Source organism: Lolium perenne, chromosome 6 (genome assembly GCF_019359855.2).
Source record: "Lolium perenne isolate Kyuss_39 chromosome 6, Kyuss_2.0, whole genome shotgun sequence".
Classification (NCBI taxonomy): Eukaryota; Viridiplantae; Streptophyta; class Magnoliopsida; order Poales; family Poaceae; genus Lolium; species Lolium perenne.
The window spans coordinates 1,237,696-1,309,784 of NC_067249.2; the positions used below are offsets into that span (position 1 = coordinate 1,237,696).

General features: G+C 44.2%; 2 protein-coding genes across 4 annotated transcripts; both read left to right on the forward strand.

Moving 5' to 3' along the window:
- Positions 1–40,039: 40,039 nt before the first annotated feature.
- Positions 40,040–44,527, forward strand: LOC127309057 (uncharacterized). 2 transcript variants are annotated; one of them, XM_051340040.2, is made up of 4 exons: positions 40,040–41,060; positions 41,152–42,558; positions 42,676–42,790; positions 43,969–44,527. In XM_051340040.2, the coding sequence occupies exons 1-4, from the start codon at positions 40,329–40,331 to the stop codon at positions 44,187–44,189; spliced, it is 2,475 nt and encodes an 824-aa protein (XP_051196000.1). In that variant the 5' UTR covers positions 40,040–40,328; the 3' UTR covers positions 44,190–44,527. The 2 variants fall into 2 exon arrangements, with proteins under 2 accessions (XP_051196000.1, XP_051196001.1); XM_051340041.2 differs by having other exon boundaries at positions 41,167–42,558.
- A 312-nt stretch (positions 44,528–44,839) lies between these two features.
- On the forward strand, positions 44,840–46,779 carry LOC127309058 (ferredoxin-thioredoxin reductase catalytic chain, chloroplastic). Of its 2 annotated transcripts, XM_051340043.2 has the most exons (7): positions 44,840–45,061; positions 45,157–45,272; positions 45,554–45,603; positions 45,691–45,762; positions 46,314–46,374; positions 46,488–46,544; positions 46,579–46,779. In XM_051340043.2, exons 1-6 carry the CDS (start codon positions 44,968–44,970, stop codon positions 46,530–46,532), a joined length of 438 nt encoding a protein of 145 aa, XP_051196003.1. In that variant the 5' UTR covers positions 44,840–44,967; the 3' UTR covers positions 46,533–46,544; positions 46,579–46,779. The 2 variants fall into 2 exon arrangements, with proteins under 2 accessions (XP_051196003.1, XP_051196002.1); XM_051340042.2 differs by having other exon boundaries at positions 44,841–45,061; positions 46,488–46,779.
- The last annotated feature ends 25,310 nt before the right edge of the window (positions 46,780–72,089 follow it).

Here is a 72,089-nt window from a genome sequence, read left to right on the forward strand (position 1 = left end):
GCGTTAGCTGATAAATGCGACAAGGATTTTCATCGACTGTCAGAAACTTTCGGGATGCAAGCAGAATATATGGCGTCAAGGCTCACAACTGATTATGATGTGTTGCCAGATGTAGGAAGACCCCTCAGGGAGCCAACCTTTAATACCACGAAAGACTCCAAGGAGGTGCAGATTCACCCGACAGACCCAAAGAAAACGACGTCCATTGCAACAAACATGGACCTCGCATAGGAAAGTGCGCTCGTCGAGTTCCTCCGTGAGCACTGGAAAATCTTCGCATGGTGTCCAGCTGACATGCCAGGAGTACCCAGGGAACTTGCCGAGCACCACCTAAATTTGGATCCAATAGCGAGACCAATTAAACAACCTTTGCGGCGTTTTTCGGAACCAAACCATAAAGCTATGCTGTCAGAAATTAATCGACTCAGAGAAGCTAGTTTTATCAAAGAACTACATACAGAGGCCACGTGGGTAGCTAACCCAGTGCTGGTCCCGAAGAAAAACACGAAAGTCCTTCGCATGTGTGTCGACTTTACGTGTCTCAATAAACATTGTCCAAAGGATCACTTTCCCCTCCCAAGGATCGATCAAATCATCGACTCCACGGCAGGATGCGAACGTCTTTCCTTCCTGGACGCATATTCTGGTTATAACCAGATTAGATTAAAAGAAGAAGATGAGGTCAAGACAGCGTTCATTACACCTTATGGCGTGTTTTGCTACAAAACAATGCCTTTTGGTCTGAAAAACGCGGGAGCAACATATCAGCGGATGATGCAAAAGTGCTTGGCAACACAGATTGGAAAAAACATACAAGTATACATTGACGATGTCATTATAACATCAAAAAACGGGTCAACATTGATCGAGGATTTAAAAGAAACCTTCGACAATCTCGACAAGTTTTGCCTCAAGCTAAACCCGACGAAGTGTTCTTTCGGCGTCCCTGCGGGAGAACTCCTCGGGTTCCTAGTATCAGCAAGAGGGATTGAAGCCAATCCAGAGAAAATTCAAGCTATCGTAACAATGAGGATGCCAACAAAGTTAAAAGAAGTACAACGGTGGATCAAGTAGTCGCAGCTTTAAGCAGATTCGTCGCCAGACTAGGAGAAAAGGCGTTACCGTTCTATGCTCTAATCAAGCAAGGAGAGAAATTCCAGTGGAACGAAGAGGCCGACAGAGCTTTCGAGGATCTCAAACGCACAATTTCGACACCACCAATCTTGGTGGCGCCTAAGGAGAAGGAACCCCTCTTGTTATACATTGCAGCCACGCCTCAGGTGGTCATCACAGTACTTGTTGTTGAAAGAGAGGAAGAAGGAAAACTCCATGGAGTACAGAGGCCAGTATACTTCATCAGTGAAGTTTTATCTCCCTCAAAACAGCGGTATCCGCAGTACCAAAAGCTAGCATATGGAGTGTTTACAACCGCAAGAAAATTGCGCCACTATTTTTCGGCACACCCGATAATAGTGGTCAATGAGACGCCTTTATCCAATATACTAAACAATCCAGAAGCTACGGGTCGTGTCTCCCTTTGGGGAATAGGGCTTTCCCCTCGGGACATCACGTACGAAAAAAAAGCAATAAAGTCGCAAATTCTACCAGACTTCATCGCAGAGTGGATGGAGTTACAAAATACGGGACCCCCGGATTTATCGAGAACCTAGACTATGAATTTCGACTGGTCCAAGAGATTAGAGGGAGCTGGAGCAGGCGTGATACTAATATCACCTGAAGGCGACAAACTAAAGTATGTCTTACGAATGACGTTTCTAAATGCATCTAATAATGAGGCAGAATACGAAGCCCTCATACATGGGATGAAGATGGCGAAGGCTTGTGGTGCAACTCGATTAAAAATCTTTGGCGACTCACAGTTGGTGGCTCAGCAAGTCATGAATCAATGTGATGCAGTCAACGATAGCATGATAGCATACAAAGAAGTTTACAATGAGCTGGAGAAGCTATTTGATGGGTGCGAGGTAAATCACATCAGCAGGCTAAGAAATGATGAAGCCGACGTTCTTGCAAATATTGGGTCGCAGTGTCTCGCGATTCCACCAGACGTATTCTGGGAAGAGATAGCCGAGAGATCTACAAAGTCAAAGAAGCCAAAGAAGAAGGAGAAGGATGAGAAACCCTCGGGGGCTATAAAAGCGGCACTGGAAGAAGAGGAGGAACAGGACCTAGTAATGATGGTACAAATTCCATGGATGCAAGCATACATATCATACATCCTAAGGAAACAAATACCCGACGATCCAGTTGAAGCAAGGCGAGTTATTAGGCGTTCTAAAGCCTTTACTGTGGTCAAAGGGGAGTTATACAAGCGAAGTATTTCGGGAGTGTTACAAAGGTGCGTCACACCCGAAGAAGGAAGGATAATTTTGAAGGATGTACACGAAGGAATATGCGGTCATCATGCAAGCAGTCGAGCTATAGCAGCCAAGGTTTTCAGAGCAGGATTTTATTGGTTGACAGCAATAGAGGACGTGAAAGAAATAGTTCATACTTGCGACGCGTGTCAGAGATTTGCCGCAAAACCTCATTCTCCGGCAGCAGAGTTGATGCCAATACCGCTGTCTTGGCCCTTTGCTCAGTGGGGTCTCGATATGGTGGGAAAATTACACAAGGCTTCGCCAGGAGGATACGAGTATATGCTCGTCGCTGTCGACAAATTCACTAAGTGGATAGAAGCAAAGCCGATAAATTCACCAGACGGAGCGTCGGCAATCAAGTTCGTGAAAAATATCGTTTTTCGGTTTGGAGTACCTCATAGCATCGTCACAGACAATGGTAGTAACTTCACATCAAAGGAATTCAAGGCATATTGTGCAGAGGTAGGTATCAAACTACACTTTGCATCAGTTACGCACCCGCAAACCAATGGTCAAGTCGAAAAAGCCAATGGAATTATTTGCAATGGTATCAAGAAGCGTTTACTAGCACCATTGGAAAAAGCTCGACATACCTGGCCTCAAGAGTTGCCCAGTGTGTTATGGAGTATTTGAACAACACCAAATACGGCGACACAGGAAACCCCATTTTTTCTGGTCCATGGGGCTGAAGCAGTATTGCCGATAGAAATAGAGCATGATTCTCCAAGAGTTACAGAGTACGACGAAGAGGCCTCAAGAAAAGCATTGGAGGATGATGTCGATGCACTAGATGAAGCTCGAGACGAAGTGTTATCACGAGTCACTAAGTACCAGCAAGACCTGAAAAACTACCACAGTCGACGTTTGCGCCCGAGATCCTTTCAGGTCGGTGACTTAGTCCTTTGGCTCACTCAAAAAAGTCATGAAAAACTCGAGTCGCCATGGCTTGGCCCTTACATCATCACAGAAGTAATCGAAGGAGGAGCATACAGGATAAAGGACAAGAAGACAGGGGTTGCAGAGCCAAATCCCTGGAACGTGGCGCAACTCAGGCGGTTCTACGCTTAGAGTCGAAATATAGTCCTCTTTTGTAAAAATACAATGTACTGAAACGCCCGCGAGCTTTCGGACACACTCTTTTCCTTTTCAGGGCACCGAGTGGGGCTGGAAAGGTTTTTAATGAGGCGGGCTCGCGGTGCTGCAATATAGAAAAGATATTGGTGATATACATCTTCTTTATCGACGCGCTCGGGGGCTTGCACCCAGCAACTACTACATATGAACTGCCGATAAAATAGAACTTGCAAAACAATAAATTTCGCTTTGGTGCAACACACCTCGCAAAACAATATAGAGACACAGGAAGAACCAATAAATAGCTCGGGGGCTTGTTGAAACAAAAATAGTTCGAGATATTTGACAACATATGTTATTTACAATATACAGGCGTTCTTCGACAGAGAAAAAACAACAAAGAAATTCTTCAATCAGCATTTAGTATAGCGTCTATATTGATTCCCTCGTTATTTGCAGCATCAGTTCTATGTTCAGCATACCTACCCTTCACAAAGAATTCTGCATCCATCCGAAGCAGTTCGTCCATCATCTTTTCTGCTACAGGGCGCACAATGTCGTCGATTTTGTCAACGTTCCTCTTCCGCTTCGCCTGCTTGGCCAGACACTTGGTGACAATTTGAGTCAGATCTAACTTCGGGTAGCAGATCTGTATCATAATCATGGCGAATCTTGCCCCAGCTGCTAGCTGAGCCCGCACAAATTGATGAATACGAGGAGCATCTCGAAATTTCTCCATTAAAGCAGGAAGGGTGTCTGGGATTTGTTGCGAGGAAACATGGTACTATAGACTAAAGACAAAGTTTTCGTGCAGAAGTCGAGAAAGTCGCGGACCTGACTCGCGTGATCTTGAAATCTGACTATTTGGCGAGTACGCTCAGGAGTGACCTAGAAATTGGAACCATGCTGACGAGCAAGCCTGACAAGCACATTGGTTCGGGTTTCAACACGCTGATCTTCGGCAGCAGTATCCAAAAAAGAACCTGTTTCACCAAAAAACATCAGCAAGGAATAAAAGATAGTAAGGTTACACTAACATATGATCAAATTTTGCGGAGCATACCCGTCATATCCAAGCTAGCGTCATTCATCAGTTCAAGCATATGATTCTCTCGGCGCGTAGCTTCGGCCCTCGGCAAGCTGCCTCCTTCAACGCTATGGCTTCTTGAGCTTGTTGAACAGCCCGTTTTTCATTCTCAGATGATCTTCGAGACTGTTCCATGATCACGAGAATTTGTTTTTTCTTCGACTGCAGTTGTTGACGGAGTTCGTTCAAGTCCTCATTTTGTGCAGCACTCAAAAAAACTCCAATATACTCGACAGCGGAGGACCTTTTAGAGCAAGACGCAGCAGGCAAGGCAGCCGAGGAATGAGGCCCAGTGGTATAGTTGTCAAAAATCAACTGGAGAGAAAATAATTCGATATCAATACCTCGGCAACATAGCTTTTTCATTAATAAGGTCAGATATTTACATGGCTATTACAAAAAGTTCCTATTGATCTACTGGGGTAGTTTTCGCCAAAGTTACTTTAGCGACAGCATCAAAAGAGAAGCAAAACAAAAGAGAGACAAGGTGGTCTACTTGACCTCCGGCTTCGATGAACTAGGAGCTGGAGTTGGCTTGAATCCAAGGAAAGCAAGGATTTTCTTCGAGTTTGGCTTGGCAGCCTTAATCAAAGACTGTCATTTCTTCGTCTCCATATCCTTTACATCGCCAACTTTGGCCCAGTCGACATCCTGTTGGCTGTTAGCAACCAAAGCTATGGTGCCTTCAACACCAATCTTTAGGCCTTCTTGTCGAAGACTGGGTCCAAGATCTTCTTTGGATTTGAAGCACTGGGTGAGAGCAGTAAAAGTCTCGGGTTCTTCTTTCTTCACGAAGTAGAAGGGAAAAAGCCGAGACAGAACTATTCTAGCATCAGTAAGACCTTGGCGTGCTTCATCTCCATGAATCTCAAGAAGGGAGAGCGCGTCGAGGAGGCGATCACCTTCAGGATTCTCTAGATCATAATCTTGCTGCGTTCTCCCTAATAAGGCAAAAATATAGCTCGTCAGAAAACAAGCAAAGGAATCATATGGTTACCCGAGGAAATCATATTGATCCAAGTACTTACTGACAAAACGTCGACTCTGCGACTCCAAGCGAGTGACGATTTCCTCTTCACGAGCAGATTGTTGAGTAATGTGTTCGCTTAAGGAATTTTCCGCGTCATGAAGTCTTTTTCGAAGATCTTTGACAGCGGCAGCATCTGATTCAGCTTTCTCGCGAGCTTTTTCGCTTTGCTCCAATTTAAGAGCAAGAGCATCAGCACGTTTGTTAGCTTCCGCAAGATTGGCTGGCAAAACAATTGACAATAAACAAGTGTCATGGCAAAAAATGAAGGAGAGTTTATTTAGCAGGAGAAGCAGTAAAAAAAGTACCTTCAAGCTCTTTAGCATGGTCACGATGCCCGACGAATTGGGTACCGAGACGAATAAACTCCTTCATCAAAGGCTGCAAAAGAAAAGTAGAGAAAGAAAAATCAATATAGGAATTGAAAAGTTCGACAGTAACAAGCAAAAGAGAAGCAAAAATAGAGGGGAGTCAACAGTATTGAAATGTTCGGAACACAGAAAAAAAAAGACCGTGAAGAACTTACATCATCCATCGAAGGAGTTGTGGAACTACCAATTGGCAAGGTAGGCTCCTTGGCCGGTTCGACCCTAGCCCTCTTGGGTGAAGAGGCACGGGGGCTTGCAATTGGAGTTGGATGCTCAATGTCCTGCTGAGGAGGCGAAGTTTCATCTCCATCAGGCTGAGCTTCGGAGACAACTAAAGTATGCGACGTACTCGTTCGAGCAGTCACGTCAATAGGTGGATTTTCATCCTCGTCACCACTACAATAAAAAGGCGACAAAGTAAGAAACAACATAGACAAAATATCGAAAGCAAGCAACAAAGGGCAGCAAGAACTTACGAGCTGACAAGGGCATCCTCGTAAGGATTGAAAGTTGTCCTTCCCTCAGTAGGAACAACTTCTTCGGCAGGAGGTGCGCCGGCTTTGGAGGTGCCAGAATCGGCAACTTCGTCCCTTTTTCTCTTGTTCCTTGGAGAAACAGCGGAAGGGAGGGAGTGTGTCGATGCGGTAGCCTCAGAATCGACTTCTTTTTTAGAGGAACCCGCGGATCTTTGAGAACCCCCGACTTCACTCTCAGGGCGAGAAGTACCCTGGTTGTCGTCAGTGACAACAGCCTGTTCTTTGACTTCTCCATCTTCAGGAAGAGGAGGAAGAGAAGCTAGAACTGGATGATTCTACAAATACAAGGAATATCGACAAGAAGTTACGCAGGGGATGTCATCAAAATAGTAGTCGACACATAATAAAACATTCGAGAAGACAAAATACTAGAAGAAAATACCTTGGGAAGAGGGTTGGTGCTACTATATGGCTCCACGCGGCAAGAAGATGGAATAGGATCTTTCTTGCTGAGCGACGAAATTCTTCGGATAAGCTTCTCCAAGTCCTTTACAGAAAGGTCCGTGTAGAGCCTGTCGGCATCCTTTTCGCCAGCATACATCCAAAGGGGATTTTTGCGAGCCTGCAGAGGCTGCACCCTAATTCTAAGGAAATAAGCCGTGATTTGGATACCCGACAGTTCCTTGCCGCGGGTATTCTGAAGCTCGTGGATACGAGACATCAACGCCTCTGTCGCCGTTTTTTCCTCTTCAGTGGCTTCCGCGTCCCAGGATCGGCGGCGAAGAATCTTGGCGCTTCCATCGAAAGGAGCTATGTTATACTCCACCGAGTTGGAGCTTTCTTCGTGCACATAGAGCCATCTTTTGCGCCACCCTTGGATGGAGTCGGGGAATTTGACGTCAAAGTACTCGACGTCAGGGCGAACGCAAATAACAACACCGCCTATGTTGTAGGCGATATTGTGGGAGCCATTGCGGCGGAGGTAGAAGATGCGCTTCCACAGAGCCCAGTTTGGCTGGACTCCGAGGAAGCATTCACAGAGGGTAATGAAAATTGCGACGTGGAGGATGGAGTTGGGGGTCAGCTGATGCAGCTGCACCCCATAAACAAAAAGAAGACCGCGGAGGAAATCGTGAATGGGGGTAGAGAGGCCGCGAATAAGGTGGTCAACGAAACTGACCCGATACTCGATAGGAGGCGATGGATAGCTTTCCTCGCTAGGGAAGCGCAGTGCGTTCTTCTTCTTCATAAGCCCGAGTTTCTTCATCAAGTTCAGGTCTTGGTTGGAGATCTTGGATCTCTCCCATTCCAGATCTTCCGCCGCCATCTTCGATTCAGGAGTGCTGTGGCGAAAGAGCCGTGCGCGTGGTGGCATTAACAGTGGCGAAAGCGCGAAGTGCGAGTGTGGCTGAGCTCAGGAAGTGTTGGGCGCAATGGGGATTTTTTGCAGAAGAGAGCAGAGGTGTGGCGCAGGCGAAAGTATGAACGGAGGAAGAAGAAGACTTTATATAGAAAATCAGGCGAAGCGACGCACCGTTGGATGGAGTAATTTTGCGGTGGATGCTGTACCCTTGGCTAAGGGGTAAAAAAGTATTTTGACTATGAGAGAACGTAACAGGCGCTACAGTAATTGCGCCAGGAAAAGCGGAGGACGTGTGTCCCCCACTTGCATGACGTGTTAAATTGATGAGGGTTCTGGGCCCACAAGACAGAGAGAGAGCAGTACTCGCGTCTTCCCGATACAGTGGTCGTGGCTATCGTCAGCAGTGATGTCACCTTGACTAAAGGGAAAATTTCGGCTGTGAAGACTAAAAGAAATTGGCGGCAGGGAAAAATTAGCAATTATTTCGAGAGCATTTGATCAAATACAAGTTTTTGCCCAAATCCTCGGGGGCTACTTTAGAAAAAAGAAAAAGTTCAAGTATGACAAAATAGAAATGACGAGAGCCTATGATCAAACGCAAGCATTTGTTCATAGCCTCGGGGGCTACTCCCATCGGGAGCGCTGGTCGCGCACCCGATAGACATAAAAAGTTCGAGAGAGATTGACAATATAGCGGCATAAGATGTTGAGCCTACAACCAAGCACTAGTCCTTGGCTGTAGCCTCGGGGGCTACTCCCATCGGGAACGTTGTTCGCGTGCCCGATGAAATTATAAAAAATATAGAGAGAAAGAAGAAGTGAGCATATTTCGAGTTATACAAATAACTCGAAACATACTCCCATCTGGAGGACAATATAAGTCATCCGTTGACTCAATAAAATGTGCTATTCCAACAGCCGAAAAAGTACTCGACAATATATTCTCAGAGCGCCAAAGTTGCGAATAATCTCTGAATGCCGCAAAACTCTGCGAAGGTAAGACCCCAAATCCGTTCTGAGCGGCGTGGCACCGTCTCTGACGTCGGTTTGCTAATTTTTTCCGTATCAACAGATACGAAGAAAAATCCTAACGGACGCGTTAGGTACCCGATAAAACATGACTGGGACTCGACAGAATGGTAAGACCTTAAGCGGCACCTGTCGAAGTTTACACCAGTATCCCGAGATCATGTCCAGGGACGTGATCTTGAAGTAGGTTTTTGCGGATTGCCACTAGAGCAGTTAACTAGTACCTAATCCGTCAGATGAACTAGCCCCAACCACCATTATCCCTGTACAATATATAATTGCGTATCCAAAGATATGTGATAAATTTGACAGTTATTGAACGGCTATAAAGTTGGAGATTTTCCCTGATTCTTCGATTCAAGCAAAATCTCGGGGGCTACTGACATAGGCATCCCCAATGGGCCTGCCGAAGATGGTACCCGGGGTTTACTGAAGGCCCACGACTCGATGAATATGAAGATTCGGAAGCCCAAGTTAGTATTAAGGAAAGCTAGAGTTGTATTACGAAAAACATACTTGTAATCTTACGGGATGAGTTAGAAACCTTTCCCGGACTCTGTAACCTGTATATTGTGAATCCCTCGACTCTACCTCCTATATAAGGGGGGAGTCGAGGGACAAAGAAAGGATCGATTCATTGTCTCACGCAACCCTAGTTTTTACATCGTCGAGCACTTTTCGGCTGAAACCTTCGAGATCTACTTGGACTCTACTTCCGCTAAAACCCTAGTCTACAATCCATAGGCATTGATAAGTTAATCCCTTGTCACCGACGTTCTGGCAAATATCGGGTCACAGTGCTTACCAATACCACCTGGTGTGTTTTGGGAAGAGATAAGCGAGAGATCAACTAAGGCCAAGAAAACACCGAAGCAGGCGAAGAAAAAAGAGAAGTCTGAGAACGACTCGGGGGCTCTAGAAACAAACGCATCGGAAGATGAGGAGGAACCGCAAGAAGTTATGATGATACAAGTTCCTTGGATGCAGGTTTATGTGGCATATATAATGAGGAAAGAGATACCCGAAGATCCGGTGGAGGCAAGACGAGTCATCCGACGATCTAAAGCCTTTACCGTGGTCAAAGGAGAGCTGTACAAGCGAAGTATATCGGGAGTCTTGCAAAGGTGCGTTACACCCGAGGAAGGAAGAGTCATACTGAAGGATGTACACGAGGGAATATGCGGCCACCACGCAAGCAGTCGAGCGATAGCAGCGAAAGTCTTCAGGGCAGGTTTCTATTGGTTAACAGCGGTAGAGGACGCAAAAAATATAGTGCGCACTGATGACCCACAAGTATAGGGGATCGCAACAGTCTTCGAGGGAAGTAAAACCCAATTTATTGATTCGACACAAGGGGAGACAAAGAACACTTGGAAGCCTTAACAGCGGAGTTATCAATTCAGCTGCACCTGGAAACAGACTTGCTCGCAAGGGTTTATCAGTGGTAACAGTTTTATAGCAGTAGCAGTAGTGAAATAACAGCAGCAGAGTAACAAAGACAGCAGTAGTGATTTTAGTAAATAGCAGGATTAAAATACTGTAGGCACGGGGACGGATGAACGGGCGTTGCATGGATGAGAGAAACTCATGTAACAATCATAGCAGGGCATTTGCAGATAATAATAAAACGGTGTCCAAGTACAAAGCAATCAATAGGCATGTGTTCCATATATAGTCGTGCGTGCTCGCAATGAGAAACTTGCACAACATCTTTTGTCCTACCAGCCGGTGGCAGCCGGGCCTCAAGGGAAACTACTGGATATTAAGGTACTCCTTTTAATAGAGTACCGGAGCAAAGCATTAACACTCCGTGAACACATGTGATCCTCACATCACTACCATTCCCTCCGGTTGTCCCGATTTCTGTCACTTCGGGGCCATTGGTTCCGGACAGCGACATGTGTATACAACTTATAGGTAAGACCATAAACAATGAATATCATGATGAAACAATAACATGTTCAGATCTGAGATCATGGCACTCGGGCCCTAGTGACAAGCATTAAGCATAACAAGTTGCAACAATATCATCAAAGTACCAATTACGGACACTAGGCACTATGCCCTAACAATCTTATGCTATTACATGACCAATCTCATCCAATCCCTACCATCCCCTTCGGCCTACAGCGGGGGAATTACTCACACATGGATGGGGGAAACATGGCTGGTCGATGTAGAGGCGTTGGCGGTGATGGCGGCGATGATCTCCTCCAATTCCCCGTCCCGGCGGAGTGCCAGAACGGAGACTTCTGGCTCCCGCGACGGAGTTTCGCGATGTGGCGGCGTTCGGGAGGGTTTCTGGCGACTTCGACTTCTCTCCGTGCGTTTTTAGGTCGAGGCCGATAAATAGTCCGAAGGAGGGCGTCGGAGGCCGGCCGAGGGGGCCACACCACAGGGCCGCGCGGGCCCCCCCTGGGCCGCGCCGCCCTATGGTGTGGGGCCCTCGGGCCTCCACCTCAATTGTCCTTCTGGCTCCGTCATTATTCTGGGAAAATAGGGCCTTCTGCATAAATTCCGAGGATTTTCCCGAAAGTTGGATTTCTGCACAAAAACGAGACACCAGAGCAGTTCTGCTGAAAACAGCGTTAGTCCGTGTTAGTTGCATCCAAAATACACAAATTAGAGGCAAAACAATAGCAAAAGTGTTCGGGAAAGTAGATACGTTTTGGACGTATCAACTCCCCCCAAGCTTAGCTTATTGCTTGTCCTCAAGCAATTCAGTTAACAACTGAGCGATAAAAGAACTTTCACGAACACATTTGCTCATATGATGTATATATTCTCATGCTATGACTAATACTTAAGCAGTTCATAATGAGATACATGCAAATAAGATCATCTAACAGCTATGTCAATCATGGAGAGGTACCAACAATTAATAATAAGCATCATGAATCATGTATATAAGCAGGATTGCAATGTTCATAAGAGAGTATGATAAAGTGGTATCTCGCTTGCCTGTATTTGATTGGCAAAACATAAATGCCCGGGCACCTCTGGAGTTCGTAGAAAGACTAGAAGTAGTAATTGTCAAAAGATAAATGCATCAAAGTTATACCACAATCAATCATATTTTGAGACAAGCATATTATACTAAGAATGACAGTTGTGCTCTCAAGATAGTGCTCAAAGAAATAATGGAGACACAACATAAAAGTAAAAGATTGACCCTTCGCAGAGGGAATCAGGGATTAACATGCGCTAGAGCTTTTCATCTATTATATTATTAAAACAACAAACAACCAACGGTGTGGATTAGCTAGACATAATTTTTACAACATAATAATGGCCAAGATTAATTTCCAATCGTCCGGCCTTCCCGTGCGCCTATACACTGTCCTTTCCTCGCACGTGTACAATAACAAATACTCCACGACCCCCTATATCTCAACAACTCTATCTCTTGCCCTCACATAAGCCGTGATTCGTTGAATTAAATCTTGGCAGCCGGTACCAGCCAACACGATCGTAGGTTTTGTAAAAGCAAGGGGTCCTAGATCTCAGAGTCTCTACGTTTGATTGATTCATGCGGCTTTACAGCAATGGCGGACGCACGCATGGGAGGCTACATCGGACTCGAAACTATCTTTTGGATGTGAAATAGTGCTCTATGAAGATCCTCCATGAAATCTACAATGAGCCTCAGCCTACGATGGTTGTCGATCTAGCGCCGCCGAAGTGCCGAAGAAGATAAGGCTCCTGGGTGCAAGGTCTACAATTTTTTTTTGATAGCAATCAGAGGTGTCGGCAGATAAGAGTCATTATTATCATCCACATGATATACTAGATGGCCTGCTCCTTGATCTCTTGGAGTTCCGAAATCGAGTATACATGCTGGATTCTATGGTCAAAATATCTCAGTTATTGTATAATGAGATTCATTAGCATACTAGATCTAGATGGCCTGATGAATCGCTTAGCAATTCATAAATGAGACGCTTACAAGCTGGAAATTATTCTTTGTGTGGTCGATTAATGAAAACTCCGCCTGGATGATGCGCACATACAACCGGAGGGACACACCGATACGAATCCATTGTCTGTTCGATATGCACCGGCAGCAGCCAAGCAGGTTAGCAGTTCAACACGTACAAGCAGGTTAGCACCGTCTCCATGAATGCGGAGCGACACGGCACACCAGCGATACAGTATGAGCCAAACAAACCCCACGCTCCAGATCAATGCAGCTAATGTGCTCCGACGATGTCGACATACAGAACGGATCGAGAGAGAGAGGTAATATCAGCACCGGCTCCATGAATGTTTAGATTTCGTTAAAGCTGGATCAATTTCTAGACAAGTTACACACTCATATTTAAACTCATATTTCAGAGATACGGAAACAAAAAAAATCTGGGGTTGAATTACTTCGATTGGAAATTGTAGATCAACTGCATAGCCACATGGGTAGTTCTAGGTGGAGGAAGTTGCAGTGGCATGCTATGTCGCGCGTGAGGCAAGGGGCCGGCAAGAAATTAACGATATGGCAAGGAGCGCCATTGAACCTCTTCTTTCACAAGGATTAATTGGAGCAAGCTATGTCGGGTTTAGAAGTCCGTCGTCGTACGGCTCCTACTGATTGCAGAAGGCCCTCAATTCATTTACAAGCGCCCTGGCGAGATCTTACCAGCTCATCATGCAAATGCTTCCATAGTCAAATCTCAATTCCCAATACGATATGGAGCAAAACTAGATGCTGAAACCATAGGCCAGTATGTATTCTCTCTTACGTTCAAAAAATGTATGTATTCTCTTTTTCTTGGGCACTATTTTCCATATACTGGATCATCATCATGGAGTAAGAAACTTTGATGTATACATGTATGTTAACATATTTAATTTGTTACACGTTTCTCATATTAATTTCTTTTATAGAATATGTTGCTAATTTTATTTATTGTTGGATCATCTCAATCGATATTCAGTGCTTCGTGGTGAAGCATACTGATATAAAAAAGCTATGTAAATCTCAGAGAGGTAAAATATTGTGTATGCTAATTCTACATTATTGCGACTCTCTATCACTACACATAATCTGAACTACAACTCAACTACAATTATATTGAGCAATGTAAGATTTATTCTGAGTCTAGCGGGAAGAGATGATATTATAGATGACATATTAATTTACTAGGAAAGTATATGTTAGTTGTGAATGTAAAATTGTGGTGGTAGAAGAAATATGTGTACGGATGGTAGTGGTAGAAGAATATATATTTTAAAAATATTTTAAACAAAATATGGTACCCATTTACTACGCTATCTTATAGATAAAAAAAGGTGCAAGAATACGGGAAGTTTAAGAGTTGCACAATTTTTTTATTCTACCAATTGGATCTTCATCATTTGAGGTAAGTTATTTATGCACTTACAATAATTCTATATTTAATACTCGCACAACATGTCCATGGTAGCGTTGCCCGTTGAAATACAAGAAAATTATATAGGATTCACAATCGCATCTGGAATAGTGATATTTATAATATATATTAATTCAAAATATGATGACACCGAAGTAGTCTTATGCCAACTCGATCTGAAATCATTAAGGTCAAATTGTGTCGCGTGCCATACTTTGTCTCATATCGGAGTAAGCTATTGACACATACGATTGTCACTCTCAAATGAATTATATTTTCTACTCCATGAAACTAACACCAAAATGTTAGTAAAGAATGTAGAAGATTGAGTATATACATACGCATATATATTACCTTGGATTTTAGTTACTATGAGTATTAACATTTTTTTAAACAACATTGATGTTCATATTTTATAATAGAAAATTATGCATTCAGTGAGGACAAACATATTGAAAATGACTTCTATCACGGAAAAGTGAAATAATTCTAGCCGTGCAGTATGCACGGGCCACCCTGCTAGTTTTTATAAAGACAGGAGTAAAATTATTTTGAGAGGTGTTTGTTGTTGTCAACGAATGGTAATGGGTACACCAACTACCTCGCCAACCGGACTTTCAAGAGCGGCTCCCATGAATTATTGCATATTTATTTGGCACTCCTTCCAACATTTCTTTCACAAACCATGGCTAACCGAATCCTCGGGTGCCTGCCAACAATCTCATACCATGAAGGAGTGCCTTTTTATTTTATTTTCATTATGATGATGACACTCCCCCCAACCTTTGCTTACACAAGCCATGGCTAACCGAATCCTTCGGGTGCCGTCCAACAATCACAAACCATGGAGGAGTGTCTATTTAAGTTAATTAATTCGGGACTGGGAATCCCATTGCCAGCTCTTTTTGCAAAATTATTGGATAAGCGGATGTGCCACTAGTCCATATGAGAGTCCGTCAAAAGTAAATGACAAGGTTGAAAGCTAAACACCACATACTTCCTCATGAGCTATGAAACATAAACACAAATTGAGAAGCATTTTGAAGGTTTTAAAGGTAGCGCATGAGAATTTACTTGGAATGGTTTGAAATGCCATGCATAGGTATTTATGGTGGACACTCTGGAATAACTTGGTTTTCATGTGGTTGGAAGCACGAGCAGCGTTCCCGCTCAGTACAAGTGGAGGCTAGCAAAAGACTAGGGAGCGACAAATCAAGAGAGCAGTAACTGTCATAATCATGCTTGCGGCAAAATAAATTAACGGAGGCATAAAAATGATACAAGAACTCTGAAGCAATATAGATCATCGAGGCTTAATTGACTTTTTGTTCAGTCATATGCATGCGTGAGCATGTGCCAAGTCGATATAAATGAATTATTCAGAGGAGGATACCACAATGCCATACTTACTTATGAATAAAACAATGCAAGCAAACATCCATGACATGCTACTCATATTAATAGATTGGAGCTAAACATGAGAGATCATGAACTACTAGACTTTCTCAAATAACATATACCTCACATGAACCAACTAAGCATGCTCACATGGATGAGTATATGTACAAAAATGAAAACAAATAGAGTTCATACCAGCCTCTCACCACAATCAGATTGTCGTAGATCGTCATTATTGCCTTTTCACTTGTGTAGCTTGGATAATATGAAATGAAAACCACGCTCCAGCCACCGAAGACCATTGAATTCATAAAGAACTTTACAAACCAAAGAAGAACAGCAAATATTTTCGGTGTTTTCGAATTAGAGAACAAGAACAAGAGGAAACAAACAAACAAAGCAAAATCTTTTTGGGTTTTCTTATAGCAAACTGGCAATAGCAAATAAAGCGAAACAAATGCAAGAAACCAAAGCAAACAAATGGTGAAGAGAAATAACAGGAATATTTTTGGTCTTTTTGTGTTTTGGGAAAGAAACAAAACAAAAACAAGAAATAGCAAACTAAAAGAAACACAGAAAAGCCAAATAGCAGAAATCTGCCAAAACCTGACAGCAGTACAGAAATCGATTTTTACAAAAATCTTACGTTGCTCAGATCGAAAAGTGTTCAACTAATGAAAGTTAGATAACAACCTGGGGAACCTGCACAAAAATTGGCAGCTCACAATAACGCTCTGGCTGTGCGCACGAATTTTTCTAGTAACAGCCCAGAATCTGTTTTCAGGCAACACTTCCCCAAATATCATCTTCCTCTCATTAGAAAACCACTCAAACGAACAAAACAAGTATGTACAAGTATCCAGCAATCATAATATGCAAAGAATGAGTGATGCCGGTATACCTCCCCCCAAGCTTAGGCTTTTGGCCTAAGATTGAGTTCAATCCCATCGATCCCATGAGGTAGTATCTCCGTAGTATGACGAAGATGTATCGTATTCCGGGTATGTGCTAGAAGAAGCACCGGGATATGTGACGGTGTAATCATAGGAGGGCTCGACGTCCTCGGAGTCATGCTGCTGGTGGAAATCTTGTATCTTCATATGTTCATCCACCTCCTCCTTAGTGCACGACCATGATTGCCTGTCAATACTGAACAAACCTGGTTGGGGAAGAGGGATTTCCTTCTCCTCCCCGTCAGAAAACAACATTCTATACATCATATTATCTAAAGTAGAATCAGCGGTAACAAAATGATGACTCTTCATAGCAGCAATATCAAGTCTCCTAGGGGCCAATGGCACATCATTAGGATCAATAGGAAGCCTTAGATAAGTTAAAACACGCAGTGCAATAGTTCCTCCAAAAATAGGCCCCCTGTTAGTCAGGCGGCGAGCAATAAGAGCACCAAGGTGATAGGATGTCTGACCTGTAAGTGCAATATTCAAGAAAGCAAGATGGTAGCTAGAAATATTACTAGTGTTCTCCCTACCAAGAATGCTAGTAGCAATGTAATATGCAAAATACTTAATTGCGGGGAGTTGAATGTTCCTTATCTTGCCCCGCTGAATGGTGCGACAATCATCATCGGTGATCCCTCGGTAGAGCTCCAACAAGTCCCGGGGGTTGTTGTCAATCCTACTTGCTGTACCTACAGGGGCAATATCCAATGCACGACAAAAATCCTCCAATGTCATAGTAACAGGATTACCATAGATCTTGAATGCCACTGTCGGCTCATATTGCTTGTTGTTGAACTTGAAGCTTTCAACGAAGATTTTGGTGAGCATGTAGTATTGCTCCCTTTCATCTCCCACATAGGTGGTTAAGCCCGCCCTGTTGACAAGGGTAGAGAAATCCTCCAATATTCCTGCATTCCTCAGAAAATCATAGCATGGAAAAGACGAAGCATTAGGAGCCCCGTTGTCCTCTTCGGGCGTGAAGCTAGGCGCGATGATATCTTCATTATATGATCGCCTAATCCGGGTGGTGGCCCTAGAAGGCCTCCCGGTGCTGGTTGTTCCTTTCTTGAACAACTCTCCAAAGTTGAACTTCTTCATAGCTTCTCTGAAATTTTCAACAAGTGATATAAAATTTGGTTTGGTGACATATAATTGAGGGAAACTACCATAGGAACTTGCTAGAGTACTAATCATGCATCAAAACAAGTTTATATAACTTAGAACAAGCATGCAAGCTCACTAAACATGTTACCTACATCAGCAAAATATTCAAGATATACTCAACCAAACAAAATTCTACTTGGATGGGTGGAGGAGTCACATACCGAGGAGCAAATGTGCCAAATTTCAGACAGAAATCTAGGCTGAGCAAAGAGATTGAGAAATCTGGAGCTCTGGAGCAAAAACGCGAGTGAGAGGAACCTGGTACGAGTTTTTTCAGGAGAGAGAAGGTGCTGGGAGAAAGAGATGGCAAAGTGGGGCAAGGAGGGGCCCACACCACATGGTGGCGCGGCCACCTCCTTGGCCGCGCCGGCCTGTGGTGTGGCACCCTCTGGTGCCCCACAGGTCATCCTCTGGTGCTCCCAGGTGCCTCGTCGAAAAATAGGACCAACGGTATAAATTTTTGTGAATTTTTGAAAACTTTGAAAAATGCACATTTCTGGGTATTTAGTTTATTATTACTGGCCAGGAAATTTTTTGAAATCTCCAAATGACTAAGGAACTTTGCAAATTAAAAGTGCTACAGCAACTAGAGCAAGTGGAGGAAGAAAGAGATGTTGTTTACCTCCTCTATGCATATAAAAAGTATTTGTTAACAAGGTTGATCAAGTCTTGCCACCAAATGAATTTTACATAGCATAAGAAGAAATAAACCTCAAATCAATCATGTTACCTTGAATTGTATTGATATGGATCCAATCACGAGAGTTTGATATTCTTCCCTAGGCTCATATATAGGACAATCAATAGTTCCCACTTTGATAGTTCTCACATTAAAAATAGTATTGACTCCACATACTTTATCAATCTTCTTGGGGAAATAAACGGTATGCTCCTTATCATCAACATTAAAAGTAACCTTTCCTTTATTGCAATCAATAACAGCCCCTGCGGTGTTAAGAAAAGGTCTCCCAAGAATAATAGACATATTATCATCTTCAGGCATTTCCAACACAACAAAATCAGTTAATATCAAGCAGTTAGTAGTAACTTGAACAGGAACATTCTCACATATACCAACAGGAATAGCAGTAGATTTATCAGCCATTTGCAAAGATATATCAGTAGGTATCAACTTATCTAAGTAAAGTCTCTTATAAAGAGAAAAAGGCATAACACCAACACCGGCTCCCAAATCACATAGAGCAGTTTTAACATAATTATTCTTGATAGAACAAGGAATAGTAGGTATACCTGGGTCGCCCAACTTCTTTGGAACTTTGCCATTGAAAGAGTAATTAGCAAGCATGGTGGAAATTTCCTCATTGAGGATTTTCCTTTTGTTAGTAACAATATCTTTCATATACTTTGAATAAGGAGGCAATTTAATAGCATCAATCAAAGGGATTTGCAAGAATAAAGGTTTCATCCAATCACAAAATTTATTATAGTGTTCTTCTTCCTTTGATTTTAGTTTCTTAGCAGGAAAAGGCATTTGCTTTTGCACCCAAGGTTCTCTTTCATTACCATGTTTCTCAGCAATAAAATCTTCTTTAGTATACTTTTTATTTTTAGCATGCTTTTCAGGTTCTTCTTCTACCTCTTCTTTATCAGAAGCATCATTCTTATCATTATCTTTATCATGTTCATTACCACTTTCAGTTTCAGCATCAGAAATAGAAATACTATTAGGATCATTAACAGGTTCAGAGGATTCTACAACATTTTTATGCTTCTTCTTCTTTTTCTTCCTAGAATGAGCACTAGGTTCAATGCGTTGAGAATCTTGTTCAATTCTTTTGGGATGCCCTTCAGGATATAGAGGATCCTGGGTAGAGACACCACCTCTAGTTGTTACTTCATAAGCATGTTTCTCTTTAGAATTATTTCCTAACAAGTCATTTTGCACTTTAGTGAGTTGATCAATTTGAGTTTGAATCATATGAAAATGTTTAACAAGCATCTTAACATCATTGGAGGTTCTCTCCACAATACCATGCAATTCACTAATAGCTCGAGAATTTTCCATTAAATGATTCTCTACTCTCATATTAAAATTTTCTTGCTTAACAATATAATTATCAAACTCATCTAAGCATTGTGCAGGAGGTTTCGAATACGGAATATCTTCCCTAGTAAAGCGCTGAAGGGAGTTTACCTCAATCATGGATGAAGGAGGAATTATCTCACATATATCTTCTATGGGAGGAAGGTTCTTCACATCTTCAGATTTAATACCTTTCTCCTTGAGAGACTTCTTGGCTTCCCTCATATCTTCATCATTCAATTTAATTAAACCCCTCTTCTTCAATATTGGCGTTGGAGTTGGTTCAGGCGTAGTCCAATCATCATGATTCCGGCTTATTTTAGCCAATAATTCCTCAGCGTCGTCTGGAGTTCTTTTCCTGAAAACACAACCAGCACAACTATCCAGGTATGCCCTAGACTCAATGGTTAGTCCACTATAAAATATATCAAGTAAATCATGCTTTTCCAAATCATGATCAGGCCGAGCTCTAATAAGAGAGCAGAATCTCGCCCAAGCCTCAGGCAATTTCTCTTCATCTTCCTGGTCAAAATTATAAATTCTCTGCAAAGCAATATGTTGAGCACTAGCAGGAAAGTATTTGCGGAAGAAAACATCAAGCAATTCTTTCGGACTTTTAATAGAATTAGGTGGCAAACTATTATACCAAGTTTTAGCGTCATCCTTTAATGAGAATGGAAATATTTTAGCAACAAAGTAAGTGCGCATCTTGACATCATCAGAAAAAAAGCTACTCAGAGTAGATAACTCAGTCATGTGTTCAACAGCACTTTCTTTTTCAGTACCACAAAAGGGTGTTTTCTCAACAATAGCTATATGAGATAGATCAAGAGAAAAATCATAATCTTTATCCTTAATGTTTATGGGAGATGTGGCAAACTTAGGATCAGGAGACAGATTATATCTAACAGCATGTTCTGCAAGCAACTTTTTAATTTTTCTTGCATCAGTAGTAGCATTGCATTTTTCAATAAAATCATCATTAAGCTCCACATAATCTTCATCAGGATCATCACTAAAATAATCAAGTTCAGGTGAATTAACAGGTGTAGTAGCATTAGGAGTTTCAGTATTTTCAATTTGCCTAGACCTAGCAATCGTAGCATCTAGAAAGGATCCCAATGAACCACTATCATCAAGCACAGCAGAAATATTATCAATATTATGAGAGTTTTCAGATTCAGCAGAAGTACCCGCATGCGAAGCATGTGGCGGTGAAACAAGTTTATCAATCACAGATGGTGAATCAAGAGCAGCAGAGGTATTCAGAATTGTACCTTTTCTTGTAGTGGATGGTAATATGGCGATCTTAGTATCGCGAGGTTTACCCATGATGGAGAATTTGCAGCGAACAATATTAATCCAAGTGAACTTCCAAATAAAGCTATGCTCCCCAGCAACGGCGCCAGAAAATAGTCTTGATGACCCACAAGTATAGGGGATCGCAACAGTCTTCGAGGGAAGTAAAACCCAATTTATTGATTCGACACAAGGGGAGACAAAGAACACTTGGAAGCCTTAACAGCGGAGTTGTCAATTCAGCTGCACCTGGAAACAGACTTGCTCGCAAGGGTTTATCAGTGGTAACAGTTTTATAGCAGTAGCAGTAGTGAAATAACAGCAGCAGAGTAACAAAGACAGCAGTAGTGATTTTAGTAAACAGCAGGATTAAAATACTGTAGGCACGGGGACGGATGAACGGGCGTTGCATGGATGAGAGAAACTCATGTAACAATCATAGCAGGGCATTTGCAGATAATAATAAAACGGTGTCCAAGTACAAAGCAATCAATAGGCATGTGTTCCATATATAGTCGTGCGTGCTCGCAATGAGAAACTTGCACAACATCTTTTGTCCTACCACCGGTGGCAGCCGGCCTCAAGGGAAACTACTGGATATTAAGGTACTCCTTTTAATAGAGTACCGGAGCAAAGCATTAACACTCCGTGAACACATGTGATCCTCACATCACTACCATTCCCTCCGGTTGTCCCGATTTCTGTCACTTCGGGGCCATTGGTTCCGGACAGCGACATGTGTATACAACTTATAGGTAAGACCATAAACAATGAATATCATGATGAAACAATAACATGTTCAGATCTGAGATCATGGCACTCGGGCCCTAGTGACAAGCATTAAGCATAACAAGTTGCAACAATATCATCAAAGTACCAATTACGGACACTAGGCACTATGCCCTAACAATCTTATGCTATTACATGACCAATCTCATCCAATCCCTACCATCCCCTTCGGCCTACAGCGGGGGAATTACTCACACATGGATGGGGGAAACATGGCTGGTCGATGTAGAGGCGTTGGCGGTGATGGCGGCGATGATCTCCTCCAATTCCCTGTCCCGGCGGAGTGCCAGAACGGAGACTTCTGGCTCCCGCGACGGAGTTTCGCGATGTGGCGGCGTTCTGGAGGGTTTCTGGCGACTTCGACTTCTCTCCGTGCGTTTTTAGGTCGAGGCCGATAAATAGTCCGAAGGAGGGCGTCGGAGGCCGGCCGAGGGGGCCACACCACAGGGCCGCGCCGCCCTATGGTGTGGGGCCCTCGGGGCTCCACCTCAATTGTCCTTCTGGCTCCGTCATTATTCTGGGAAAATAGGGCCTTCTGCATAAATTCCGAGGATTTTCCCGAAAGTTGGATTTCTGCACAAAAACGAGACACCAGAGCAGTTCTGCTGAAAACAGCGTTAGTCCGTGTTAGTTGCATCCAAAATACACAAATTAGAGGCAAAACAATAGCAAAAGTGTTCGGGAAAGTAGATACGTTTTGGACGTATCACGCACTTGCAATGCGTGCCAAAGATTTGCGGCAAAGCCTCATTCTCCGGCAGCAGAGCTGATGCCAATACCTTTGGCTTGGCCCTTCTCCCAATGGGGTCTCGACATGGTGGGGAAACTACACAGGGCTTGGCCAGGAGGATATGTATATCTGCTCGTGGCTGTTGATAAGTTCACCAAGTGGATTGAAGCAGTACCAGTAACTTCGGCAGATGCAGCATCGGTGGTGAGCTTCATCAAGGGCATAGTTTTTCGATTTGGTGTCCCTAATAGTATAGTTACGGACAATAGCAGCAATTTTACTTCCAAAGAATTCAAGGCATATTGTGCAGAGGTAGGCATCAAACTACACTTTGCATCGGTGGCGCATCCGCAAACCAATGGCCAAGTCGAAAAAGCGAACGGCATCATCTGCAACGGTATCAAAAAACGGCTGTTAACACCATTGGAGAAAGCTCGACATACTTGGTCAGATGAGTTGCCTAGCGTGCTATGGAGTATACGGACAACACCCAACACAGCGACGCAAGAAACCCCGTTCTTCTTGGTCCACAGAGCTGAGGCGGTGCTCCCGATAGAAATAGAGCATAACTCTCCAAGAGTGGCGGAGTATGATGAAGAAGTTTCGAGAAAAGCGCTGGAGGACGATGTCGACGCACTTGACGAAGCCAGAGATGAGGTGTTGTCAAGGGTCACCAAGTATCAACAGGACCTGAAAAATTACCATAGTCGATGTTTGCGACCGAGGTCTTTTCAAGTTGGTGACTTGGTTCTTCGGCTCACACAGGACAACCATGAAAAATTCGAGTCTCCTTGGGTAGGACCATACATTGTCACAGATGTGATTGCAGGAGGAGCATACAGATTGAAGGACAAGAAGACAGGGGTCGCAGAACCAAACCCCTGGAACGTGGCACAGCTCCGGCGTTTTTACGCATAGAAGCCAAAATAGAGTTACATATGTAAGCACACAATGTACTGAAAAGCTCGCGAGTTTTCAGACGCACTCTTTTCCTTTCAGGGCACCGAGTGGGGCTGAAAGGTTTTTAATGAGGCGGGCTCGCGATGCTACAATATAGTAAAAATATTGGTGATATATATCTTTTTTCGTCAGGCTCGGGGGCTTAGACCCGCAAAATTAACAATATATACTTGATCCTTACAATATATTTCAGAAACTATTCGCCTTGGTTCAAACACCTCGCGAATAATAAACATACATACACCCACCGAAACACTCGGGGGCTAGAGAAAAAGAAAAAACAAACTTGCTGACTATACATGGTTCTCGCAATATACAAAATATCTCCTTTGTTACAAATAAAACTCGACAGCAGAAAAAAGAAGACAGGGTTCATATTAAGTCATCTATATTTATTCTTTCATCCTCCGCAGAAGCACCCATGGTATCAGCATAATGGTATTCCTCGAAGAAAGCAGCGTCCATCCGAAGAAGATCCTCAATCATTTTCTCAGCTACGGGTGTCACCGCATCATTGATCTTGTCGATGTTCCTTCTTCTTTTTCCCAGTTTGGCATGGCAAAGGTCAACAACGTTGGACATATCCAACTTTGGGTAGCAGATTTGCAGCATGATCAAAGAAAATCTAGCACCAGCCATTAATTGGGCCTTCACAAATCCATGGATTCGACGAACACTTTTGAATTTGTCCATCAAGTCAGGAAGAGTTTTAAGCTGAAGATTCCGAGGAAACATGGCATTGTAAACCATGGTCATGGTCTTCGTGCAGAATTCAAGATACTCCCGAACCTGAATGGCACGATCCTGGAATCGAACAATTCGTCAGGTGCGATCCTCGCTAGCCCAAAAATCACTGCCATTCTGTCTGGCAAGCCGCAGAAGGACTTCAACTCGCGAGTTAACGCGTTGATCTTCATCAACAACATTAATAAAGGAACCTAGAACCCAAAAAAGAAAAGCAACATGACAAAAACATATGAGCACTGTCGAGGAAACAACAAGATGGAACGTAACGTACCCGCCATATCTAGACTTGCGTTGGTCATCAGGTCAAGCATATAATTTTCTCGGGAGGTAGCCTGTAAAGCCTCGGCCACTGCAGCTTCCTTCAGTTCTAAAGCTTCCTGAGCCTATCGAAGAGCAGTTTTTTCACGTTCAGAAGATTTGCGGGATTGATCCATGACAGTGAGGGTTTGTTTTTTCATGGCTTGGAGTTGTTGCCGAAGTTCAGTCAGTTCTTGCTAAAGCGAGTCAACGCACGAAGAATCATCCAAGGAAACATCGCTAGGCATTCGTTTAGCGGGAGATGCGGCATGAGCAGAGGACGGTCCAACGGTTTCAGAATAGTTATCAAATACAAACTGAAAGAAAGAAATGTCGACATCAATCATTCAGCAAAGATCAACTTTTTTCATTAATAGTCAAGATATTTACATAGTCGAGGCCCCTTACAAAAGCTGACTCCTAACAAGTCGACAAAGATAGTCGCAAATCATAAGGACAGCGACAATTACAAAATAAAAAAGAAAAGACAAAGGGACAGGTTGGTCTACTTGACCTCCGGCTTGGCAGTGCTAGCAGATGCAGCAGGTTTGTGCCCCAAGAAGGCAAGGATTTTCTTCGAGTGAGGCTTCGCAGCATTCACCAAAGTCTTCCATTTTTCCTTGTTCATTCCCTTGGGGTTGCCAACCTTTGCCCACTCGACATCTTGGCGGCTGTCGGCAACCAGTGCAATGGTTCCTTCAACTCCGACCTTTAAATTTTCCTGCCGATAAGCCAACGCAAGGTCTTCATGAGGAAGAAAGCGCCTGACAAGTTCGGAGAAAGTTTGCAGCTGCGTCTGCTTGGGGAAGAAATGGGGGAAGAGGCGCGTAAAAGCAGCCCGCGCATCGGAAATATTGGTGCGCGCCAAATCCCCGTGCAGCTCGAGGATTGAGAGGGTGTCGAGAAGACGATCCTCCTCAGCCTCATGCAAGGTGAAATCTTCACCCATTTTTCATGCTAGAACAAAATTCGAGTTCATCAAAATATGCAGAGAATCAATCCCACAGGAATATTGGAAGATAAGAGTAAAAACTTACTAACAAACCATCGGTTTTGAGTTTCCAAACGAGCTATGATGGCCTCTTCGCGCGCTATCTGTTGAGAGACCTTATCACTTAGAGTATTTTCAGCGTTGTGAAGCCTCTGGCAAAGATCTTCAACAGTAGCGGCTTCCTTTTTAGCTCTCTCGCGAGCCTTTTCGCTTCGCTCAAGCTTTGCAGCGTGCTCTTCAGCGCGTTTCTCGACTCGGTCGAGGCTTTCTAAAAAGAAGGTCCAAAGGTGAAAATTTGTCATCAAAAACAAAAAGAGGTTTGCCGAGGAAATTGGGCAATACAGAATAAAGAAGGTGATACCTCTCATATCTTCGGCCGCGTCGCGGTATGATGGCGTGTAACTCACACGTTCGTTGGGAACCCCAAGAGGAAGGTATGATGCGCACAGCAGCAAGTTTTCCCTCAGAAAGAAACCAAGGTTTATCGAACCAGGAGGAGCCAAGAAGCACGTTGAAGGTTGATGGCGGCGGGATGTAGTGCGGCGCAACACCAGGGATTCCGGCGCCAACGTGGAACCTGCACAACACAACCAAAGTACTTTGCCCCAACGAAACAGTGAGGTTGTCAATCTCACCGGCTTGCTGTAACAAAGGATTAACCGTATTGTGTGGAAGATGATTGTTTGCAGAAAACAGTAAAACAAAGATGTGCAAGAGATTGTATTTCAGTAAAGAGAATTGGACCGGGGTCCACAGTTCACTAGAGGTGTCTCTCCCATAAGACAAACAGCATGTTGGGTGAACAAATTACAGTTGGGCAATTGACAAATAAAGAGGGCATGACCATGCACATACATATCATGATGAGTATAGTGAGATTTAATTGGGCATTACGACAAAGTACATAGACCGCCATCCAACTGCATCTATGCCTAAAAAGTCCACCTTCAGGTTATCATCCGAACCCCCTCCAGTATTAAGTTGCAAAGCAACAGACAATTGCATTAAGTATGGTGCGTAATGTAATCAACAACTACATCCTTAGACATAGCATCAATGTTTTATCCCTAGTGGCAACAGCACAACACAACCTTAGAACTTTTGTCACCTGTCCCGGTGTCAATGCGGGCATGAACCCACTATCGAGCATAAGTACTCCCTCTTGGAGTTACAAGCATCTACTTGGCCAGAGCATCTACTAGTAACGGAGAGCATGCAAGATCATAAACAACACGTAGATATAACTTTGATAATCAACATAACAAGTATTCTCTATTCATCGGATCCCAACAAACGCAACATATAGAATTACGGATAGATGATCTTGATCATGTTAGGCAGCTCACAAGATCCGACAATGATAGCACAATGGGGAGAAGACAACCATCTAGCTACTGCTATGGACCCATAGTCCAGGGGTAGACTACTCACACATCACACCGGAGGCGACCATGGCAGCGTAGAGTCCTCCGGGAGATGATTCCCCTCTCCGGCGGGTGCCGGAGGCAATCTCCTGGATCCCCGAGATGGGATCGGCGTTTGCGGCGTCTCCGGAAGGTTTTCCGTATCGTGGCTCTCGGTGCGGGGGTTTCGTCACGGAGGCTTTAAGTAGGCGGAAGGGCAAGTCGGGAGGGGGCACAGGGGCCCCACACCATAGGCCGGCGCGGCCGGGGGCCGCGCCGCCCTAGGGTTTGGGCACCCTGTGGCCCCACTTCATTTCGTCTTCGGTCTTCTGGAAGCTTCGTGGAAAAATAGGCCCCTGGGCGTTGATTTCGTCCAATTCCGAGAATATTTCCTTACTAGGATTTCTGAAACCAAAAACAGCAGAAAACAGCAACTGGCACTTCGGCATCTTGTTAATAGGTTAGTTCCAGAAAATGCACGAATATGACATAAAGTGTGCATAAAACATGTAGATAACATCAATAATGTGGCATGGAACATAAGAAATTATCGATATGTCGGAGACGTATCAGCATCCCCAAGCTTAGTTCTGCTCGTCCCGAGCAGGTAAAACGATAACACAGATAATTTACGGAGTGACATGCCATCATAATCTTGATCATACTATTTGTAAAGCATATGTAGTGAATGCAGCGATCAAAACAATATATATGACATGAGTAAACAAGTGAATCATAAAGCAAAGACTTTTCATGAATAGCACTTCAAGACAAGCATCAATTAAGTCTTGCATAAGAGTTAACTCATAAAGCAATAATTCAAAGTAAAGGCATTGAAGCAACACAAAAGAAGATTAAGTTTCAGCGGTTGCTTTCAACTCGTAACATGTATATCTCATGGATATTGTCAACATAGAGTAATATAATAAGTGCAATAAGCAAGTATGTAGGAATCAATGCACAGTTCACACAAGTGTTTGCTTCTTGAGGTGGAGAGAAATAGGCGAACTGACTCAACAGGCAAAGTAAAAGAATGGTCCTCCATAGAGGAAAAGCATCGATTGCTATATTTGTGCTAGAGCTTTGATTTTGAAAACATGAAACAATTTTGTCAACGGTAGTAATAAAGCATATGTATCATGTAAATTATATCTTATAAGTTGCAAGCCTCATGCATAGTGTACTAATAGTGCCCGCACCTTGTCCTAATTAGCTTGGACTACCGGATCATCACAATGCACATGTTTTGACCAAGTGTCACAAAGGGGTACCTCTATGCACTTTGTACAAAGGTCTAAGGAGAAAGCTCGCATTGGATTTCTCGCTATTGATTATTCTTCAACTTAGACATCCATACCGGGACAACATAGACAACAGATAATGGACTCCTCTTTTATGCATAAGCATGTAACAACAATTAATAATTTTCTCATTTGAGATTGAGGATATATGTCCAAAACTGAAACTTCCACCATGGATCATGGCTTTAGTTAGCGGCCCAATGTTCTTCTCTAACAATATGCATGCTTAACCATAAGGTGGTAGATCTCTCTTACTTCAGACAAGATGGACATGCATAGCAACTCACATGAAATTCAACAAAGAGTAGTTGATGGCGTCCCCAGTGAACATGGTTATCGCACAACAAGCAACTTAATAAGAGATAAAGTGCATAATTACATATTCAATACCACAATAGTTTTTAAACTATTTGTCCCATGAGCTATATATTGCAAAGGTGAATGATGGAATTTTAAAGGTAGCACTCAAGCAATATACTTTGGAATGGCGAAAAATACCATGTAGTAGGTAGGTATGGTGGACACAAATGGCATAGTGGTTGGCTCAAGTATTTTGGATGCATGAGAAGTATTCCCTCTCGATACAAGGTTTAGGCTAGCAAGGCTTATTTGAAACAAACACAAGGATGAACCGGTGCAGCAAAACTCACATAAAAGACATATTGTAAACATTATAAGACTCTATACCGTCTTCCTTGTTGTTCAAACTCAATACTAGAAATTATCTAGATCTTAGAGAAACCAAATATGCAAACCAAATTTTAGCATGCTCTATGTATTTCTTCATTAATGGGTGCAAAGCATATGATGCAAGAGCTTAAACATGAGCACAACAATTGCCAAGTATCACATTACCCAAGACATTTATAGCAATTACTACATGTATCATTTTCCAATTCCAACCATATAACAATTTAACGAAGAAGAAACTTCGCCATGAATACTATGAGTAGAAACCAAGGACATACTTGTCCATATGCTACAGCGGAGCGTGTCTCTCTCCGTAAGGTGAATGCTAGGATCCATTTTATTCAAACAAAACAAAAAACAAAAACAAACCGACGCTCCAAGAAAAAGCACATAAGATGTGATGGAATAAAAATATAGTTTCAGGGGAGGAACCTGATAATGTTGTCGATGAAGAAGGGGATGCCTTGGGCATCCCCAAGCTTAGACGCTTGAGTCTTCTTAATATATGCAGGGGTGAACCACCGGGGCATCCCCAAGCTTAGAGCTTTCACTCTCCTTGATCATGTTGCATCATACTCCTCTCTTGATCCTTGAAAACTTCCTCCACACCAAACTCGAAACAACTCATTAGAGGGTTAGTGCACAATAAAAATTAACATATTCAGAGGTGACACAATTATTCTTAGCACTTCTGGACATTGCATAAAGCTACTGGACATTAGTGGATCAAAGAAATTCATCCAACATAGCAAAAGAGGCAATGCGAAATAAAAGGCAGAATCTGTCAAAACAGAACAGTTCGTATTGACGAATTTTAAAATGGCACCAGACTTGCTCAAATGAAAATGCTCAAATTGAATGAAAGTTGCGTACATATCTGAGAATCATGCACGTAAATTGGCTTAATTTTCTGAGCTACCTACAGGGAGGTGGACCCAGATTCGTGACAGCAAAGAAATCTGGAACTGCGCAGTAATCCAAATCTAGTACTTACTTTTCTATCAACGGCTTTACTTGGCACAATAAAACACAAAACTAAGATAAGGAGAGGTTGCTACAGTAGTAAACAACTTCCAAGACACAAAATAAAAACAAAGTACTGTAGGTAAAAACATGGGTTGTCTCCCATAAGCGCTTTTCTTTAACGCCTTTCAGCTAGGCGCAGAAAGTGTGTATCAAGTATTATCAAGAGACGAAGTGTCAACATCATAATTTGTTCTCATAATAGAATCAAAAGGTAACTTCATTCTCTTTCTAGGGAAGTGTTCCATACCTTTCTTGAGAGGAAATTGATATTTTATATTACCTTCCTTCATATCAATAATAGCACCAACAGTTCGAAGAAAAGGTCTTCCCAATATAATGGGACAAGATGCATTGCATTCAATATCCAAGACAACAAAATCAACGGGAACAAGGTTATTGTTAACGGTAATGTGAACATTATCAACTTTACCCAAAGGCTTCTTTGTAGAATGATCAGCAAGATTAACATCCAAATAACAATTTTTCAGTGGTGGCAAGTCAAGCATATTATAAATTTTCTTAGGCATAACAGAAATACTTGCACCAAGATCACATAAAGCATTACAATCAAAATCTTTAACCTTCATCTTAATGATGGGCTCCCAACCATCCTCTAGTTTTTTAGGAATAGAAGCTTCACGCTCTAGTTTCTCTTCTCTAGCTTTTATGAGAGCATTTGTAATATGATGCGTGAAAGCCAAATTTATAGCACTAGCATTAGGACTTTTAGCAAGTTTTTGCAAGAACTTTATAACTTCAGAGATGTGGCAATCATCAAAATTCAAACCATTATAATCTAAAGCAATGGGATCATCATCCCCAATGTTGGAAAAAATTCAGCGACTTTATCACAGGCAATTTCAGCGAGTTTTAGCAGTTTAGGCGAGTTTCTCGCTTTGCATTAGAAGTGGAAACATTGCTAACACCAATTCTTTTATTAGTATTAGTAGGAGGTGCAGCAACATGTGTAGCATTAGCATTACAAGTGGTGGTAATAGTCCAAACTTTAGCTACATTCTTCTCTTTAGCTAGTTTTTCATTTTCTTCTCTATCCCACCTAGCACGCAGTTCAGCCATTAATCTTATATTCTCATTAATTCTAACTTGAATGGAATTTGCTGTAGTAACAATTTTATTATGATGATTCTCATTAGGCGAAACTTTTGATTTCAAAAGATCAACATCAGCAGCAAGACTATCGACTTTAGAAGCAAGTATATCAATTTTCCCAAGCTTTTCTTCAGCAGATTTGTTAAAAGCAGTTTGTGTACTAATAAATTCTTTAAGCATGGCTTCAAGTCCAGGGGGTGAACTCCTATTATTGTTGTAAGAATTCCCATAAGAATTACCATAGCCGTTGCCATTATTATAAGGATATGGCCTATAGTTGTTACTAGAATTGTTAGGTAAGCATTGTTGTTGAAATTATTATTTTTAATGAAGTTTACATCAACATGTTCTTCTTGTGCAACCAATGAAGCTAATGGAACATTATTAGGATCAATATTAGTCCTATCATTCACAAGCATAGACATAATAGCATCAATCTTATCACTCAAGGAAGAGGTTTCTTCAACAGAATTTACCTTCTTACCTTGTGGAGCTCTTTCCGTGTGCCATTCAGAGTAATTAATCATCATATTATCAAGAAGCTTTGTTGCTTCACCAAGAGTGATGGACATAAAGGTACCTCCAGCAGCTGAATCCAATAAATTCCGTGAAGAAAAATTTAGTCCTGCATAGAAGGTTTGGATGATCATCCAAGTAGTCAGTCCATGGGTTGGGCAATTTTTAACCAAAGATTTCATTCTTTCCCAAGCTTGAGCAACATGTTCAGTATCTAATTGTTTAAAATTCATTATGCTACTCCTCAAAGATATAATTTTAGCAGGGGGATAATATCTACCAATAAAAGCATCCTTGCATTTAGTCCATGAATCAATACTATTCTTAGGCAGAGATAGCAACCAATCTTTAGCTCTTCCTCTTAATGAGAAAGGGAACAATTTTAATTTTATAATGTCACCATCTACATCCTTATACTTTTGCATTTCACACAATTCAACAAAATTATTAAGATGGGCAGCAGCATCATCTAACTAACACTGAGAAAATTGCTCTCGCATAACAAGATTCAGTAAAGCAGGTTTAATTTCAAAGAATTATGTTGTAGTAGCAGGTGGAGCAATAGGTGTGCATAAGAAATCATTATTATTTGTGGTTGTGAAGTCACACAACTTAGTATTTTCAGCGGTAGCCATTTTAGCAACAGTAAATAAAGCAAACTAGATAAAGTAAATGCAAGTAAACTAATTTTTTTGTGTTTTTGATATAGCAAACAAGATAGCAAATAAAGTAAAACTAGCAACTATTTTTTTTTATTTTGATTTAGTGCAGCAAACAAAGTAGTAAATAAAACTAAGCAAGACAAAAACAAAGTAAAGAGATTGAGAAGTGGAGACTCCCCTTGCAGCGTGTCTTGATCTCCCCGGCAACGGCGCCAGAAATCTAGCTTGATGGCGTGTAACTCACACGTTCGTTGGGAACCCCAAGAGGAAGGAATGATGCGCACAGCAGCAAGTTTTCCCTCAGAAAGAAACCAAGGTTTATCGAACCAGGAGGAGCCAAGAAGCACGTTGAAGGTTGATGGCGGCGGGATGTAGTGCGGCGCAACACCAGGGATTCCGGCGCCAACGTGGAACCTGCACAACACAACCAAAGTACTTTGCCCCAACGAAACAGTGAGGTTGTCAATCTCACCGGCTTGCTGTAACAAAGGATTAACCGTATTGTGTGGAAGATGATTGTTTGCGAGAAAACAAGAAACAGTATTGCAGTAGATTGTATTTCAGTAAAGAGAATTGGACCAGGGTCCACAGTTCACTAGAGGTGTCTCTCCCATAAGACAAACAGCATGTTGGGTGAACAAATTACAGTTGGGCAATTGACAAATAAAGAGGGCATGACCATGCACATACATATCATGATGAGTATAGTGAGATTTAATTGGGCATTACGACAAAGTACATAGACCACCATCCAACTGCATCTATGCCTAAAAAGTCCACCTTCAGGTTATCATCCGAACCCCCTCCAGTATTAAGTTGCAAAGCAACAGACAATTGCATTAAGTATGGTGCGTAATGTAATCAACAACTACATCCTTAGACATAGCATCAATGTTTTATCCCTAGTGGCAACAGCACAACACAACCTTAGAACTTTCTCACATCGTCCCGGTGTCAATGCAGGCATGAACCCACTATCGAGCATAAATACTCCCTCTTGGAGTTACAAGCATCTACTTGGCCAGAGCATCTACTAGTAACGGAGAGCATGCAAGATCATAAACAACACATAGATATAACTTTGATAATCAACATAACAAGTATTCTCTATTCATCGGATCCCAACAAACGCAACATATAGAATTACAGATAGATGATCTTGATCATGTTAGGCAGCTCACAAGATCCGACAATGATAGCACAATGGGGAGAAGACAACCATCTAGCTACTGCTATGGACCCATAGTCCAGGGGTAGACTACTCACACATCACACCGGAGGCGACCATGGCGGCGTAGAGTCCTTCGGGAGATGATTCCCCTCTCCGGCAGGGTGCCGGAGGCGATCTCCTGGATCCCCCGAGATGGGATCGGCGTTGGCGGCGTCTCTGGAAGCTTTTCCGTATCGTGGCTCTCGATACTGGGGGTTTCGTCACGGAGGCTTTAAGTAGGCGGAAGGGCAAGTCAGGAGGGGGCACAGGGGCCCCACACCATAGGCCGGCGCGGCCAGGGGGGGCCGCGCCGCCCTAGGGTTTGGGCACCCTGTGGCCCCACTTCGTTTCGTCTTCGGACTTCTGGAAGCTTCGTGGAAAAATAGGCCCCTGGGCGTTGATTTCGTCCAATTCCGAGAATATTTCCTTACTAGGATTTCTGAAACCAAAAACAGCAGAACAAAGAATCGCACTTCGGCATCTTGTTAATAGGTTAGTTCCAGAAAATGCACGAATATGACATAAAGTGTGCATAAAACATGTAGATAACATCAATAATGTGGCATGGAACATAAGAAATTATCGATACGTCGGAGACGTATCACGGTACCCGATAAATTGGGTCCCAAGCTTGATGAGATGCTTCATCACAGGCTACAAAGAGCATCAAAAAACAAATTCAGAAGGGAGACAGCTCGACAAATGATCAAGGATAGACTAGCAAAGCAAAATAATAAATCAAGAAAAAGAACTTACATCGTCCATAGCAGAAGTCGAGGAACCTCCTGCGATAATCGCATGACTATCGCCAACCCCAATCCTTGCTCTCTTCGGCGAGGGGGCTCGGGGGCTGGCCGTAGGAGTCAATGTTTCCACATTTTGTTGTGGAGGAGGCGAAGATTCCTCGGCAGCTCGGCGCTCTTCAGAAAGAACCAAGGTGTGGGAGGTACTCGTTAGAGCCATCCCATGAACCTCGGGTTCCTCTTTTTCCTTTTCTTCGCCACTGTCAATACAGAAAAATAAGCGATACTGAAAACAACAAAGTTGGAAAAGATAACAGTAAAGAAGCTTACGAGCTAACGGAGCCTGCGTCATCATAAGGGTTAAATGCACCCTCTTCTTCGGGTGACATTTCTTTGGCAGCAGGGTCCGTGGGCTTGGACGTGCCGGAATCCTCGACTTCATCCCTCTTCCTCTTGTTCTTGGGAGAAACAGCGGAAGGAGGAGAGCGCGCTGATTCGGAAGCATCCGATTCAGATCTTTCGGAAGAAGCCGCGGATTTGTGAGATCCTACGACTTCACTCTCAGGACGAGAGGGTCCTTGCGAGTCGTCAGTAATAACAGCTCGCTCGTCCACCTCTCCACCTTCAGGAAAGGGAGGAAGAGAAGATAGAACTTGGTGGTTCTGCACGATGAACAAGCAACATCATGGTCAATATACAAATCAAATGAGGAAGCAGTCGAAAAATAAAAGCACAACTCGAAGAATAAGCTACTTACTTCGGGAAGGGCGTGGTTACCACTATACGGCTCCACGCGCAGGTGGTTGGAGCATCGTGCTTCTTGCTTAACGAGGAGAAACGTCGAATGAGCTTCTCCAAGTCCTTCACAGAAAGGTCCTTGGATAGGCGGTCAACAGCTTCTTCGATCGCCAGCATACATCCAAAGTGGGTTTTTGCGAGCCTGCAGTGGCCGCACCCTGATCCTAAGGAAGTAAGCAGTAATTTGGACACCCGACAGTTCTTGACCGCGGGTATTCTGCAGCTCGTGGATGCGTTTCATCAGAGCGTCGGTAGCTGATTTTTCTTCGGCAGTAGCTTCAGCGTCCCAGGATCGGCGCCTGAGGATTTTTGCGGTACCATCAAATGGAGCAATGTTGTACTCTTGCGAGCCGATGTACTCCTCCTGAATGTACAACCACCTCCTGCGCCACCCTTGGACGGAGTCGGGGAATTTGATGTCGAAATAGTCAATGTCGGGGCGGACGCAGATAACAACACCGCCCACATTGTAGGTGATATTGCGGGAGTCAGAAAGGACCAATGTGTGGGAGGTGCTCGTATTGGCTGGCCCATGAGCTTCGAGTTCCAGCTCTTCTTCGTCATCTCTGTCAATATAACAACAATATAAAAACGTTGAAACCAAAAGAAACAGGTAGGGAAAAGCAAAAGAGGAACCAACTTACGAATTGCCGGCACCAGTAGCAGAGTAGGTGACATAGGTATCCCCAATGGGCATGCCGAAGAAGGTACCCGGGGTTTACTGAAGGCCCACGACCCGAAGATTATGAAGCCTGGAAGCCCAATAAAGCGTCGATATGGAAGTTAGAGATATATTCGGAACTGACTTGTAATTATATGGGACGAACTCAAAGAGTCTCCCGCTGTTTGTAACTTGTACATCACGAAACCCTCGGCTCTACCCCCCATATAAGGGGGAGTTGAGGGAGAAAGAAAGGATCGAATCATTGTCAACATAACCCTAGTTTTTAGCAGTCGAGTACCTTTTCAGCTGAAACCTTCGAGATCTACTTGCCCTCTACTTTCCGCGAAACCCTAGTCTACAATCTGTAGGCATTGACAAGTCGATACCTTGTCAGTAGGGGTCGAAGATTTCTTGATCTTCGGGAGAAGACTCTTCGGCAGCTGGTACAGAAAGCTTGGATGCGCCGGAATCTTCTTCATCATCGTTTCTCTTCCTCTTGCGCTTATCCGGAGAAGCGTCAGGAGGAGGAGAAACCGAGTGAGCGGAATCAGAAGGTTGCACTGACTTCGAGTCTTTATCAGAGGAACCCGCACTTTTTTCTGATTCCGCGGGCTCTCTCTCAGGGACAGAAGTTTCTTGCGAGTCGTCATTAACGACGGCTCGCTAATCTACTTCTCCACCTTCAGGTAGTAGAGGAAGGGAGGAAAGAGTTTGATCATTCTGCAGGCAAAAAAGAACAAGAAAGCAAGACAAAATTGTGAAAACACGAAGGAAAAACAATTGCAGTCAAAAAACAAGAGTCAAACTCAAAGGAAAGCACTTACATCGGGAAGTGCATGGTCACCACTGAATGGCTCCACGCGGCAGGAAGAAGGGACTTCATTATTCTTGCTCAAGGAGGTGAAGCAGCGGAGAAGCTTCTCTAAATTTTTCAAGGGAAGATCGTCAGAAACCCGGTCAGCGTCTTCAGCACCCGAATACATCCAAAGAGGATTCTTGCGAGCTTGGAGAGGCTTTACTCGGATCCACAGAAAGTGTGCAATGATTTGCACACCCGACAGTTCTGCCCCTTCGGTGTTTTGGAGCTCTTGGATGCGAGCAATCAGCGCGTCAGTGGCTGCCTTTTCTTCGGTTGTAGCCTCTGCGTCCCAAGACTTGCGCCTCTGGATATCTTCGGAAGCATCAAAGGGAGCAAGGCCGTATTCTTGGGCAGCCGAAGATTCATCCTTGACGTAGAGCCACTTCTTGCGCCAGCCTTGGACGGAGTCAGCAAACTTCAAGTCAAAGTATCCGACTTCTGGCCGGACGCAAATGCAAACTCCACCTACGTTGTAGATGGTGTTTTTTGAGTTGTTGCGGCGGAGGTAAAAAATGCGTTTACATAGGCTCCAGTGAGGGTGGATGCCCAGGAAACATTCACAGAGAGTGACAAAGATAGAAATGTGGAGGAGAGAGTTAGGGGTCAGCTGGTGAAGCTGGATCCCGTAGATGAAGAGAAGACCACGAAGGAATTCGTGCACAGGAACGGAAAAGCCGCGGACAAGGAAGTCTGAATGTTACCCGGAATCCTGAAGGAGGATGAAGGGAACTCTCATCTCCTGGCATCCTCATTGCCTCCTTGTTGAGCAGGCCCATCTTCTTAAGCAAACGATTATCCTGCGCAGAGATCTTGGACCTCTCCCATCCGGAGATCTTGTTCTTCTCCACGCGTTCGCCAGTGCCAGGAGCGCGATTTTTGCAGAGCTTGGTGCGTGGAGGAATGGTGGATGAGCGGTGGAGCAAAAGAGGGGAAGCAGAGGATGAGTGCGCGAGGTGCTCGAGGAGGAAGAAGAAGAGAGGCAAGACAAAATGTGCGGCGCGGCGAAGGGGGAAAAGTGAGGAGTAGGGTAAATTTTATAGGAGGAAGAGGATGGAGCTCAGCCGTTGGATGAAAAGGAGAGAATCCTGAGCCTTACGCGTGCTCGTGTGGTAAATGGTCTTTACACTTTATTTTTATCAGGAGGAAGTTACTGCGCGCCTGCCGGGAATATCGGAGGACGTGCGCGCCCCACTTGCGCGACGTGGAGGACGTGCAGTAGTTTGGACCCACAAAACAGTGGTCTACCAGCAGTCGTGTCTTCCCAAGGTGGTCACGCATGGCTCTCGTCAGCAACGACGTCATAGTATTGAAAAACCTCCGAGAGGTGGAGCAAAATATAGTTGTAAGAAAACTCCGAGAGGTTGAGCAAAATATAGTTGTAAGAAAACTTCGAGAGCTGGAACAATACATAGTTGGAAGAAAAATTCGGGAGCCTATGTCCAGATGCAAGCACCTGTTCATATGCTCGGGGGCTACTCTTATCAGAAGTATTGCATATACTTCTGATAAGATGACGTGATGAAGGTAAAAACAAAGAGTTGATCAAATAACAGAAGTTGAGCCTACAACCAAGTGCAAACACTCGGCTGTAGCTTCGGGGCTACTCCCATCGGGAGCGCTGGTCGCGCACTCGATGAAATAAAGAGAAGAAGGGAAGGCAAAATAACATGTCAATATAGAGTTGCAATCGAAAAACTTTATTCGTACATCTTCGAGTTACATATAACTCGTCATGTACTCCCATCGGGAGGTCAAGATATCGTTTCACGAGTCAACTCGAGAAAATAAAGCATTCCAGCAGCCGCACAAAGGCGCTCGACAATATATTCTCAGAGCGCGTCCGCCGTGGTAAAAACTCTGAATGCTGTGACTCGAAAAATAGTGCGAAGGTAAGACCCCAGGATCTGTCCTGCATGGTGTGGCATCGCACCTGAATGCGCTCTCCCACTTTATCCGCATCAATAGATGCGAATGAAAATCCTGACGGACGCGTTAGGTACTCGATAAAATAAAGCTGGGATTCGATTCACGATAAGTCCTTAAGCGGCGCGTGTCGAATTACGCCAGTATCCCGAGTTCGAGTCCAGGGACTCGAGCTTGATGTAGGTTTATGCGGGTTTGCCACAAGAGCAATTAACTGGGACCTGATCCGTCAGATGAACCAGCCTCATTTACCGTTATCCCTGTACAAAATAGACATTAAGCAAAATATTGGTTATGACTCGAAGGTCTTGTTAAATAAATATATGATTCAGTTTTACGATGGAGATTTTACTCAACTCTACGATTAAAGCAAAATCTCGAGGGCTACTGACATAGGTATGCCTAACATGCATACCGAATAAAGGACCATGGTTATATAAAGAGGATTTAAAGCCCACAAACCCGAAGAATTGGAGGCCCAGAAGCCCAAAGATCTTCGGATGAGGAAAGTAGAGTTGTAATAGGAATCTTGTACCAACATAGGAAAGGCCCAATGCGCCTCGGGTTGTTTGTAACTTGTACGGCATGAAAAGCCTCGGCTCCACCTCCTATATAAAGGGGAGCCGAGGGAGAAACGAGGGATCGAATCTTTGCCTATAAAAATACAATATTAAAAATACCGAGGAGACAGAGATTTGATGCACATGGGTACCAGCGATCTCGTTTTTTCAAAAAAATCAAATATCATATTTTTAAGCTTCGAAAAGATTTTTTTTTAAAAATAAATCCGCATGTAGTCAATGATACATTCCAGAAACGACCGAAATATCAATTTGAAATACTTTATATTTTGAGCTACACAAAAATGTAGATCTAAGTAGTATATTCTAAAATCCGCATATAGATTATTTACAGATTTTTTGTTAACTTATAAGAATGCATTTTAATTTTTTTTTTAAATTGGCAAGAGCAGTGGAGCTCACTAGAGGCAGGGAGCCGCAGTGCTGGTGTAAGAGTATCACTAGCAGTGCCCTCAAACCTGTAACCCTCAAAAGTAGTTTGAGGGTCGAGAATTGGTGATTTTGAAGACCCCAAAACAGCCGACGCAGAGCAGTGCCCTCTGTTTTGAGGGCACTGCTCTGCGCCCCGGCCTTCAAACCCTGAAAACATTCAAAATTTGAGAAACATTTAAACTTCAACAAACATGATAGTTCATCGGTAGATAGCTCATCGGTAGACACTGACACTGACACTAGGTAGATAGTTCATCGGTAGACACTGACACTGACACTAGGTAGATAGTTCATCGGTAGACACTGACACTGACACTAGGTAGATAGTTTATCAGATCGTCGTAATCTAGGGTTTATCTCAGAAGTCCTCATCGAAATCGGAGCTGTCGCCGTCCTCCGCGGCATCCTCGCTACATGCTAGTTGCTGTGAGAAAAGAGCCAATGCTGACACCGTCCTCGCTACCTGACAGGTAGGGCCGCTGTACCGGACAGTTGGACCGCGTGAGAGCTGTGAGCCGTCCGACGGTGATCGGACGGCTGGATGCGCGTCATCTTCCACCTCTCGTCGGCCTCCCTCGATGAGGATGAGAGAGAAAACAAACCCTAATCCCCAATCGACCCCCGTCTGATCTCTTCTCTCCCCCCCCACGCCACAGCCGCCGCCACTGACAAATTCCCCGCCGCCCCGATCTGGTCTCGCCGCCGCCCCGATCTGGTCTCGATTCCACCTCTTTCTCTCGGCGTCGGAGGAGGAGGAGGCTTTCTCTCGGCGTCGGAGGCTTTCTCTCGGCGTCGGCGTCGGAGGCTTTCTCTCGGCGTCGGATGGTGGTCTGATGGGCGGAGGCGGCTGGGCGTCGATGTTGGATGAGGACGCGCGCGGGATCTGATCGCAAGCAGCCACCCATGCCAGCCGTTGGGGCGCGCCGCTCCACGCGAGTCTTCGTGCCCCCCAAGACCAATCCCCGGCCCCAGTCCGCTGAGAGGGTCCGCCGCTCCGGCAAGCGCCTCGCCTTCTCCAGCTCCGACAACACCCCCCACTCCCACTGGCTCAGATGGGAGCCAGACACCAACGCCCAGCAAGCAGCCGATGAGCAGCCCAAGCCGCATCCCACCCCGCCAGTACCGCCGCCCCCGCCCGAGAGGGCCTTCCGGGCCGTCTACAAGCGGAAGCGCCGCCAGAGCCTCCTCCCTGACGAGGGCGGCACCAGCTTAGACAGGAGGTTCGGGATTGTCTTCACCAGGAAGAGCAAGCGACCCAAGGTCGCTCCTTTCCACGGCGCCGCCGCCATCCCGTGCTCCTCCTCCTCCAGGGACTTCTTGTCAAGAATCGGCTTCTTGGATACTCATTTCTTCACACTCGGGGATGGTGTTGCCACTCGTACCGGGGTGCTCGTTGCCCTGGTTGACACCTCTTTCCCGGGGAGCTCGCCCGAGTTCCTGCGATTTCTGCTTCCCATGATGCGGTGGATGCGACGGAGCCAGTGGAGCAGGGTCAGGAACCTCGCCTCCTTTTTTCTTCTCTCATCAACGGCTCTCGTCACCATGTTCGCGTCGCAGGGTCTGCACTTTGTCAGGCTCCAGCGCCCCATAGCTGTCGTAAGCTTCTTCTCTCTGCACCTCTGTCTTACTCATCTGCCACGATTTCTTTCATGCTTGGTTTCATATGATGGGTGCTTACTTCTTGCAGCGTGCATTGTTACAGAGGGCTATGCTGCATTGCGGGTGGTGCGAGCTCCGTGGCGCAGACCGATTGCAGCAGCCGGTGCTGTCACTCAATTTCTCCGCGCTCCCTTCCTACTTCCAGGGCTTGCATTCCGTCATAGCCCTTCGCTCCATTTATCTGCCCGCCGTCATTCGGCGCGCCATGGGTTTCGTCGGCGAAGCTCAAGAAGCATATCCTCGGGCTCATTTAGAGGCACATTCTGGGTCTCCAACCCCACCACTTGGGGATGCTGCTCAACCTCGCGGATTGGTCCAGGATTACGTGCCTCTGGAACAGGCCGCAGGAGTGGTGGTGCACGGCCCGAGGCTAAAGAAGCACCAAAGGAAGAGGACCTCCACGAGGCATCCCCTGAGCCGGCACCGTCTTGTAGCAAGGTTTCCTGCCAAGGCAATTGCAGCGAAGCAGGGTACCATGGCCTCTCAGACGGTACTGAAGCCAGCCTTGACTGACCACAAGGTTTCCGGGGAACCCGTCCAGCCCAAACCAGCGTTAGAGATTTCTCTTGACTTGCTTGAGAACATGGATGACAGTGATGTCTCAACGCCTATCGGACCAAACGGGATGCACAAGAGGTGTTCTTTCAAAAGCCCCACGATTGAGCGCACCAATGAAAGGCTGGCACTATCTGAGGTTAGACAGAATATAGATACGTTCCAGTGCAAAGCCAATCTCTTGATTATTCAAGCCGACAGGGGCTGGAGGGAAGAGGGGGCTCTAGTCATGCTGGAACCATCAAACTCCAATGGATGGTGTGTGGCTGTAAAGCTACATGACGTCACTAGAGTCTCTCTGAAGCCTTCAGAGCAAAGGTTCTATGTTGTGAACCGTGTAACCGGTGCCTATGTTTGGCAAGTCGAAGATGGATGGAAACTTGAGTTCCCTCATAAGTGGGACTGGCTTCTGTTCAAAGAACTGCACATCGAGGGCAGGGAGCGCAATTCTCAGGGAAAGACCATCCCGATTCCCGGTGTAAATGAGGTTTCTGATGACATGGGAGGGACTGTAAAAGTTCCTTTCTCTCGCCCTGAGCCAGACTATATCAAAACGGCGGACGATGAAGTCGCGCGCGCTCTCTCTCGAGATTCAGCTTATGACATGGACTCGGAGGACGAGCAGTGGCTCATCCAGCTGAAGCATGGAGCTTCTGATAGAAGAAGCACCCGCCAGAACAATGTCTCTTTTGAGGATTTCGAGAGAATAATAACCCTGTTCGAAAAGGACGCCTACAGTAATCCGGAGGAAGCTAATGATGTGGATCAGCTCCTTTCCAGATACCCGGCTTTAGGGAAGGGTGACAATGTCCTTGCCATATACCAATATTGGATAAATAAGAGATATAAGAAAGGCACACCACTACTGAAGATATTTCAGGTAAATTCAGAGTTTTTCCTTTTGTCTAATCCTTTGCTGTGATCTTATCCCAGTTACCCCTCTCTTTGGTTGTGTATTGGCTCATATCATCTAACCTGTGTGTTTGTATTTCCCTAGGGTGCACCCGTAAGGCGGGGACGGCTATTGCAGAAATCTTCTGTCAAGAAGAAGAGATCTTTCAAGAGGCAACGAAGCCAAACTGGCCGAGGGAAGCCTGGATTCTTCTTGCAAGGTATTTTAAAAGCTCTGCAGCTACCCCTGCTCCTGGATACTTTACCTACTCCACCACAAAGTATAAATTTTATTTGACTAAATTCTGACCGTGATTCGAGAAATCTTTTGCTGTGGGGTACCCATATACCAAATGACTTACAGTATGTAATTTATATGTTGTGCTCTGTGATGATGTCTTATTTCCTTTTGCATTAGACATAGCAACAGTTAGACCCTATTTTACCCGAATATAGTAAACATCATTGTTTAGCCTGTCTGTTATCATTCTCTTAGCTGTATATATCTATCATAGTTCCTTCATATCCAGCTCCTGAAGTGATGGTACAGTCTTAGCTTATACCCATTCCTGTGTGCTTTCTTATATACAGATAAATGACTTATAACCTGCAGTTTTTACACCAAATGATATCCTTTTGCCATTTGACATAGTAACAACTAGACCTCCTTTTAAGCCCTGTGTTGGCTGCCGCAAAGTATAAATTTGACTTGACTAGATTCTACTGATGGTGGAAATCTTTTGCTATGGGGAACCCAATACATCAAATGACATATTCTGCAGTTTTTATGTCTGCTGGCAGATATTGTCTTACCTCCGTTTGCCTTTGCCATTAATCATAGTAACAACTAGGCCTCATTATGTCCTGCAAGGTATCTAAAACTCTGTAACGGATCCTGCTGTTGGATGCCTACCACAAAGTATAAATTTGACTTCAGTGTATTCAAGTTTTTCTTGCTAGAGAAAGCATACATTAAAACCATGTAACAAGCCCTGCAGTTGGATGCTACATACTATAAATTTGACTTAAGTTATTCAAGTTGTCATTCTAGAGAAACTATAAATTAAAAACTCTGTATCAAAGCCCTGCTGTTTTTTGAACCTAAAGAAAGTAAAATTTGACTGTACTAGATTCTGACGTTGATGGTAGAAGTCTTTTGTTGTGGTTAACCCATGCACCAAGTGACATATAGCCTGTAGTTTTATGTTCTGCCTGCTGATATTGTTTTATCTCCTTTTTCCTTTATCATTTTACATAGTTACAATTTGATGCCCGAACATAGTAAACATCACAGTGCTAAGAATATAGTATTGTCTGCTAGCATCCTCTTATCTGTCTATGAAGTGGTGGAATAATCTTAGCTTGTACTAATTCCTCTTGTGTGTTCTGATATATGCAGACAATGCAGAAGAGGAGTCAGCCCTGCAGAGAGTCGTGGACGCCGAACGCGCCGCAAAGCAGGCCACGGAGAAGGCAGTCGAGCTGCGCACGAGAGCCCAGGCCCTGATGGCGAAGGCCAACCTGGCGGCGTACAAGTCGGTGATGGCCCTCCGGATCGCCGAGGCAGCAAGCGTGTCCGCCTCGTACCGGGATCATGTCTGCAAGGCCCTCCTTGACTAGCAAGTTTTTTGCTCCTTGTCGATTGAGGCTGTCTTTTTTTGCCTCCTCTCTGGTTGTAACTATGCCGCTGTGAAAAAGCAGATGTCGAGGCGGATGAATGATTGAGAAACAAGTGTAATTTTTTCATGTGTATAAATGATAGTTGTTGGTTAGGTAGATGATGGGGGGGGGTGATTCTGACATTCTGTACGTTACAACATGTGTACCCCATGGGTCGAAAGAGAAAAAAAGAAGAGAGTCGGTATTGCTTGAGCCTTGAGGAAAGTGATGTGCTTGTTGGTCTGAAGCCAGTTGGGTGATATATGCCAAATTGGTATGCTAGAGGAATATCTAAGCTCTCTAAGTGTGCACTGTCGAAAGATGTATCTGCATTTGGTTACATTCTATGTGAATAAATAGATATAGTATCTTGTTGCCTGGTATTGCTACTCTGCAAGAATACATATTGCTGTCAATATTTTTCTGGCAGGTTTATTTGGTTTTGGCTTATCAGGAGCATGTATGTATATGTGATAATAGAATTTGAACCAGCTATGAGGAAACAAATGTAATTTGCAAGCAAAAAAGTAGCAAGTCAAATTGAAGTGAAACTGGAACATGTGGCGAGAAGGAGAGCGCGATCCTTCCAGAGTTCTAGTGTGTGTGTGTGTGTGTGTGTGTGAGGCAGAGCTGGCCTGTGTGTGTGTGTCCAACCAGCTCTCCTCTTATCCCTCTCTCCCTCCTTTTTTTCCTCCCCTTCCCCTTCTCCCCACGGCCACAGCCCACTGCCTGACCGCCGATGATGTCCATCACCACCACCGCCGCCAGCAGCCCGCTCTGCCCGGCGCCCGTCTCCAGGGGCGGCCGGCGGAGATGCGTCGTTCGGGCTCAAGGTACGCACTGTGAACCAAATCCCCAATCCCAATCTGAATCATCTTCTTCCCCCGACCTAGCCTGACTGAAAATGCGATTTTTCTTGGCCGGGCAGCCGGAGGAGAGGCGGACAAGTCGGTGGAGATAATGAGGAAATTCTCGGAGCAGTACGCGCGCCGCTCCAGCACCTTCTTCTGCTCCGACAAGTCCGTCACAGCCGTCGTCATCAAGGTCACCCACCCACCCATTTCCTCTTCCTATTCCTCCTCCTCCTCCTTGTCCAGTCTCATGATGCGTAGACCTAACTCGACCCAGGATCTCACTGTCCAGTCTTACGATGTCATTCGCTAGCTGCAGCGTCAATAGTAGTAGTAGTAGCTCCGAAACTAGCTGCTCTTAGTGGTCTGATTTCACCACCTAGGGTCCTGTAACTCGTGTTGTTAGGATCCCGATGAATTAGGACGATTGATCCAACAACCCTTTACTGAAACTGCAAAACGTTTCTGTTTCAGGGACTTGCTGACCACAAGGATACCCTCGGAGCTCCTCTCTGCCCTTGCAGGTAATCAGTCATCTCATTTGTTATTCTATAGTATAATACAAGGCATGTTTACCTATGAATGCACTTGGTGATCTGAATTTAAACTAGGCATTACGACGACAAGGCCGCCGAGGCAGCGCAAGGGTTCTGGAACTGCCCCTGTGTTCCCATGAGAGAAAGGTAGTTGTTTGTCGAATCTTGTTTTTATTACTAGTAGTACTATCTTTTAAGGTGTTGCATACAAAAGGCCGGGTGCACTTTTGATGTTGGAGTATGAGATGTACCAGTGTTCTATTTTCAGCTTACAATAAGTGGTCAGCTTCAATATTATTTTGATTCTAAAAAAAGAGGTTCCATCATATGTTTCTTTCTGTTGCACGTCCATTTTGTATTAACTATGGAGGCATATGATTTGCTACAGGGGAAGAAATTAGCCTGATATATTGATAAACCCAAAATTACTTTATAAGCTGTGTCGTTGATAAAGTCTATACATTCTAGAAAGCAGGGCTGTGTGATAAAAACCATGGAAGTAGTTTTTGCTACAGTAGCTTTCACCTGGAAGGGATAGGATATAAAGTGAGAACTCGTCTTGAATCACCCACTGATGTATGGTAAACAACCGTGGAACGTAATGTGTGCTGCTATACCTATCCCCTGGGAAGGCATATAAAATGAAAGCGCAGTTAGAAAAAGCACCTGTTCTTCAACCGTGTGATCTGCTTGTGCAGGAAGGAGTGCCATTGCATGCTTTTCCTCACCCCCGACAACGATTTCGCCGGAGAAGACCAGGTACACCCTCTTTCACTCCAGCAGCGAACCAGGGAGTTACTGCCTAGCTCTCTATCATCGTCATCGCACCTCTTTCTTACATGACCTTGTGTGCTCTGCTCTGTTGGTTGCAGGTTATCAGCCTGGAGGAGATCAAAGAAGCGACATCCAAGTTCTAACCTGCCCCGGGGCTTTGGGGCTTTGTTTTGCTTGACGGCTAGTGTCGGGATCTGTATATGTAGTATCTGTAACAAATAAATGATGTGGCTTGTCATATTTTGCTTGGCGTGGGATGGGCTGATGCATCCCCGCCCGCCCAAGTTCGAATCTCCGTATTCGCAATTTGGTGTTGTGCACACAATCACTTCTAGTAAAAAACAACGCTTTGGGTTTCTTCCCTTTAAAGCTAAATCATTTTATTTTTTATTTTGCTTGGCCTTGTCGCCCTGAGAAAAATTAAAATCTGATGGATGCATTGTCGATGTTTTACATTGATTGCGTGTTTCACCTAAACCATACTACATGAGAAAGAAAGCCGTGCCAAAATATGTGTGGTGTTCTGACGTGTGAGTATAAGGGACGCAACAGTAACCTGATATACTACATATTTTTTAAAAGAAAGGCCTGGAAGGACCTGGAGCTTTAATTTCTTCGGCGGTGGGTGAACATTTATAGATCGGACCTTACAGAACGTGAAAATTACAGAGGCCCTGCACTTTTACATAGAACACCCTGATAAGCATCGCAAAAATGCGATCAAATTCTTGCTCGTTGTCGGTAATAGGTAGTCTCGAGGCGCCGCTTCTACTTCCGCCGGGGACTACGCCACTTGGGGGAGTGGAAACTTGAGAGGCGACGCCGAGACTGAGGTAGATCCTCCGAAGGAGGAAGAATACGCTCCGGCAGCAATTGCTGTCGAGCACGGCGGGGTCAAGCTTATGACCAAGGATAGTGGCGGCGAAGTCGTGCCGTCGCTTGGGTACCGCCGTAGGGAGAACAAGCTCCAAAAGCTCCTGAAGTCTTCGCCTAGTCCAAGGCGCCGCCGAGCTGCCCTCCTCTCCCTCGCCGCCTCGGCCGGCCAGGAGAAGGAAGACATCGAGGACGCAACTGGAAGGACGACGACGGCGCTTGGTACAGGGATTTGCAACTGAGGCGACCTCCGTCTTCTTTCCCCTCGGAAGCAGAGCATGTAGGCTCGCTAACGACCGCCTGGTAGTGCGCAGAAGTACCAGGACGGGATCACACCCCGAGCCACCTCTAGATCTGCGTGCTGCGAAGCTCTTCTTCTTCTTCTCCCCCTCGCCTCCACGGCTGTCGGGGGGATGACCCCCGGTAGGTCAAGACTGTGGCAAATGTGCTAAGTTATAGCATTTATAAACCGGATTAAAGGTTAATCCGGATTATGGAAGCTTGGTTCAATAGTGCTGGATGAAACAATCCGGTATACCAGGAGGGGTATGCCGGAGTAAGGGCAACCGGTGATATCTAAGCCGGAGATACTCCCAGTATGGTTAAACTCTCATTACCAAACAAACAAGACTCCGGCTTATACCGGATTGTTTCATCCAGCACTATTGAACCAAGCTTCCATAATCCGGATTAACCTTTAATCTGGTTTATAAATGCTATAACTTGGCACATTTGCCACAGTCTTGACCTACCGGGGGCCATTCCCCCAACAGTAGTCCCTGAAGTTGGTGTGGGCCGGCGGAGTCATCCGACGGACCGCACCAGGTTCCCATACAAAGTGCACCAGATTAATCATTCCGGTTTCAATTTAAACTAAGCCGGTATCTTGCCGAACTCATCCTGATAAACCGAACTCCTCAGAACCTTTCCGGCGGTTTCTTCGTCTTTAAGTTTTCCTCGGCGAAGTCGAGAATATATCGATATCAGTGCCTGACAGTGACATGCGCACTGTATCTGACGCTGCAGTGTCAGCGAGGGTCAAATCCCTCGTCTCCCGCGCGCATTTAAGACACTGCATCCGATCCGTGTGGCCCCCCATGTGGCTTCTGTGAAAGTCGCGTGTATCGCCATGACACGTGGCGGCCCAACCGCCGAAGGGACGTGGGCCGAGCAGTTTCCGGCTCACTAAGCCCTCACGCCTATTTAAGGGGCGACGGTTCACCGTCGCACCCATCGTCTCCCCCACTCTTCGCCATTCTCGCCTCAGACTCATCTGAGAACTGTCGCTCATCCTCCTCCGCCGCCGTCGTCCGCCAGAGCCCGTTTCCTCCGGCGAACTTTGCTGCGCCACCGAGGGGAGTCTCCACCGCTCGTCTGAGGTCAGTGCGCACCGATCCAATCTCTTTTCCTTCCTAGCATTCTCCGTGCTCATCCTCGGGGGCGGTAGGTTTACTTATGTATTTTTCTCTTCTTTTTTCTTGTCCTTAGATCTTCACGAGCGAGTAGAAACAGTGAAAGTTGTTTATAGGTAGATCCGGTTAAGTTAACCCAATGGCCTCCGAAGAATCCGATCTAGAGCTCTCCGGTGACTCCCCAATGACCGGAGAGAACGAAGAGGCCGAAGGGTCCGAGATATCCAGGGGCCTGAATATGCCGAGGATGAATAAGCCGTCGAGCAGGAGCAAGAAGCCGGGGATCAAGGGCAAGAAGCCGGCCCTAGCTCTGCAGCTTACTCTCGAGGCCGCTGGGCGGGTTCTGATGTATCCGAGGCCGAGATCAACTGGCTATACCGGTCTTGGAGGATACCGGAAGGGGTTACGTGCCGGATTCCTGGTGATGAGAGGGAACCCAAAGTGGAACCAGGCGAAGTAGTGGTCTTTACCGCTCACTTCGTTCGCGGCTTAGGTTTGCCGGCGTCGGACTTCTTCCGGCGCTTCCTTGACTTCTACAAACTCCAGCCCCATCATCTTCCCGGCAATGCCGTCTTCTATCTCTCTGCTTTTGTCTCTTTTATGGAGGGTTATGTCGGCCTCTTGCCCACCGTCGAGGCTTTTGCCCGATTTTATAACCTCCGGATCAACTCCATCCAGGATCCGAAGATACCACTCCCCAAACCCATTGTTCAGTGCGGGGCGTGCATAATCACGCCCCGCCAGAAGAGCCCTTATTACAAACTCTCCGGCCTTGAATCTTGCCGGAAATGGCAACAAACTTTCTTTTATGTGAAGAACTCTGGTCCCACGGACCTTATCAACTTGCCGGCTTATGTCCCGGCAAGACCTCTAGAACCAACTGGCAGTTCAACCCGAAGGATAGCCACGAAGAAACAAACCGGATTGTCCGGTTCCTTGCGAAGCTTAAGAAGCACAATGAGCTTACAGCTGACGATCTCGTGCACACGTTTATTGTACGCTGGGTTCTTCCTCTTCAGCGCCGCGCTCATAAGATCTGCCAGATGAGTGGTCGGTTTGATCCCACCCGGATCACTACCTTCCGACTCACTAAAACCGACGTGGTCGCCAAGGCCAAACTAATCTCCCAAACGAAGATGTCGGTTGACTAGGAATGGGGCTTGGAGCCTCACAACCGCAGACACCCGCCAGCAGCCAAAGTAAGGTTTTGGGGACTCCGGAATACTTTTTCTAGAATGTCAAAATTCATTCTCTAACTCATTTGTTTCATCTTGCGTGTTTAGAACTTTGCCCGTATCAGCGCCGAGCATCCGGCTTCTTTTACGCCCAACCGCACCGAAGAGGACGAGGAGGATCCGGACTCTCTGCAGAACACCCCTGTGCACGAGATGGACTCCACCCGCAACACGGGCTCTGGTAAGCCCTCGGCATTTACTCCATCAAGAACTCGGGCCAATGATTCCGGCAGCGAGGAAGATGATTGTATTATACTTGAGGTACTTGACCCAATTCCCATCTCCTATGCATTTCCCGCAACGCCGGTTTCAGCTGATCCGGATCGTCAGGTGGTGGAGGACACGACACCACTCTCTGCCAAGCCTGGGGCAGCTCCGCCCTCTCGCACTCAGAAAACTCCGACAAGCAGCACTAGTACCAGCGCAGCTCCACCTTCCAAGCGCCGGAAGGTACCTGGCACTGGTCCCTCGCGGGAGAGGAAAAAGAAGGCCATTCCCACCTCAACTGGGTAAGTTGTAACTGGGTTGTTTCCGGTTTGAACTTATGTCTCCGGTATCTTTTCCCGCTAACATCTTTAGTCTTTTTTGTTCTTAGGGCTCCGCCCGAGCTTAACCGGAGCGCCCCCGGCAGGACCCCGCTTCGTTCCGAGAAAACCAGTCAAACCCAAGACAACAGTGAAGAAGAAGATGACCCCCTCGTTGTGCCCAGCCCTAAGGGCAAACACCGCGCGTCTCGCGCAAGTCTGGCACACTCTGGTGCCGGCAAATCTCCTTCCCCCCTCGGGGACCCACAACAAGTGAGGGGAACACGGCCCCGAACCTGAAGATCACCGTGCAGAGGGGGATTTTACTTCACCTCCAGATCCCGAGAACCCCGACGCCGGCAACATAGGCGCCGGTACAGAACAAGCCGGGCGGCCGGAACCTTTAGTGGTTCCGCCCGTCTCTGAAAAAACCCCTGAAGCCCCCACTGCTTCACCGAAAAAGACTTCCTCTTCTGCTATGCCGGAAGGTTCCAAACCGGCCTCTCCAGTCAAAGATTCCGCTGCACCGCCACCGGCATCCTTCAAGAAGCCTGATACGTCTCCAACGTATCTATAATTTCTTGTGTTCCATGCCACATTATTGATGTTATCTACATGTTTTATGCACACTTTATGTCATATTCGTGCATTTTCTGGAACTAACCTATTAACAAGATGCCGAAGTGCCAATTCCTGTTTTCTGCTGTTTTTGGTTTCAGAAATCCTAGTAACGAAATATTCTCGGAATCGGACGAAATCAACGCCCAGGTTCCTATTTTACCCGGAAGCATCCAGAACACACGAGAACCACCAGAGAAGGGAGGCAGGGCCACCACACCACACCCCGGCGCCCCCCTAGGGTGTGGGCCCCCCTTCGACCTTCCTGCGCCGCCTCTTCGCCTATAAGAAGCCCCTGGATCAGAAAACCCTACACCAATTGACGAAACCCACGAAAACCTTCCAGAGCCGCCGCCATCGCGAAGCCAAGATCTGGGACAGATCTCTGTTCCGGCACCCTGCCGGAGCGGGGAAGTGCCCCCGGAAGGCTTCTCCATCGACACCGCTGCCATCTCCACCGCCATCTTCATCACCGCTGCTGCTCCCATGAGGAGGGAGTAGTTCTCCATCGAGGCTCGGGGCTGTACCGGTAGCTATGTGGTTCATCTCTCTTCCATGTACCTCAATACAATAATCTCATGAGCTGCTTTACATGATTGAGATTCATATGAGTTTTGTATCACTATTCATCTATGTGCTACTCTAGCAATGTTATTAAAGTAGTCCTATTCCTCCTGCACGCGTGTAAAGGTGATAGTGTGTGCACCGTGTTAGTACTTGGTTTATGCTATGATCATGATCTCTTGTAGATTATGGAGTTAACTATTGCTATGATAATATTGATGTGATCTATTCCTCCTACATATGCATGAAGGTGACAGTGTGCATGCTATGCTAGTACTTGGTTTAGTAGCGTTGATCTATCTTACACTAAAGGTTACTTAAACATGAGCATTATTGTGGAGCTTGTTAACTCCGGCATTGAGGGTTCGTGTAATCCTACGCAATGTGTTCATCATCCAACAAAAGTGTAGAGTATGCATTTATCTGTTCTGTTATGTGATCAATGTTGAGAGTGTCCACTAGTGAAAGTGTAATCCCTAGGCCTTGTTCCTAAATCTTTGCTGAGTTACTACTGCTTGTTTCTTGTTTCTTTGTGTTACTACTGCTGCAATACCACCACCATCAATTACGCGCCAAGCACTTTTCTGGCACCGTTGCTACTGCTCATATATATTCATACCACCTGTATTTCACTATCTCTTCGCCGAACTAGTGCACCTATTAGGTGTGTTGGGGACACAAGAGACTTCTTGCTTTGTGGTTGCAGGGTTGCATGAGAGGGATATCTTTGACCTCTTCCTCCCTGAGTTCGATAAACCTTGGGTATCCACTTAAGGGAAACTTGCTGCTGTTCTACAAACCTCTGCTCTTGGAGGCCCAACACTGTCTACAGGAAAGGAGGGGGAACGTAGACATCAAGCACTTTTCTGGCGCCGTTGCCGGGGAGGAAAGGTAAAAGGCTCTCATACTACGGTCCCAGGTAAAGTATTTTTCTGGCGCCGTCGTGTGTGTGCTCGAAGCTATTTCCTTTAGATCCTGCAATTGCATCTTTTTGTTTCTTGTTTACACTAGTTTGGCATAATGGACAACAATGAGCTTCTTGTTCTATTTCCTGATTTAAAACATGGATTGTTTGATGCGAAAATTAAAAAACCTATGAAATCTTCTTTGCATGCTGGTAGTAATATTAGTATGAACGCTTTGAACACCATTGTTGACAATAATATAGAAAGTTCTAAGCTTGGGGAAGCTGTTTTTCATGATATTTTTAGTCCCCCAAGCATTGAGGAGAAAATTTTCTTTGATGATACTTTGCCTCCTATTTATGATGATAATGATAGTGGTCTTTTGGTGCCACCTACTATGGAGAGTGAATTTGATTATGATTACAATATGCCTCCTATATTTGATGATGAGAATAATAATGATAGCTACTTTGTTGAATTTGCTCCCACTACAACTAATAAAATTGATTATGCTTATGCTGGGAGTAGTAATAATTTTATGCATGAGACTCATGATAAGAATGCTTCATTTGATAGTTATATTGTTGAGTTTGCTCATGATGCTACTGAAAGTTATTATGAGAGAGGAAAATATGGTTGTAGAAATTTTCATGTTACTAAAATGCCTCTCTATGTGCTGAAATTTTTGAAGCTACACTTGTTTTATCTTCCTATGCTTGTTACTTTGATCTTCATGAACTTGTTTATTTACAAGATTCCTATGCATAGGAAGCATGTTAGGCTTAAATGTGTTTTGTATTTGCCTCTTGATGCTCTCTTTTGCTTCAAATACTATTTCTTGCGAGTGCATCATTAAAACTGCTGAGCCCATCTTAATGGCTATAAAGAAAAGAACTTCTTGGGAGATAACCCATGTGTTATTTTGCTACAGTACTTTGTTTTATATTTGTGTCTTGGAAGTTGTTTACTACTGTAGCAACCTCTCCTTATCTTAGTTTTGTGTTTTGTTGTGCCAAGTAAAGCCGTTGATAGAAAAGTAAGTACTAGATTTGGATTACTGCACAGTTCCAGATTTCTTTGCTGTCACGAATCTGGGTCCACCTCCCTGTAGGTAGCTCAGAAAATTAAGCCAATTTACGTGCATGATCCTCAGATATGTACGCAACTTTCATTCAATTTGAGCATTTTCATTTGAGCAAGTCTGGTGCCATTTTAAAATTCGTCAATACGAACTGTTCTGTTTTGACAGATTCTGCCTTTTATTTCGCATTGCCTCTTTTGCTATGTTGGATGAATTTCTTTGATCCACTAATGTCCAGTAGCATTATGCAATGTCCAGAAGTGTTAAGAATGATTGTGTCACCTCTGAATATGTCAATTTATATTGTGCACTAACCCTCTAATGAGTTGTTTCGAGTTTGGTGTGGAGGAAGTTTTCAAGGATCAAGAGAGGAGTATGATGCAACATGATCAAGGAGAGTGAAAGCTCTAAGCTTGGGGATGCACCCGGTGGTTCACCCCTGCATATATCAAGAAGACTCAAGCGTCTAAGCTTGGGGATGCCCAAGGCATCCCCTTCTTCATCGACAACATTATCAGGTTCCTCCCCTGAAACTATATTTTTATTCCATCACATCTTATGTGCTTTTTCTTGGAGCGTCGGTTTGTTTCTGTTTTTGTTTTTGTTTGAATAAATTGGATTACATCATGCTTGTGTGGGAGAGAGACACGCTCCGCTGGTTCGTATGAACACATGTGTTCTTAGCTCATAGTATTCATGGCGAAGTTTCCCTTCGTTAAATTGTTATATGGTTGGAATTGGAAAATGATACATGTAGTAATTGCTATAAATGTCTTGGGTAATGTGATACTTGGCAATTGTTGTGCTCATGTTTAAGCTCTTGCATCATATGCTTTGCACCTATTAGTGAAGAATACATAGAGCATGCTAAAATTTGGTTTGCATAATTGGTCTCTCTAAGGTCTAGATAATTTCTAGTATTGAGTTTGAACAACAAGGAAGACGATGTATAGTTTTATAATGCTTGTAATATGTCTTTTATGTGAGTTTTGCTGTACTAGTTCATCCTTGTGTTTGTTTCAAATAAGCCTTGCTAGCCTAAACCTTGTATCGAGAGGGAATACTTCTCATGCATCCAAAATACTTGAGCCAAACACTATGCCATTTGTGTCCACCATACCTACCTACTACATGGTATTTTCCGCCATTCCAAAGTAAATTGCTTGAGTGCTACCTTTAAAATTCCATCATTCACCTTTGCAATATATAGCTCATGGGACAAATAGCTTAAAAACTATTGTGGTATTGAATATGTAATTATGCACTTTATCTCTTATTAAGTTGCTTGTTGTGCGATAACCATGTTCACTGGGGACGCCATCAACTATTCATTGTTGAATTTCATGTGAGTTGCTATGCATGTCCGTCTTGTCTGAAGTAAGAGAGATCTACCACCCTATGGTTAAGCATGCATATTGTTAGAGAAGAACATTGGGCCGCTAACTAAAGCCATGATCCATGGTGGAAGTTTCAGTTTTGGACATATATCCTCAATCTCATATGAGAAAATTATTAATTGTTGTTACATGCTTATGCATAAAAGAGGAGTCCATTATCTGTTGTCTATGTTGTCCCGGTATGGATGTCTAAGTTGAGAATAATCAATAGCGAGAAATCCAATGCGAGCTTTCTCCTTAGACCTTTGTACAGGCGGCATAGAGGTACCCCTTTGTGACACTTGGTTAAAACATGTGCATTGTGATGATCCGGTAGTCCAAGCTAATTAGGACAAGGTGCGGGCACTATTAGTATACTATGCATGAGGCTTGCAACTTGTAAGATATAATTTACATGATACATATGCTTTATTACTACCGTTGACAAAATTGTTTCATGTTTTCAAAATCAAAGCTCTAGCACAAATATAGCAATCGATGCTTTTCCTCTATGAGGACCATTCTTTTACTTTCAATGTTGAGTCAGTTCACCTATCTCTCTCCACCTCAAGAAGCAAACACTTGTGTGAACTGTGCATTGATTCTTACATACTTGCTTATTGCATTTGTTATATTGCTTTGCATTGACAACTATCCATGAGATATACATGTTATAAGTTGAAAGCAACCGCTGAAACTTAATCTTCTTTTGTGTTGCTTCAATACCTTTACTTTGAATTATTGCTTTATGAGTTAACTCTTATGCAAGACTTATTGATGCTTGTCTTGAAGTGCTATTCATGAAAAGTCTTTGCTATATGATTCACTTGTTTACTCATGTCATACACATTGTTTTGATCGCTGCATTCACTACATATGCTTTACAAATAGTATGATCAAGATTATGATGGCATGTCACTCCGAGAAATTATCTCGTGTTATCGTTTTACACCTTTCGGGACGAGCAGAACTAAGCTTGGGGATGCTGATACGTCTCCAACGTATCTATAATTTCTTGTGTTCCATGCCACATTATTGATGTTATCTACATGTTTTATGCACACTTTATGTCATATTCGTGCATTTTCTGGAACTAACCTATTAACAAGATGCCGAAGTGCCAGTTCCTGTTTTCTGCTGTTTTTGGTTTCAGAAATCCTAGTAACGAAATATTCTCGGAATCGGACGAAATCAACGCCCAGGTTCCTATTTTACCCGGAAGCATCCAGAACACACGAGAACCGCCAGAGAAGGGAGGCAGGGCCACCACACCACACCCCGGCGCCCCCCTAGGGTGTGGGCCCCCCTTCGACCTTCCTGCGCCGCCTCTTCGCCTATAAGAAGCCCCTGGATCAGAAAACCCTACACCAATTGACGAAACCCACGAAAACCTTCCAGAGCCGCCGCCATCGCGAAGCCAAGATCTGGGGGACAGGATCTCTGTTCCGGCACCCTGCCGGAGCGGGGAAGTGCCCCCGGAAGGCTTCTCCATCGACACCGCTGCCATCTCCACCGCCATCTTCATCACCGCTGCTGCTCCCATGAGGAGGGAGTAGTTCTCCATCGAGGCTCGGGGCTGTACCGGTAGCTATGTGGTTCATCTCTCTTCTATGTACCTCAATACAATAATCTCATGAGCTGCTTTACATGATTGAGATTCATATGAGTTTTGTATCACTATTCATCTATGTGCTACTCTAGCAATGTTATTAAAGTAGTCCTATTCCTCCTGCACGCGTGTAAAGGTGACAGTGTGTGCACCGTGTTAGTACTTGGTTTATGCTATGATCATGATCTCTTGTAGATTATGGAGTTAACTATTGCTATGATAATATTGATGTGATCTATTCCTCCTACATATGCATGAAGGTGACAGTGTGCATGCTATGCTAGTACTTGGTTTAGTAGCGTTGATCTATCTTACACTAAAGGTTACTTAAACATGAGCATTATTGTGGAGCTTGTTAACTCCGGCATTGAGGGTTCGTGTAATCCTACGCAATGTGTTCATCATCCAACAAAAGTGTAGAGTATGCATTTATCTATTCTGTTATGTGATCAATGTTGAGAGTGTCCACTAGTGAAAGTGTAATCCCTAGGCCTTGTTCCTAAATACTGCTGAGTTACTACTGCTTGTTTCTTTGTTTTCTTGTGTTACTCTTTGTGCAATACCACCACCATCAATTACGCGCAAGCACTTTTACGCACCGTTGCTACTGCTCATATATATTCATACCACCTGTATTTCACTATCTCTTCGCCGAACTAGTGCACCTATTAGGTGTGTTGGGGACACAAGAGACTTCTTGCTTTGTGGTTGCAGGGTTGCATGAGAGGGATATCTTTGACCTCTTCCTCCCTGAGTTCGATAAACCTTGGGTATCCACTTAAGGGAAACTTGCTGCTGTTCTACAAACCTCTGCTCTTGGAGGCCCAACACTGTCTACAGGAAAGGAGGGGGAACGTAGACATCAAAGCCTCCTACTGCTCCACTTGCCAAGAAGTTCTCCTCTCGAAAGGGCACTATAGTTACTGCTGAGCAGCTTTCCGGCGCGCTCCAGGCCACCGTGGCCCAGCCAACCAGCTCCCGAGCGCTTACACTGCATACCAGCCGAGCTGCGGCTTCTATTAGCGAGAAGATATCCGCGCAAACTGGCCGGATCATCGAGCTTAAAAGGGGCGATGCCAATCTGGGCCCGCTGCAGAGGTATGCCGACGAGTGGAACATCTCGGATATCACTGAAGCAACCCTTGGCCTGGGCAAGGATGGATTGCCAGTGGTGGATACCCGCGGCCCCCGGAACACAGTCCAGCACATGCATCGGCCGAAGCGCTGCATGCGCGACTTCGACAACGCCTGGTACGACGTCGACAAGAACGTGCTGGTAAGTTTCTCTTCCGGATCTGAATTCCAATATCATAACGCTTTGTTTTTAACTTAGATCTTATAGATATATCCTCATAGTCCCCGAGTTTCGGGTCAAGCGCGCAACACTTAGCGCGAAACTGCTCAAAAACCGGCATACATAGTCCCCGAGTTTCGGGTTAAGCGCGCAACACTTAGCGTGAAACTGCTCAAAAAACCGGCATACATAGTCCCCGAGTTTCGGGTTAAGCGCGCAGCACTTGGCGCGAAACTGCTCAAAAAACCGGCATACATAGTCCCCGAGTTTCGGGTTAAGTACGCAGCACTTGGCGCGAAACTGCTCAAAAAAACCCGGCATACATAGTCCCCAAGTTTCGGGTTAAGTACGCAGCGCTTAGCGTGAAACTCGCACTCAAAAAACCGGCATACATCATATTTTCCCTTACTCTTCGCAGGGCGTGTTGGAGTCCCGCAAAAAGCTGTTCGAGGAGTTACTGTGGGAGCACCGCGACCTCACTGAGGCCCATTCAGCGCTCCAGCTCACCCACAGCCAGTGCAGAGGTTTGTTTTGCCCCACCGGTTTCTTTCACACCATTTTTTCTTTTGTTCAACTTTGTGAATCGGCTTCTTTTCATACAGCTCCACTTCCGGAATCTTCCCAGCTTGATGAGCTCATCAGCCGAGTCGCCGCCCTCCAAGGTTCGTTTCATTTTTCTTTTTCTTTTTACCTATCCACTTTCATCTTGCCAACTTCTTTTATTCCGGTTTTCAGACGAGAAGGAAAAGCTCGCCCTCCAGCACCAGAACGAGCTGCAAGCTCAAAAGAATGAGACCGCCAAGCTAAAGGAGGAGCTGATCCAGGCCGGGCTGCGACACGAAACCACGCTAAAAGAGGCCATCAAAGCCGGGAAAGCTGAAGTGGAAGAATCCAAGGCCGCGCTGATTGAGCTGCATGAGGGGGAAATCCAGATACTCTGGGACCGGCTGTGCAAAGAAATCGACGAGGAGAGGGAGCTGCGGGAGATGGAGAGGCAGCGAAATAACCAGTTGGAGCTGGTCCAGATTGCGCATGGCAAAATCATCAAGGACTTGGACGACAAAATCCAGAGTAAGCGCCTTTCTTTTGCTCTGTACCCTTTCTTGTCTTGCCGGTTTGTTCTTATACCGGCTTCTTGTTCTTTTTGTTACCGGCTTATTCTTATACCGGTGTCTCTTGTTCTTTTCCGCAGCCATCTTCCCTGAATCTCAGGAGCACGCCGAAGCGGCCGTTGCTAAGGTCAGGGTAGCTGATCCAGCTTCTGACGCCACCCCCTGGACCGTGGAAGAATGCATCATTGCTCTCTCCGCCCGCGTGACCCATATGAGCACACTTGCCAAGTTTCCGGATGTTGCTATTAAAGTCTTCAAGTGCCTCTGGCCCGGCGAAACCGTTCCGAACCGTGTAGGTGCCATCTGTGCCCGGCTTGAGGACTACGGCTCCCGGCTTCATGAGTGGCGGCGTTCTGCTGCACGCTCTGGTGCAGACACCGCTTTGCAATTTGTCTGTTCCTGGTATGAAGACCTGGACCTGGACGCTCTGGAAACGCTGCGGCTTGATGCTCCTACCGACACCGATCCCATTCTTACCGCCAAGCGCCGCAACCGAGCTTACCAGGTGGCCCACTACGCCTCTGTCAGCACTTTCATCCCATGCCCAGAAGACATTGAAGATGCGCAGAGCGAAGATGAAGCAGAAGAGCCTGTTGAGGAAGCTCCCGAAGAAACCGCCACCGCTGACAATGAACCGGCCACAACTGGCCAAGCTCCGGAGAGCTCATCTCCGGAAGATGCCTGATAAACTTTATGCCTGTCTCAAAAACAATTCGTGAAATCCCCGGTATGCCGGGTGGGAAGATGTAATATACAGTTAAGTCCTTTTCGTGCCTCGAACTAATTAGCTTTTAAGTTCGATAAGTTTAGACTTGTTATGTCCGGTATGTTTAAATTATGTTTGGTTTGCGCGAACCGTTATGTCAAGCACTCCGGGTTCAATCCCGAGTTCAATTCGGTGTTTGCTTAGCTCTTTGACTTTGGCTCTGTCTACCTCTTTTGGGTGTTTTGACATATGATGATAAGGGGATTCCAACAGATCCTCCTAGGGTGTTGCCCGATCTTTCACAGCGAGAACCCGGGTAGATAGATACCTCCAATTACGTGCGGAACGCAACCTGAAGTAGGGGATAAATCTAGCAAGCAACGTGATGGAGATCACCACGCCTCAAGACCAAAGCATGACAATCCTTGATGAACACAAGAACCTCCGCAGCAACTATAATAGATAAACGGCGGCGTCGTCCCCGGAGGGATGCTTCACCAAGCACACACACGATAGCGTCTAGAATTAACTGATACGTCCAAAACGTATCTACTTTCCCGAACACTTTTGCTATTGTTTTGCCTCTAATTTGTGTATTTTGGATACAACAAACACGGATTAACGTTGTTTTCAGCAGAATTGCCCTGGTGTCTTATTTTTGTGCAGAAAATCAACTTTCAGGAAAATCCCCGGAAATAATTGCAATGGGCCTATTTTCACAGAAGACCTACGGAGCCAGAAGACGAGACGGAGGGGGGCCACGAGGGACGCACACCACATGGTGGTGCGGTGGGCCCCTGGGCTGCGCCGCCCTATGGTGACGCCGCCTCGGCCAGCCCCCGACGCTCCCCTTTGGACTACTTAAAGCCCTTGACCTAAAAACGCACGGGGTTCGACCAATTTTCCAGAAGACATCCAGAACTCCGCCGCCATCGCGAAAGCCAATCTCGGGATTAGAAACTCCGTTCTGGCACCCTGCCGGGACGGGGAATTGGAGGAGATCATCGCCATCATCGCCACCGACGCCTCTCCATCAACCATCCATGCTTCCCCCATCCATGTGTGAGTAATTCCCCCGTTGTAGGCTGAAGGGGATGGTAGGGATTGGATGAGATTGTTCATGTAATAGCCATAAGATTGTTAGGGCATGGTGCCTAGTATCCGTTGTTGGTACTTTTATGATATTGTTGCAACTTGTTATGCTTAATGCTTGTCACTAGGGCCCGAGTGCCATGATTTCAGATCTGAACATGTTATTGATTCATGATGATATTCATTGTTTTATGATCTTACCTGCAAGTTGTATACACATATTGCTGTCCGGAACCCGAGGCCCCAAAGTGACAGAAATTGGGACAACCGGAGGGGAAGGCTGTGATATGAGGATCACATGTGTTCACTGAGTGTTAATGCTTTGCTCCGGTACTCTATTAAAAGGAGTACCTTAATTACCAGTAGTTTCCCTAGAGGCCCGGCTGCCACCGGCTGGTAGGACAAAAGATGTTGTGCAAGTTTCTCATTGCGAGCACGTACAACTATATACGGAACACATGCCTATGGTTATTTAGTACTTGGATACTGTTTTATTATTATCTGCAAATGCCTTGTCTTGATTATTACATGAGTTATCTTATCCATGCAGCGCCCGTCCATCCATCCCTATGCCTACAGTATTTTAATCCTGCTGTTTACTATAATCATTACTGCTGTCTTTATTACACTGCTGCTTATATTTCACTACTGCTACTGCTATAAAACTGTTGCTACTGATAAACTATTGCGAGCAAGTCTGTTTCCAGGTGCAGCTGAATTGACAACTCCATTTGTTAAGGCTTACAAATATTCTTTGGCTCCCCTTGTGTCGAATCAATAAATTGGGTTTTACTTCCCTCGAAGACTGTTGCGATCCCCTATACTTGTGGGTCATCAAGACTATTTTCTGGCGCCGTTGCCGGGGAGCATAGCTTTATTTGCAAGTTCACCTGAATTGATATTGTTCGCTGCAAATCCTCCATCATGGGTAAACCTCGTGATGCTAAAGTCGCCATATTACCATCCACTACAAGAAACGGTACAACTCTGAGTACCTCTGCTGCTCTTGATTCACCATCTGTGATAAGTCAACTTGTTTCACCACCACAAGCTTCACATGCTGGTACTTCTGCTGAATCTGAAAATTCCTCTTATAATCTTGATGATGCTTCTACTGTGCTTGATGATAATGGTTCATTAGGTCCTTTTCTAGATGCTACAATTGCTAGGTCTAGACAAATTGAAAATACTAAAATTCCTAATGAAAATACTGTTACACCTGTTAATTCACCTGAGTCTGTTGAACACTCTAGTGATGATTTTGATGAAGATTATGTGGAACTTGATGATGATTTTATTGATAAATGTAATGCTACTACTAGTGTAAGTAACATTAAAAAGCTTCTTGCACAACGTGTTGTTAGATATAAACTGTCTCCTGATCCTAAATTTGCCACATCTCCTATAAACATTAAGGATAAGGATTATGATTTTTCTCTTGATTTATCTCATATATCTATTGTTGAGAAAACACCTTTTTGTGGTACTGAAAAAGAAAGTGTTGTAGAGCACATGAATGAGCTTTCTACTTTGAGTAGCTTGTTTTCTGATGATATCAAGAAGCGTACTTATTTTGTTGCTAAATTTTTTCCTTTCTCATTAAAGGATGATGCTAAAACTTGGTATAATAGTTTGCCTCCTGATTCTATTGATAGTCCAAGTGGTTTGCTTGATGTTTTCTTTCAGAAGTATTTTCCTGCTAGTGCTCAACATATTGCTTTGCAGAAAATTTATAGTTTTGACCAGGAAGATAGAGAGAAATTGCCTGAGGCTTGGGCAAGGTTTTGCTCTCTTCTTAGAGCTCGGCCTGGACATGATTTGGAAAAGCATGACTTACTTGATATATTTTATAGTGGACTAACCATTGAGTCTAGGGCATACCTGGACAGTTGTGCTGGTTGTGTTTTCAGAAAAAGAACTCCAGATGAAGCTGAAGAATTAATGGCTAGAATAAGCCAAAATCATGATGATTGGACTACACCTGAACCAACCCCAACACCAATATTGAAGAAGAGGGGTATGATTAAATTAAGTGATGAAGATATGAGAGAAGCCAAGAAATCTCTTAAAGAGAAAGGTATTAAATCCGAAGATGTGAAGAATTTACCTCCCATAGAAGATTTATGTAAGATAACTCCCCCTTCATCCACAATTGAGGTACATTCTCTTCAACGCTTTGATAAAGAAGATATTCCTTACTCAAAACCTCCTGATCAATGTTTAGATGAATTTGATAATTATGTTGTTAAGCAAGATAACTTTAATATGAGAGTAGAGAATCATTTAATGGAAAATTCTCAAGCTATTAGTAAATTGCATGATATTGTGGAGAGAACCTCCAATGATGTTAAGATGCTTGTTAAACATTTTCATATGGTTCAAACTCAAATTGATCAACTCACTAAAGTGCAAAATGACTTGTTAAGAAATATTTCTAAAGAAAAACATGCTTATAAAGTAACAACTAGAGGCGGTGTTTCTACTCAGGATCCTCTATATCCTGAGGGGCATCCCAAAAGAGTTGAACAAGATTCTCAATGAACCAAAGAAACTAGTGCTCCTTCTAAGAAAAAGAAGAAGAAACATAAAACTGTTGTAGAATCTTCTGAGCCTGTTAATGATCCTAATAGTATTTCTATTTCTGATGCTGAAACTGAAAGTGGTAATGAACATGATAAAAATAATGATAAGAATGATGTTTCTGATAAAGAAGAGGTTGAAGATGAACCTGAAAAGCATGCTAAAAATAAAAAGTACACTAAAGAAGATTTTATTGCTAAGAAACATGGTAATGAAAGAGAACCTTGGGTTCAAAAGCAAATGCCTTTTCCTGTTAAGAAACTAAAATCAAAGGAGGAAGAACACTATAATAAATTTTGTGATTGGATGAAACCTTTGTTCCTGCAAATCCCTTTGACTGATGCTATTAAATTGCCTCCTTATTCAAAGTATATGAAAGATATTGTCTCTAACAAAAGGAAAATTCCTAATGAATTACTCTTTCAATGGCAAAGTTCCAAAGAAGCTGGGAGACCCAGGTATACCGACTATCCCTTGTTCCATCAAGAATAATTATGTTAGAACTGCTCTATGTGATTTGGGAGCAGGAGTTAGTGTTATGCCTTTTTCTCTTTACAAGAGACTTTATTTAGATAAGTTGATACCAACTGATATATCTTTGCAAATGGCTGATAAATCTACTGCTGTTCCTGTTGGTATATGTGAGGATGTTCCTGTTCAAGTTGCTAATAATTGCTTAATATTAACTGATTTTGTTGTGTTGGAAATGCCTGAAGATGATAATATGTCTATTATTCTTGGAAGACCTTTTCTTAACACTGCAGGGGCTGTTATTGATTGCAATAAAGGAAAAGTTACTTTCAATGTTGATGACAAGGAGCATACTGTTTATTTTCCCAAGAGGATTGATAAAGTATATGGAGTTAATACAATTTCTAATTTGAGAACTATCAAAGTGGGAGTTATTGATTGTCCTATATATGAGCCTAAACAAGGATATCAAAATATTATGATTGGATCCATATCAATACAATATAAGGTAACATGATTGATTTGAGGTTTATTTCTTCTTATGTCATGTAAAATTTATTTGGTGGCAAGACTTGATCAACCTTGTTAACAAGTACATTTTATATGCATAGAAGAGCTAAACAACATTTCTTTCTTTCTCCACACTTGTTTACTTTCTGTAGTACTACTTGTTTTGCAAGATGCTTTAGTTGTTTAGAAGTTTGAAAACCTTTTTCTGCCCTGTAATAGTTATTTTAACACCCAGAAATGTGCATTTTACGAAGTTTTCAAAAATTTACAAAAATTATATCACTGGTCCTATTTTTCCAAATGCAACCTGGGAGTGCCTGGGGCTGACCAGTGGGGCACCCCAGGGCTGCACCCCATGTGCTGGCACGGCCAGCAAGGGGGGCGCGCCACCCTGTGGGGAGGGCCCCACCTGGCCCTCCACTCACTCATCCACCTACCACTTCACTCTCTTTCACGGGAAAACACACCACCATTGTTCAAACCCGAGTTTCTTGATGTTTTTGCTCGAGATTTTCGATCTCCTTGCTCAGCCCATCTTTGCTGTTGAGATTTGGGGTATTTGTTCTCCGGTATGTGACTCCTCCGATTATCCAAATAGAATTTTGTTTAGTTGAGTATATCTTGAGTATTTTGCTGCTGTAGGTGACATGTTAAGTGGGTTTGCATGGTTGTTCTAAGTTGTAGAAATTAGTTTTGATGCATGTTTAGTACTCTATCAAGTTCCTATAGTAGTTCCCCTCATTTATATGTCTCAAAATCAACTTTTATAATGATTGTTGAAAAATTTCAGAAAAGGAAAATGCATAACCACACCTTTGGAGAAGTGTTCGAGAGGGATACGACAAGAGTGGCAAGGCCTTCAAGGGAAGCCACTCGAGTTAGGCGATCTATGATGAGGATGTCATTGCACCTAGCTTTGAAGATGATGAGAACAACGGGATTCCTAATGCTTCATCCTTTCCATGCATTGACTTTTTGCGTAATGCAGGGCTACTTGATGACTTCTTGTTTCTCATTAATAGTGTGGGCTTATCTACCTATATGGAAGATGAGAGTGATCAATTTTACAGGCTAACTAAAATCTTTGTTGAAAGCTTTAAATTCAGCAACTCATCCTTCACACCATCGGTTAAATTTAAGATTTATGACATGCCTATTACTATGAAGTTGAAGGATTTTTGTGCTGCATTGGATATTACTCCTATAGGTACAGCAAAGAAGATCGAGAACCACCCCAAAGCTTTGATGGAACTTTATCGAGAAGTTACCAACGATGATAACTGCACCATTCAGCGCGGCAAGATAAGGAACATTCAGCTCCCTGCCATTAGATATTTCACTTACTATCTTGCTACTAGCATTCTTGGTAGGGAGAATAGTAGCAACATTTCTAGTTATCATCTTGCTTTTCTGGTTGCTGCACTTACTGGAAGTACACCTTATCATCTTGGTGCTCTTATTGCTCGTCGCTTAGCTAGTAAGGGACCTATTTATGGAGGAATTGTTGCCTCACGTATTGTTGCATATCTAGGTTTTTCTATTGATCCTAGTGATGAGAAATTAACTCCTATTAAGCTTGATATTGCTGCTATGAAGTGTCACCAATTTGTCACAACTGACTCTAATTTAGAAAATATTGTCTATAGAATGTTGTTTATTGACGGGGATGAGAGGGAAATCCCTTTGCCGCAGGCCGATTTGTTTAGTGTTCACAGGAAGCCGTGGTCGCGTTCCAAGGAGGAGGTGGATAAGCAGCTGAGGATACTTGGCTTTCACCAGCAGCACGACTCCGAGGACGCCGAGCCCTCCGACGGGTACACTGTCACGTATCCTGGTGCGTCCTCCAGCTTGTACCAAGGACATGATCCTCCTTCATCATATTATGGAGGTGCCACCTCATGGGCACCGTGGGATTGATCTCCACTTAGGCCAAAAGCCTAAGCTTGGGGGGAGGTATGCCGGCATCACTCATTCATTGCATATTACAATTGCCGGTCATTTGTATATACTTGTTTTGCTTCTTTTGGTTGTTTCTCTTTCGGTTATTTTTTATTTCAGTAGGTTCTTATTTTAGTTTTTGAAGGTTGTTACTACTGTAGTAACCTTTACTTTTACCTTTTTATTTTATTTGTGTGCCGATAGTTGCCTCTAATATGAGGAAGATGATATTTGGGGAAGTGCTGTCTAAAAAACAGATTCTGGACTGATACTAAAAAAATTCTTAAAAATAGCCAGAACGTTATTTTGAGCAGCCAATTTTTGTACATGTTCCCCAGGTTATCATCTAACTTTCATTAGTTGAGCACTTTTCGCGTTGAACAGCAGAAGATTTTCGGAAAAAATGATTACTGTACTGCTGTCAAGTTTGGCAGATTTCTGCTGCTTTGCTTTTATGTGACTCTTTTAGTTTTCATTCTCTTGTTTTTGCTTTGTTTCTTTCCTAAAACACAAAAGGCCAAAAATATTTCTGTTGTTTCTCTTTACCATTTGTTTATTTGGTTTCTTGTTCCTATTTTGCTTTATTTACTATCGTTGGTTTGCTATGAGAAAATCCAAAAAGATTATACTTTCGTTCTTGTTTCCAATTCGAAAACACCAAAAATATTTGTTGCTCTTCTTCGGTTTTGTAAAGCTTATTATGGAGTTCAGCAGTCTCCGGTGGTTGGAGCTTGGTTTTCATTTCATATTATTCAAGCCACACAAGTGAAAGGCAATAATGACGATCTACGACAACTCGACTGTGGTGAGAGGCTGATATGAACTCTATTTGTTTTCATTTTTGTACATATACTCATACATGTGAGCATGCTTGGTTGGTTCATGTGAGGTATATGTCATTTAATGAAAGTCTAGTAGTTCATGATCTCTCATGTTTAGCTTCAATTATTAATAATGAGTAGCATGTCATAAATATTTGCTTGCATTGTTTTATTCATAGATAGGTATGACATTGTGGTATCCTCCTCTGAATAATTCATTTGAATTGACTTGGCACATGCTCACGCATGCATATGACTGAAAAACAAAAGTCAATTAAGCCTCGATGATTTACTTTGCTTCAGAGTTCTCGTATCACTTTTATGCCTCCGTTAATTTTATTTTGTCGCAAGCATGATTATGACAGTTATTGCTCTCTTGATTGTCGCTTCCCAGTCTATTGCTAGCCTTCACTTGTACTGAGCGGGAATGCTACTCGTGCTTCCAAATCCCTGAAAACCAAGTTATTCCAAAGTGTCCACCATAAATACCTATGCATGGCATTTCAAACCATTCCAAGTAAATTTTCATGTGCTACCTTTAAAACCTTCAAAGTACTTCTCAATTTGTGTCAATGTTTTATAGCTCATGAGGAAGTATGTGGTGTTTCATCTTTCAACCTTGTCATTTACTCCTGACAGACTTTCACCAATGGACTAGTGGCATATCCGCTTATCCAATAATTTTGCAAAAAGAGCTGGCAACGGGGTGCCCAGCCCCAATTAATTAACTTTCATTAATAATTCTCTTCACATGTTTTGCCCTGATTTATCAGTAAGCAACTTAATTTGCAAATAGACACTCCTCCATGGTATGTGAATGTTGGAAGGCACCCGAGGATTCGGTTAGCCATGGCTTGTGAAAGCAAAGGTTGGGGGGAGTGTCATCCATAATGAAACTAAAATACATGTGTAAACTAAAGAGAAGAGGGATGATCTACCTTGCTGGTAGAGATAACGTCCTTCATGGGAGCCGCTCTTGAAAGTCTGGTTGACAAGGTAGTTAGAGTGCCCGCTGCCATTCGTTGACAACAACAAACACCTCTCAAAACAATTTTACTTCTGTTTAAAAAAAAATGAAAAGCTCTAGCACATGTTAATCCCTGCTTCCCTCTGCGAAGGGTCAATCTTTTACTTTTATGTTGAGTCATCATCCTTTCTTTGAGCACTTTCTTGAGAGCATAATTGTCATTCTTAGTGTAATATGTTTGTCCCAGAATATGGTTAACTGTGGTATAACTTTGATGCTTTTATCTTTGATAATCTTTACTTCTAGTCTTTCCATGAATTTCAGAGGTGCCTGGGCATTTATGTTTTGCTGTACAAATACGGGCAAGCGAGATACCACTTTATCATATCTTTTTATGAACATTGCAATCCTGCTGATAGATATGATTCATGATGCTTATTATTAGTTTGTTGGTATCTTTTTCATGATTGACATAACTATTAGATGACTTTACTTGCATTTATCTTATTATGAATTGCCTAAGTACTCGTCCATATAATGAGAATATTTACATCATATGAGCAAATGTGTTCGTGAAAGTTCTTTTATCGCACTCAGTTGTTAACTGAATTGCTTGAGGACAAGGAATAAGCTAAGCTTGGGGGGAGTTGATACGTCCAAAACGTATCTACTTTCCCGAACACTTTTGCTATTGTTTTGCCTCTAATTTGTGTATTTTGGATACAACTAACACGGATTAATGCTGTTTTCAACAGAATTGCCCTGGTGTCTTATTTTTGTGCTGAAAATCAACTTTCAGGAAAATCCCCGGAAATAATTGCAATGGGCCTATTTTCACAGAAGACCTACGGAGCCAGAAGACGAGACGGAGGGGGGCCACGAGGGGCGCACACCACATGGCGGCACGGTGGGCCCCTGGGCCGCGCCGCCCTATGGTGACGCCGCCTCGGCCAGCCCCCGACGCTCCCCTTTGGACTACTTAAAGCCCTTGACCTAAAAACGCACGGGGGTTCGACCAATTTTCCAGAAGACATCCAGAACTCCGCCGCCATCGTGAAACCCAATCTCGGGATCAGAAACTCCGTTCTGGCACCCTGCCGGGACGGGGAATTGGAGGAGATCATCGCCATCATCGCCACCGACGCCTCTCCATCAACCATCCATGCTTCCCCCATCCATGTGTGAGTAATTCTCCCGCTATAGGCTGAAGGGGATGGTAGGGATTGGATGAGATTGTTCATGTAATAGCCATAAGATTGTTAGGGCATGGTGCCTAGTATCCGTTGTTGGTACTTTTATGATATTGTTGCAACTTGTTATGCTTAATGCTTGTCACTAGGGCCCGAGTGCCATGATTTCAGATCTGAACATGTTATTGATTCATAATGATATTCATTGTTTTATGATCTTACCTGCAAGTTGTATACACATATTGCTGTCCGGAACCCGAGGCCCCAAAGTGACAGAAATTGGGACAACCGGAGGGGAAGGCTGTGATATGAGGATCACATGTGTTCACGGAGTGTTAATGCTTTGCTCCGGTACTCTATTAAAAGGAGTACCTTAATTACCAGTAGTTTCCCTAGAGGCCCGGCTGCCACCGGCTGGTAGGACAAAAGATGTTGTGCAAGTTTCTCATTGCGAGCACGTACGACTATATACGGAACACATGCCTATGGTTATTTAGTACTTGGATACTGTTTTATTATTATCTGCAAATGCCTTGTCTTGATTATTACATGAGTTATCTTATCTATGCAGCGCCCGTCCATCCATCCCTATGCCTACAGTATTTTAATCCTGCTGTTTACTATAATCATTACTGCTGTCTTTATTACACTGCTGCTTATATTTCACTACTGCTACTGCTATAAAACTGTTGCTACTGATAAACTATTGCGAGCAAGTCTGTTTCCAGGTGCAGCTGAATTGACAACTCCGCTGTTAAGGCTTACAAATATTCTTTGGCTCCCCTTGTGTCGAATCAATAAATTGGGTTTTACTTCCCTCGAAGACTGTTGCGATCCCCTATACTTGTGGGTCATCATTAACTCAAACTAGTTCTTACCCTAAACCCTAGCCGTGCCCACCCTTATATGAGGGGGTGGCCGGCCAGCCCCTAGTGGGCCTCTCTACCTTGGTTTGGACAGGCCCAAACCAAACTGACTCAACTCAATAAAAAACCTAATTGGCCCACATATGACCATAGACATAAAATACGATAAATAAGATAACTTGCTAGGTGGAGTCCTGAAATTGGGCTTCACCTTGGCCTTCATGCCCGTATCATCCTCCCCCCTTCAAGAAGCGTTGTCCCCAACGCGTGAGGGTCTTCTGGAAAAGGTGACGTGATATGAACATCACACGTCCACGCCGTCTTCAAGTCTTGCCTGCCTACCATACCACATCCTCCCTCTCGGCGTGCTTGACTTGATACAGCACTTGGCGCCTCCTTTCTTCTCCACATGAGTTTGGACTTCGGCGCCAATACCTTCTTCTTCGGAGGTCTTGATGGAACCCTGTGTCGCTGAACATGACCCTGCACAAGATGTGTAATGCCTGGGCCACATAAATGCCTCACTCGTCCATCCTTGCCTCGATGCATCCGCGGTGTCGCGGAAAACTGGACTGCCGTACTCCTAGCACGGTAGTGCCGCTGCCCACTGTCTCCACTGACGCGCTCGCCTCCCACTCCTCCCACGCGCATCTGCGCCATATGCACTGAAACACCATCAACACAAACATCATCAGTCTGTATACTGGCATCAACACAAACTGGACTGTAGCACATGCTGCAACATCCACATCAACAATAGGACTAGCTTCATCCGGCTTGTCACCAACAAGAACTAGCTTGTCATCTACAGGCATGGCTGAAACATCACCAACATCAATGCTCGGAACATCATGCACCTCATGCTGCACTTTAGGCTTGTGCAACTTCTCCTTACGCACCACTAACTCCACATCGGACTTGATATGATCATCACCCATAGGCTTCAAAGTCCGCTGTTTGCCACCATGCATAAAAGAATATGTATTTGCTCTCCCAGCATGTGTCACATTACGATCATACTGCCATGGACGCCCAAGTAGCAATCCACACACCTCCAATGGCAACACATCACACTCTATCTCATCAACATAATCATCAACTATAAATGGCACACACACCTTATGAGTAATCTTCAGCATACCACAGCTATTCAACCACTCAAGACATTTAGGTTCAGGAAGACGCCATGTAGACAACCCCAATGCTGCCACCATCGCCTTGCTTATGCCATTAGTACAGCTACCACCATCAATCATCAACTTGCAAGCCTTGCCCTTTATAATGCACTGAGTCTGAAACAAACTCCACCGCTGAACCTTGTCAACTGTCTTGCAAGCATCACCATGTACCTTCTTGAGTTGCATATTCAGCCTGCTCAATGGTACATCCTCCTCCATAGTCACAGTAGTGCCCATGGTATCAGAGCCAGGTTCCTTCTCCTCTGAAGATATCACCTTGCCCTTAGTAACTGTCGGTAGTGGACCAACCTCCTGAATAGGAACTATGCACTTGCCAACTTCCTCTATTGCATGCACAACTCCGGACGGCTGCTCACTTTCCTTCATATACGGCAAAACAAAACCATTACGAAGAAAAGTTTTGAAGTCCTCCCAAGTACAAGCAAATTCTCCTCTGTCAACCGCATTCCACCAACAATTATCTAACTCGTCATCCACACGCCGGTGAGCAAGAACATATGCATGATACCCACTGAACTTCTCTTTGTATATGCGACATCGATTGAAACCCAGTTCCATGTTCTTTTCCCAATCTTCATACTCCGGAATTGTCGCCAAATGGTGTAGATACCAACCAAGCTGAGATACATGACGTTGTATTCCCCGCAAAATGTCAAGATAATCATTGAAAACATAACTGGACTTCTTGCTACGCAAACACCGTATGCCAAAAACATCGCTGGGAAACGAATCTGTAGTTAAAACAGCTGACGCAAGG

Excerpts from the sequence above, each read along its gene's own strand:
- LOC127309057 (XM_051340040.2), top strand. The coding sequence starts at position 40,329 with ATGAGGACGCGCGCGGGATCTGATCGCAAGCAGCCACCCATGCCAGCC. Across the intron at positions 41,061-41,151 it reads TCCAGCGCCCCATAGCTGTC|CGTGCATTGTTACAGAGGGC; the intron begins GTAAGCTTCTTC and ends TACTTCTTGCAG. Across the intron at positions 42,559-42,675 it reads CACTACTGAAGATATTTCAG|GGTGCACCCGTAAGGCGGGG; the intron begins GTAAATTCAGAG and ends GTATTTCCCTAG.
- LOC127309058 (XM_051340043.2), top strand. The coding sequence starts at position 44,968 with ATGATGTCCATCACCACCACCGCCGCCAGCAGCCCGCTCTGCCCGGCG. Across the intron at positions 45,273-45,553 it reads TCACAGCCGTCGTCATCAAG|GGACTTGCTGACCACAAGGA; the intron begins GTCACCCACCCA and ends TTTCTGTTTCAG. Across the intron at positions 46,375-46,487 it reads ATTTCGCCGGAGAAGACCAG|GTTATCAGCCTGGAGGAGAT; the intron begins GTACACCCTCTT and ends TGTTGGTTGCAG.